The sequence below is a fragment of the Squalius cephalus genome (assembly GCF_949319135.1).
Source record: "Squalius cephalus genome assembly, chromosome: 3".
Classification (NCBI taxonomy): Eukaryota; Metazoa; Chordata; class Actinopteri; order Cypriniformes; family Leuciscidae; genus Squalius; species Squalius cephalus.
In genome coordinates this window covers 30780956-30853044 of record NC_137124.1, presented here as the reverse complement: position 1 = coordinate 30853044, position 72089 = coordinate 30780956, and the positions used below count along the sequence as shown (strand labels likewise).

At 40.4% G+C, this 72089-nt stretch overlaps 1 long non-coding RNA gene across 1 annotated transcript; it reads left to right on the top strand.

Moving 5' to 3' along the window:
- Window positions 1-41290: 41290 nt before the first annotated feature.
- On the top strand, window positions 41291-56862 carry LOC307155770. Its single transcript, XR_013820566.1, has 3 exons — window positions 41291-41449; window positions 49690-49881; window positions 54302-56862. It is a non-coding gene; the product is annotated as an uncharacterized lncRNA (long non-coding RNA).
- Window positions 56863-72089: the final 15227 nt, after the last annotated feature.

Sequence of the window (72089 nt, the reverse complement as noted above, 5' to 3'; positions counted from 1 at the left end):
TACTGCTTTCTCTTAAATCTTAACGCTGTACAATGAATGATAACCAACTGTGGTCTCCCAGTGATTTACATAATGGGCAGTTTAGTATTATGTGATTCATTTACAACATAACAAAAGAAAACAATGCAATTAATTTAGAAAAAACATTTTTGTCTTGCATTTCATGATAAATTTGAGGACGGGAAAGATACACTTGATGAATCCTTCAAAATATGCCAAATGAAGGACACAAAATAAAGGCTGCCTTTAAAGGGATGGTTGATTATGATTTCACTTTTTTAACTTTAGTTAGGGTGTAATGTTGCTGTTTGGGCATAAACAACATCTGCAAAGTTACAACACTCAAAGTTCAAAGCAAAGGGAGATATTTGCTTTTAAAGAAATCTATTTTTAAACAACATCTGCTTACTCAAAAACCTTACTCCCTCAAATCAGAGTCAGACAATGATGGAGAGACTCAAGAAGAAGTGATGTCCTGTTGCATTCTACATGTTGTCACTTCTTCTTGAGTCTCTCCATCATTGTCTGACTCTGGTTTGAGGGAGTAAGGTTTTTGAAATTTTAAAAGGGTAAAGGTTTTTGAAATTTTCAGTGCATGTGTGTGTGAGTGCAAGCTGTTGAAGCTCCGCCCTCTGTGTCGGGAGCAGCAGCTCATTTGCATTTAAAGGAACAGACACAAAACGGTGCGTTTTTGCTCACCCTCAAAAATGATAATTTTAACATGCTATATAAAAATATCTGTGGGGTATTTTGAGCTAAATCTTCACATACACACTTTGGGGACATCAAAGACTTATTTTATATCTTGTGAAAAGGGCATTATACCACCCCTTTAAAGGATGCTTCAAATTGAGACGACCTTTGACGTCACTTGATGACAGGGCAGCGGAGGGGATTGATGAGGGGATACGGGTAAAATCTTCCGATTAAGAAACACTGACTGTCTTCGAGTCATTAAATTCACCATTCATTCAATTGATTTGTTCAAAATTATTTATAAAAGAACAAAACAAGTGACTCTTTATGAGTGAATCAATGAATCATTAATTTAAACGTTTCAATCAAAAACACTGATTCATTCAGAAAAGAAACAAGTGACTAGCAGGGCCGGATAAACCATTAGGGCAACTGGTCACTTGCCCAGGGGCACATGACATCTAAGGGGCCCTGACAGGTAGGAGGAAATAGCCTACACAGAAATTTAATAAAGTTATCAAACACTGTACAGTCTTCACTGCATAAAGTGCATCTACGCGGGTTCACGCAGACTTTCCTCCCTCCCCGCTGAACGCCAGCGATTACTAATTCGTGAAATGCACTCCCGCTGGTTGAGCGCGGTAAAGTTCGTTTTAGGTTTGATATTAGCTGGACATTTGTTCTATAGGGCCGGTAGTCTAACAAAGATATCAATAGCAAGATTAGTTTTAACATTATGTGACCATTGTATATCGACATGATGAAAATATTCATTCAAAATCATTCGTGCATTAATGCTGCATAATTATACCTGAGAATGCTTTGACGCGTTTCCACAGCGCACAATGCTTAAGGGAACGTCTGCCAATTCCACCAACTGCGGTAAACGTAGTCTATAATTCGTATTATTTAAAATTACTTTTAACATTTAAAAACAGATGTTTTCAAATTCCAAAGCTTGCAGAAGGTTCCTAATGGCAATACTGACTTAGGCTACAGCTTTCCTGGTAGCCTTGAGTAAATTAACTTGTCTAAGAAAATGATTCATAAAACGTATAAATATCAGTTGAGCCTATGTTTACTTTCGTCACTGACACAGACGAAAATGAAAAGACTAAGTTCAGCTTTAGGAGGGGAAGAAATAGGGCAGGATAAGGAGACTGAGAGAAAAAGAAATATGAAGATGAGGAGAGAGCAGGTATTGACAAATTTTCTAATGACAAGGTTTTAAAGCTAGCCTATTTCTTATCATTTTTTGGCCTTCAAAAGTCCTAAATTGCACATATGTAGATCAGAGAAATCCAAATTTTCTCGGGGGAGCATGCCCCCGAAACCCCCTAACTTCGGGGCCTTGAGTCTTGTTGCCCAGGGCACTGGAAATTGTTAATCCGGCCCTGGTGACTAGTCATTAAATAATTCATTCAACTGATTTGTTCAAAATCACTGATCACTTTAGGAGTGAAATGAATGAGTCATTTCAGGGTTGAGCTGCCAGTGAAAGTGGTGCAAGGATGTTTGATCTTGGGATTAAAAAAAAAAAAAATCAATATTGAGATCAATCAGAAAATCAAGCCTTTACTCAAACCCTTATAAGACAAAAATCACTTACAGAAAAGACATTGGTATGTAGATATGACAACAGACTTACAAAGCTGGCTTATGGCCATGCTGAGTAACATTTTTAAAGGTGTTTGCATGTGTGTGAAGGCGAAAAATACCGAGCATTCTCCTGACCCAGGGAAGGCTGATAACCTCACTCATAGGCAGCAGACCGTTTGTCTGGCACTTCCTTTATTTGTGTAAATAAAAATTTAGAGAAGCAGAAGGAGGAAACCCAAGTGAGGCGCTCATAGAAACGTACATCATAATGTAATGCACCTCTGACCTCTCCCCCCAAGAAGATTAAAATTTAAAGCAGCCCTTTGTACACAATAAGCTTGGGAGTCGTCAAGGTTAAGCCATTTCTGGATGGTCGAAATACGAAATACACCAAAAACCAAAACCCCGGAAAACAATCAGCTCCTTAGGCATGTGTCTAGTTATGTGCAATTTTTCTTCATTTTGCACCTCAGGTGATGACACGTCAGAGAATGATGCCAAGAACCTGACGTATATGACCTATTTTCCTTCCCTCAGCTTTTGGCATTTCATCATCTGCCACCCTGCCTGCACAATCTGCACCACAAAAATAGCTTTTTCAAGACTCAACACCCTCTGCACTGCATTTTGTGCAGCCTATGTGCAAGAACATTTGTGTTTGAAAGAGCACTCAGTCAAACATTCTACACACATACTGTAGGATGGACTCTGTTCCACCCCTTGCTGATTTGCTGAATCTTATTAAATAGTAAGACACCCTGCTAGATGTGGTATGAGTCTGCACCGTCAGGGGTGGCTGATATCATACGGATAAGACATGATTTAAAAATGATTTATGAGATTATTTACTTTGGCATACTTATACATTCTAGGGTTACAGTTTACTGTTGCAACAATAAAAAAGAAACAGATGAATGCCTCATATGTGGTTTTTGGTTATTTGTAATTAAATGCAGCTTATGGATATTGTGTTTGTGAACGTTTTAATTGCAGCAAATTATTTAACAGTTTATTTACACATTACAATAATTTGAAACTGGATTACAAGATGTTTTGATTAATACTATGTGGTCAGCAAGTAAATAATGTATGATTTATTCAATTTATTTTGTATCCTCTTACTACAGTGACAATCCTGATATACCATTCAAATGAAAGAAATAAAAGAAAGAAAGAAATCTCCTGTGCTCACCAAGGCTTCATTTATTTAATCAAAGATACAGTAAGAAACAATATTGTGAAATAACTGTATAATTTGCAACTCGGTTATATTTTAATATATTTTAAAATGAATGTATTCCTCTTTCAACAGCCATTACTCTTGGCTGTCTTCAGTGTCATATGATCCTTCAGAAATCATTCTAATATGCTGATTTGCTGCCCAAGAACTGTCCATATGAAAAAAGAAAAGTCTACGGTCCATTCTATCTTAGCTGTTGCCATCTGCTGTCCTTGACTATCCACTGAGACTATAGTGTGTATCTGCCGCTCTTTAATTTCTGCCCTGAAGACAAAAACTGTAGAATAAAATTGTGTTATCTTTCTACTACGGGCTCATTCCTATCCACTATCACTATATGGTGTGTTTTACTTATGAAATAAAACCTCTGATTACAGGGTTAATCTAATTGTTTTTGTTCCCCGTTTGTTTGATGTGTGCACAAAGCCCAGTGGACACTGAAAGTAGATTTTGGAGGAAGTGTAGGCGAGAACAGGAGCTGTATTTGTCTAGACAAGAAATGTATTAGCCAATTTCTGATATAGCGAATCAACATGTTGTAGGGCGTAATTGAGTTTTTCCCCCTGCCTGTTACGCGAGCATACAACGGGACATTGGCTAAACAGGTTGCTTAATTGAAATTAAAACGTAAAAGCATAAATCATGCTGGCCCTGGTGTAATTGAAGGGTAACTGAATATTTAATGAAGCCGGTAGACTAGGCTCCATATCAGGATGTGTCAGAGTGATCTATAGCCTATAGAATTCTGTCACGGCACACTCTTTTCTTTTCAAATCTCTCTCTTTTTTTTAAAGCTTTTTTGTCTCTAGGGGATATAAGCTAATACATAAAATAACCCTCAATTAAAGTTTTTTACTTGTAGTGCACAAATCCCCAATGGAAGCTACACAGGTAATAATAATACAAGAAAAGTGGGACAAAAACTTTACAGCATTAAGCCAAATGCCATCCCTTAATTTAAGCCATTTTGAGATGTGGTCTGACATTGAAACTAAACCTGCACTAAATAATGTGGAGAAATCATGATGGATTACACAACATGTTCCACAGAAAGAAACATAACACTGAAGCTGGTAACTCATAAACATTCAAATGTGTCAACAGAAGTTAACATGGCAAGCAACATGACAGCCGAAGGTGACTTAAGCTCACACTTTTTAAACAGGCCCTGTGGCAACTGATTGTCAATGCTGCTGTGACATTTAGTTATTGTGCTTCTTCAAATATTTTCTGTCCTCTGCACTTATTATAAGGTCCAAATGTGGTGTCCATCCAATAAAGAGTGTTTCTCCTCAATATGTAGATAACACCCAGCTTACATTTTCTCACTCTTCCTCCACCACCCCCAGTAAAGAGCGCATGCAAATATGACATTTATTTATTTTTTGGAGAAATGTAATTGGAGACAAATCTGAATCAGTTAAGCACCAGGAGGAAATGCTATATGATTTATATGGGAAAAGCACCATTAGAGAATGAAGCATTGACATGATTTCAGGATTTTTTGTTTTCAAAATGGAGCAGATGTGGCATTCGTGGTTGCAGAATTGACCTCAGTAAAAGTTTTAATATTTAATGTGAGAATGGTTTAGAGAGGTTGTCATGATCACACTTGTTCATTTATCAATATAGAGGCAATTACCCAAAAGCAGAGCACATTTGTTGTTCTGTCACATGGGAACATTTTCAATGGATCTTTTTTTTGTTTTTTTGGCTGCTCATGGAGCTTCATGGCTCTGGACTGCTAGAAATCAGCCAAATAAATGCAGGCATTTAAAGCAGCTCAATATCCATCCATGCCCTTAACCAATTACAAAATTGCAGGAAATATAATGTGCACTTTGTTTGGCTACAGGAATGGGTTTTAGCCTTTTCACTATTTCCTCCTATAATGTAATGCCAAATATCACAACCATTGTCAAATGAGGGGCATTTATAGTCTCATCTATGCTTGTTTTTATGTTTTCACCATCCACTTCCACACATTTCTTTGGAAGGTATACAGTACATATAAAGATGTTAATCTGTTGCAAATGCTTTCTCGTTTGCATATGTCAATTTCATCTATGTCTTGACAATATCAACAGTGACCTTGGCATTTGCTACACAGCCAGACAGATAAATATCCAACAAATTCCAAAGGCACTATAGATCATCTGGGGTAAAATAGGGCAATTGAATGTCACATTGGTTGTTTCCACATCTGATCTTTATTCACCAAGCCAGTTAATATACCTGATATATAACTTTATATTGTGTGACAAGATACACAGCATGTACTTAATGTGTCCTTCTCAAATAAAAACTGCAGAATAAAGGAGAAGTTCTCATACATTGTGAACAGGAGTTTTAAAAATTCCTTCTTAAAAGTATATTTGAAAAAATCTAAACACACACACAAGCACGCACACGCACACGCACACGCACACGCACACGCACACACACACACACGCACACACACAAAAACTGATATAATTCACAGAACTAATAGAGGCATGAGTCAAAATCTGACAACGACGAGAAAGGAAGAGAAATTAAGTGATAATTGGAATGAGCTGCTACACTCCATCTTTCTCACAAAAGTTATCAGTCCGCACCTGGAAGTCTTGATTGTGCGCGATAGAGACGAGGTGAAGGGACTAGCCGCTGAGGTGATTAGCTTTGCTGAAGAGCATGTGGAATAGAAATCAACTGACTCTCTCTTTCTAACTCTTTCACACATATATCCTCCTCTGTTCCAATATGGGAAATAATGTTTAGTTATAAAAGAAAAAAAGTTAACTGCTGCCCATTGAACAGCTTATGATAAAAAAATATATATCCTGTTAAATTATTGTTAATAAATCAGCTGTAGTTGCCAGGAATTCACAGTAAAAGAAATGTGTGTAACAATGGTTTCGGTCTTATGGTTTGCCTGTATATTTTACAACTTATAACGTAAGATGAGATAACGGGAACAAGTACTCCGTCGCTAGACACAATGGGAAAACTCATTTTTCTCTGATTACTGAAGATTAGAACCAATGGCTGAGCAGCGGTGCTGCATGAACCTATGGGGTTAAAGCCCGTCAGAGCCCGCCGAAATGGGTGGGGCTATCCCTCTATATAAGTGGGCATTCTGCCATAGTGTATCAGGTTAATTCGACTGTGGTCAAGTCGTGCTGCGTGAAAGCACGGCCGGTAACGCAGTAATCGTTCCCGTTATCAACTGAGGTTACGTCAGTAACCAAGTAACTGTGTCGGTAGATGAAATGGGAACCCAGTCCAATCACACCGTGCTTAGAAATGAATAAGGGCCCAAGGGGGTCAAGGTTAAGATAGGGCGATATAAAGCCCTACAATAAGGGATTCTGACTACAATGTTGGAGTTGCACGGAGGGTTCTATCAGGTTGAGCTCACGTAGAGGTCAATTCCCAGCTTACACAGACAGGACCTGTGCTTGTAAAGCAGGGACATCCACGTTATTGAATGTGCGGCCACCAAAGCACAAAAAGAGCTGCTCTGACTGCCTAAATGGGGCAGAGTGCTTGATATATACTCTTAAGTTCCGAGCAGGGCAGAGTAAATGAGACTCCTGCTCACCCTCAGATGGGGGAAAAGCAGAGAGAGTGATAACCTGTGCTCTGAACGGAGTCGATAGCCCAAACTCAAGGCAAGAATGGGCCGCAATTCGGCCAGCTGGAGTGGATCAAAGGAAGGGCCCTTGAGGGCCCTGAGGAATGTAAAGACAGGTTACATGTAGGAACCGTGAGGGGGAGGGGCGGGTTTAGCCTCCTAGACCCATTCAGAAAATGAACAACCAGGTTGTTATTGCCTACGGACTGAACAGCCACAGGAGCACTGAAAGCTGCTATGGTCGCCACATAGACTTTAAGCGTGGAAGGTGTGCAACCCAATCCATCAGCTCCTGAAGGAACGGCAGTACCAGTGAAATGTCACTGGACGTCGGGTCTTCACTCCTAACTGCACACCAGCTGGAGAAGACAGACCATTTAAGGGCAGTTGATATAAAGCCGTTTTTCCACACTCGACTGGGAGCCGGAAATTGGCCTGCCCTCGCACAGAGCTCCCCAACCCATGTTGGAAGCATCTGTCCTTCCTTCTGGAGACCATTACCAGATCCACGCCCGATTGGAACCAAAGAGGGTCCTTCCAAGGGGCCAGGGCCACGATGCAGCAGTGATCCAACCTGATGCAGAGGCATCCGAGAGGCATTTGAAGCAGTCCCAGCTGAAGTACTGGTGCCGCGGAGGCCATGAGGCCATGAGGAAACTTCCTGAGGGGTGTGAGAACCCAACCTTGAAAGATGCTGTGAGCCATTTAATTGTCAAGGCTCGTTCTGGCATTAGCGTGGTCCCCACTTGGGCTGAATTGAGAACTGCTCCCAGGAATGAGATTCGCTGGCTGGAAGACAGTGAGCTCTTGGCTGTATTGATAGAGAGAGGATTTGTTTCAATGTTAACATCTTGAATGGCCATTTCATAAGAGTGCAGTTCAGATGTCTAAGGGCGAGGATGGGCCTGAGGCCGCCATCCTTCTTTTGAACAAGGAAGTAGCGGCGGTAAAAGCCGTACTCGCTGGGGGCTGGAGGAACTGTTTCTGCAGCTCATTTCACTACCAAATTCATTACTTCGGTGCAGAAGACATGAGCCATGTTCTATGTTCAACACTCAACTTGACACTCCGGGGATGGCTTCCCAAGCTTTGGCCCAGGTGGCCAGGGATTGAAGTGGTTCGAGCGATAGCCCGCTGTGCCGGAGGCTGGCGATCGTGGTAACTGGAAGAGTAAAATAGCTCTCTTTTTAAAAAAAATTGTTTTTAATTTTATTTACAGGGTTTGGACGGATGGGCGACCTTCGCTTTCCATCTGAATGCTGTGGGCGGGTAGAGGTGCACGGCCATGGCTTCGTCCAACGGAGGTAGCTTCTTGTAGCCTTTTTCCTTAGCACTGTCAATTGTGGTGAGAGCTGTGGAGATAGAAGTACGAAGGCACGCCGAGTAGGGGGTGTGCCACGACTTGGTGAGTTCGTCATGGACCTCCAAGCGGCTGTGTGTGGGCTCTGTGTGGGATCTGTGCCGGCTTGAGCCCACTCGTGCCCAACTGCTCAGTTCTCTGGCTCCGCTGTTTTTTCATCCGAGGTTCCTGGGAGGAAGAGAACGGGAGAGAGCGCAAGGGGCGGAGCCGCTCTCTGAAAAGAAAGTGATCCGTGAGTGGAGAGAGCCGAGACTAATGCTTTCGCAATGAGAGCAGTTCGTCTCAGTGAGCGCGGCTTCTGCATGGGATTTCCCCAGACAGGTGACGCATTTCCTGTGCTCGTCAGAGACGTGTAGGGCTCAGCCACACCCGTGGCACGGCATTTGCAACACCGCCACTAGAAATTTGCTCTGAATTTGCTCTTTTAGACTCGCTGGATAGCCGCAGGGGAGATCGCTAAATCAGCTTGCTTGCAGCGCCTCAATCCGCTTGCTTTCAGAGCGCCGAGCTGTCAGCTGAAAGCAGGTCGCTGGCTTGCTGAGTCAGCATGATCCTCTGCTGGGCTTCTTCAGACAGCGAGAAGGCTTTTTCAGTCTCGAAGTGGCAGCGAAGAGAAGATGATTGTCGCTGAAGGAGAATTAATCTGATTTCCTATGGCAGAATGCCCGCTTATATAGAGGGATAGCCCCACCCATTTTGGCGGCCTCTGGTGGGCTTTCTCCCCATAGGTTCGTGCAGCTCTGCTGCTCAGCCATCGGTTCATAAATAGGCTCCTTCAGTTTCACTGCATTATTCTAGAATCTTCAGAATTTGGAGAAAAAAGTAGTTTTCACATTGCGTCTAGCAACACAGTACAAGTGAACCGTATCGAAAGGGAACAGTATATTTAATTGAGTGTGATATGACAGTCAACTTGAATTGTCAAAATTGTAAACTGAACTTATAATCAGCACAATAATAGTGCTGACACAACAGAAAGCTACATGTTGTATCAGAGTTCATCATAAGTGGCCTGTCCATAAAACATGGCAAGTATATTTGTGTATAGTGGACAGCGTCATGTACGCAAATACAAAAAAAAACATCATAGTAACACATGACACAAAAATAATGCAATAAACAGAAAACACCCTAATGCACATTAGTAATAAGAAAAATAAGAAACAAAAGTATTTATATAAAATACAATCAATATTTTACTGTTTTGCAGCAGAAATCAAAAAGCAATACTTTCAAAACAACATGTGACAGTATTTTACAGTAAAATAACGTATAATGTGATGTTAAAACCAATTAAAAATTGTCACTGTTACACACAATGTACAGTTACCTTTACCATAGCATTTTATAAAAAAAATTCTGTAAACATTACACACAATTGTCGTGTGTAAATAGCTCAAATGCATATAAAATGTAGTATTATTTATATTATATATTTATTATATAAATATGTATAGTTTCTTCTCTACTTATTCTTAATTTCAAACAAATACAGCACACATTTTCACATTATAGTTGTTCATGTGAACGTGTGTATACAGTATACTTTACAGTATGTGTGCAGACATGTCAGCATGTGCCTGTCTAAGTGGACGTACATTAATCATTATCACAATGAAGCAGGAATGTTTTTATTTTTGCAGACAGAAAAATATTAGATTACCTTAAATTGACTGATGGTGTTGGCAGGCATTTCATTTGAGGGCCTTGGGAATCATTGATAGGATATGTCGAGATTGGTTATCGCTTATGGTTTTACTTTATTAAAATGCAATGTGTGATGAATGAACAGATTTCATGAGGTTAAAACTGACATAATGAGATTCCATTTCGTAAGAGACATATTTCATTATTGCAAAGACAGAGATTAATTAGATTTTTTTTCGGAATGCTAAATTTATGTCTTGATGTGAAAATGTGAAAACGTATATCTTCTTTTTAAATGTTCTATGAAACATTATTCTAAACAGGTGACTGAGAATATTTGAGGTTCATATATCATCAGCTTTTACTCTTACTGCTCTGTTTAATATTTTGTTCAAATCAGTTTCTCCTACCTATTTTAGGAGCCTGCAAGATTTTTTCTTTTTTTCTTCTTGAGACATTTTTTTTTTTTTTTTTTTGCAATTGTTTAATAAGACATAAAAGTGTAACACTTGTTAGAAGCATTGATGCTAATCAGAAGCAGTGAAATATGAAGGAGTTTAATGTCTTTGAACAAAATGAATAATTGCAGATACTGGCTTGAACTGGAATTTCCCTTTTGTTTACTTTGTTTACAAGGGAGATTGACAGCTTAATTTCCACACAATGCTTTTCTTAATTTCTTCTATGGCTGGAAAACAAAATAACAAAATTTGAATCAAGCTCATTCTACAAAAATCCCCTTTGACCTTGTTCACACACAGAGACACAAACACACAGCATGTATGTATAATGAGCTGAGTCACTGTTGAAATGCTTGGACTCCATGGGTAAGTTTGCTCATTATCTCATGCACAAATGAACTATTATCCTTCAAAATCAGCCATCAAGGTTAAATAGCAATAACCATCATCGCAATACAACTCCTCTCCTTGGAAGACACAGCAAATGTATTATTAAGACTGTGTGATTCTTATGGGAAGGGTGAAACAAGGTGACAGTGATGTTTAAATGAGATGATTTGAATGAGTATGTGCTCCGCCAGCTTGTTTAGTATTGCAAAAGAGTGCAGTCTTTATGTGAGCTATAAAACACTCCTCCATGGCTCTGCTCCCTCTCTCGCTGAACGCTGCAGGTCAGACAACATCAAACTTACGTGTATGAGGAGTAGACTGACACTCTGGAAAACAGTATCATCTCTCTAGCTTGAAATAATGGAATAAACAAATCTCAAATTGTCTGTCTGCAAAATGTGGCTGTCAGTAACATGCTGTAATATCATAGTAGGATGCGTTTATTATCACAGCATAGAGTACTGCAGATATTTCATTGTTTATACTGGACTGTCAATGTCGAAATTGCTCTCAAGCATGCAATGTCTGATAGACAGTGGGCAAATAAACGATGATGCAAGCTGACACAATGTATCCTGTGTTTTTGAACATTTTTTTTTTTTTTTTTTTTTGACCAGGGATTTATTTGTCTTGTTATTCAAGTGCAAAATAATACAGCTAACATGCTTTAAAAAGTAAAACAATGTAGAAAGAAAGTTGGTAGCTGAATGGGTTCATGCAGATGATCCTTTAATGGACTTCAGAATGTGCTGATACAGTAGAAAGAACCACTTTTACCGCTGACGTACATAGCACTTGTTGAAATAACTATCTGCTTTTATAAGACGAAGAAGACATCAAAAGCATCGCACTTTGTTCCATTAAAGCAAGTACATGCAGTTGAATAATGGATGCTATTTTATGTCACTTAGTTAATTCTGCTGTGGAAAAAAAATGACCAAACAGGCTTAGAAGGTCATGTAATGCTGCGTATTCACAGGCTTCAATGGCTGCTGTCGTGGATTGCCCATCTGTAGCTGGCCAAAGGGACATGATGTGCAGTGTGCATTGATTTGGAGAAGTGGCACTCAGTTCTCACAAATATATCACAAAATAGAAGCAATTCCCAGGTGGATTGAAATACGTGGCCCCTTTTTCATTAAATATTTAATTGCTTTGCGCTTTGTGACAAAAAGCACTGTCAATTTGGATGCCTGTGCCATCAGGTTGCGTCCTCACGCACTTTGTGCACATGGACGTGATGGCTTTATCTCACGGCTCCTGGTGCTCTTCAATCTTGGTGAAAGACAAAGTTTTCCAACTATAAAAAGTCTTGTGCCCATAAAGTCATCTGTAATAGGAAAAGGAGGACACATGAATATTTTATTAGATGCAGAAAGTTGCCAATAAATTCATTGTGAAAACAAAGTGACTAAACATTATCCATTCTGTTCTGAGTAAGACGATTTTTATCTCTTTATCATCTTCAACAGGAAACAAATCAGTTGCAATCTTTTCATATTGCAATTGCTTTCTAAACTTCAGATATTTGCTCTAAAGCTGACAGAGCCAGACCAAAAATAACTTATTTATTGGCCTGAAGTTTTGATTGAGTTAAAAAAATAATTTAAAAAAATCAGTTAAGAATAGGGATGCACAGATATTAAAATTCTGGCCAATACCAACAGCAAAACTCCCAGTGTTAAATTAACACTTCCAGTGTTTATATAATCCATGTGGATTTTTATGTATGTTTTGTAAATTTCGTTACAAGTCATTTACAAGTGATTAGTAAATGATTAACTCATTATTTACGAAATATGACTATGCGTTCATAAGTGATTAATAAGTGATATGTTCATTATTGTGTGTATGTTTTGTATATTCAGTTGTAAGTCATTTACAATTGATTAGTTAATGATTAACTAATCATTTACAAAACATGAATATGCGTTTCATAAATTTTTAATAAATTATATATATATTTTTTGTATGTATGTAGCAATTAGAGGGTGCAGAAAGTGTTGTAAATGCCTTGTATACACGTACAGATCATTTGTAACAGGTAAGTAACCGTGTTCAACACAATGATGTGTAAACGCATGAATAAATAATTTACAACACTTTCTGTGTCCCCTAATCTAAAGTGTAAACTATTCATCACTTGTAAATGTGTTACACATCATTCGTAGATTACCACTTCAAGAATCAATAGGGCATAAGATCAACGAATCGTTCTACGAATGATGTGTAACACATTTACAAGTGATGAATAGTTTACACTTTAGATTAGGGGATGCAGAAAGTGTTGTACATGATTAATTCATGGATTTACACATCATCTATAACAGGTGTTGAACACTGTAGTGTGTAGTGCAGTGTAAGTGCTGACTGGTGAGAGTATAGACAGCTGTCTTCTCTGAAACACATGGAGTCTTTAACCACAAATCAGGTGATGTGAGCAAAACATACCAAAAAAAGTAACAATTTTTTTAACATTTATGAAACGCATAGTCATGTTTTGTACATGATTAGTTAATCATTAACTAATCAAATGTAAATGACTTATAACTGAATCTACAAAACATACATAAAATAATGAACATATCACTTATTAATCATTTATGAACGCATAGTCATGTTTCGTAAATAATTAGTTAATCATTTACTAATCACTTGTAAATTACTTGTAACTGTTACATAAAATGTTAGTATATCACTCGCTAATCATTTATGAAGGTTTTGTAAATGATTAGTTCATCATTAACTAACCACTTCTAAATGACTTACAACTGAACGTTATTATAAAGTGTTACCAAAGTATTAATAAAAAAATATTATGGATGGATGGATGGATGGATGGATGGATGGATGGATACTGTCATGTTGAAAGTTAACACCATCTCCCATGTTGTGAATATGGACGTAAATAATGCATAAGCTCCTCTAATGCTTGTTGTGCAGTTTTGCTTGTACTTGAAATGTATTTTGGGAATAAATAATTTACAAGCTGAGAACAACTAATTACTGTGCCATACATCTTCCAGTAGCCTCTCTCTGAGAGAGATCCTTATTTGGGATGACAAGGTAATGAGCGGAGAGGGCTCGAGTTTTATTTATTGGACTCCACGCTGGTTCTCCATGGCCCTCTCTGTCTCAGGAAGGGCTTTCTGACAATTTTCCACAGGAGCCTGGCAGCTACACGCAATGATTGTGAGGTGTTTTCTGACAAAATAATTGGCTACTCTGGCATTTCAATTCATTCCCTTTAAATTGCCTTGTGCAAGGGCATTCTTTGATACTGAATCAGAGGCCAATAAACAACACATCTGATGGGTGAACAATACATCTGTTTGAGAATTCAAACAGCTGTTCGAGAACAGCTACGGTGTTGGTAAAGGTACATCATAAACTTTTTTTCTTACATTTCTGTTGTATAAAAACATCCATACTGTTCTGCTGGCACAGACACAAACTATTTAAGAACAAACCATCCTGCCGGTAGGTTACATTCCATTTAGTTGGCTGAAAGGGCAGTTATGAAAGTGCTGATTCTAGCTTCCATTAAAGCAGATCTCACGGCTGTTATCAGGTGGTCTGGATGAGGTTGAGGCCCTTTGGAAAGTGCTTGTCTGGCCAAAGGTGTTGAACCCCCACCGCGGGAGGATAAATGGTGCTTTCACAGAGAAGGAAGAGTCCCTGAGTGTAATGGTATACTCTGGAAGGGTTCCAGCTGAACACATGCAGTTTCCGCACACCTAAATCCAGATGCTTGTCTAAGATGGGATTTGAGAAAACGATTAGAACCTGCTGTTTCAGGTGGGGAAGCAGAGGACAATATTGTGCTATTAACGCTCTGCAAGCCCCTCTCAATGTCTCTTTCCATGTCTCATCTGCAGTGTTCCACAAGCACTACAATCTCGGCATCGAAACCTCTGTCTTTCTGTCTGTCGTTTATATCTCAGTTGTTCCTCACACTCTGCCGTCTTTCTCTTAAAAGCCATGTTATCTCCAGAAACGCCTTCGTTCTCTTTGAAGTGGTTAAAGTATCCAGCCTGCCATTGCAAGGCTGATACTATTTCGGTTTGTGAAGCAGTTAGTGATCTCTATCAGTGACTCACCTCTCTTTCAGTTATCAGCAGACTTCAGCCTGAGAGGAAGAATCCTGCTAGTGTGAATCACACGGGACCTCTGCTTCAAAACAGACATGTCATGGAGGCTAATAATCTAGCTTGAAATAAATCAATACATGAGTAAGTGCATAAATATTAGAGGGACATTTCATCCCCTGATGAAAATTCTCACTTGCTCATAACTTTCGTCTGTCGTGACTCGTGATACACAATAGGCGAAAATCTAAAAACCGTCCTAGTTGCTTTTTCTAGGCAGTTACAATGAATGGGAGCTTAAGCATTCAAGGTTTAAAACAGAAAGAAAACAGATCAAGCACCACAAACGTACTAGAATAGTGGTATATATGACAATTTTATGTTAAGAGGAGAACTGGCCCCCGACTGAGCCTGGGTTCTCCCAAGGTTTGGAGTTTTGGTTCCTTGCCACTTTTGCCTTGGCTTTTGGCTTGCTTAGTTGGGGACATTTAATATTCAACAATATTATTGATCTGCCTTACTTAGGGTGGACGATGACGCAATTTTCTTCTAGAAACAAACTTTGTTGTATTATTTTCATGTTATCAATGTGAAGCTGCTTTGATACAATCTGTATTGTAAAAAGCGCTATATACAGCGGGAGAACAAGTATTTGATACACTGCCGATTTTGCAGGTTTTCCTACTTACAAAGCATGTAGAGGTCTGCAATTTTTATCATAGGTACACTTCAACTGTGAGAGACGGATTCTAAAACAAAAATCCAGAAAATCACATTGTATGATTTTTAAATAATTAATTTGCATTTTATTGCATGACATAAGTATTTGATCACTTACCAACCAGTAAGAATTCCTGCTTTCACAGACCTGTTAGTTTTTCTTAAAGAAGCCCTCCTGTTCTCCACTCATTACCTGTATTAACTGCACCTGTTTGAACTTGTTACCTGTATAAAATATACCTGTCCACACACTCAATCAAACAGACTCCAACCTCTCCACAATGGCCAAGACCAGAGAGCTGTGTAAGGACATCAGGGATAAAATTAAAGACCTGCACAAGGCTGGGATGGGCTACAGGACAATAGGCAAGCAGCTTGGTGAGAAGGCAACAACTGTTGGCACAATTCTTAGAAAATGGAAGAAGTTCAAGATGACGGTCAATCTCCCTCGGTCTGGGGCACCATGCAAGATCTCACCTCGTGGGGCATCAATGATCATGAGGAAGGTGGGGGATCAGCCCAGAACTACACGGCAGGACCTGGTCAATGACCTGAAGAGAGCTGGGACCACAGTCTCAAAGAAAACCATTAGTAACACACTACGCCATCATGTATTAAAATCCTGCAGCGTACGCAAGGTCCCTCTGCTCAAGCCAGCGCATGTCCAGGCCCGTCTGAAGTTTGCCAATGACCATCTGGATGATCCAGAGGAGGAATGGGAGAAGTTCATGTGGTCTGATGAGACAAAAATAGAGCTCTTTGGTCTAAACTCCACTCGCCGTGTTTGGAGGAAGAAGAAGAATGAGTACAACCCCAAGAACACCATCCCAACCGTGAAGCATGGAGGTGGAAACATCATTCTTTCGGGATACTTTTCTGAAAAGGGGACAGGACGGCTGCACCGTATTGAGGGGAGGATGGATGGGGTCATGTATCGCGAGATCTTAGCCAACAACCTCCTTCCGTCAGTAAGAGCATTGAAGATGGGTCGTGGCTGGGTCTTCCAGCATGACAACGACCCGAAACACACAGCCAGGGCAACTAAGGAGTGGCTCCGTAAGAAGCATCTCAAGGTCCTGGAGTGGCCTAGCCAGTCTCCAGACCTGAACCCAATAGAAAATATTTGAAGGGAGCTGAAAGTCCGTATTGCCCAGCGACAGCCCCGAAACCTGAAGGATCTGGAGAAGGTCTGTATGAAGGAGAGGGCCAAAATCCCTGCTGCAGTGTGTGCAAACCTGGTCAAGAACTACAGGAAATGTGTGATCTCTGCAATTGCAAATAAAGGTTTCTGTACCAAATATTAAGTTCTGCTTTTCTGATGTATCAAATACTTATGTCATGCAATAAAATGCAAGTTAATTACTTAAAAATCATACAAAGTGATTTTCTGGATTTTTTAGATTCCGTCACTCACAGTTGAAGAGTACCTATGATAAAAATTACAGACTTCTACATGCTTTGTAAGTTGGAAAACCTGCAAAATCGGCAGTGTATCAAATACATTTATCTCAAAATATATCACAAATGGCCTACCTCAGGAATCTTGCTAGAAGTCACTGGCGCGAATTGGTGCTTTGTTGCAGTTGCCTTTTAACACATACAAAAATGGCAGTAAATATTAAATTCCATAAAAAAAAAAAAAAAAAACTATAATATGTTATAGTGTAAGGCTGGTGCCAGTATGTCTGATCGACCCCTCGATGAAACAAAAGGCCCTCCTGAGAATTAACACTTGAACTATCTCCTGCATATGTGACAGGAACTTCCGAGACGCAGCACACAGTGCAGCTCACACTTCACACACACTATCTGCCCTTCATCCCCCCTCCTCCTCCTCCGCACCTAAAATACACTGAAAACCTATGCAATGTTAAGTATGTACAAGAAGTAACTATGGATGTTTAATATCATTTAAAGTGTCTCAGTGCACCTGGTAAAATGGTCTCATTCTCCCAACCATAATGAAAAGCTAAAAGAAAAGAAGTTATAAAATATGAGAAAAGTGATGTGTCTCTAAAAGGTGTTCCCTCCCCCAGATCCTCCATTCAGACTATACCTCCTGTATGTAAAACAAGAACCCATTCAATTACAAATTCTGATCTCACAGTGTGAATACCTCAATAGGGAGCCAAAATCTAATTATAATGACAGACGCCACCATTTGGTAAGAATATTGAATTATCTGGGTATATAAGGAAAAGGAGCAGAAAAGTTCGGGGAGTCTGTAGGTTGACTTCCCACACAACCGCTGTGTGTAATTTTTGTTGCCAGGTAATAATTTCTGAATTGTTGTTATGATATGCTTAACTGATGATTTTATTCTTATGAATTGGATTTTGAATTATTGCTTCATTACCTGGTCAATAAATTGTAAAAGTTTGATTTTATTCTGACCGACTTGTTTTTCCCCAAGTAGATTATCGGATTTGTATATTTCCAGAAGTTTGTGTCAGGGATTAGTGACGACTAATACCTGGTATCAAATTCAAGTGCGCTTGAATGAGGAGAAGAGTTATTTTCCGTCTAGAATCAGCAAATGCTGTTTGATCAACCTAGATTTGGGTGCGTATAATTACCTCTGTTCTAATTTAATGTTACTTTAGATAAGTGTACGTGGAATGCCACGAGCTTGGCCAAACCAAAGCCATTTTTAAGAAAAGTAAAGTTGATCGACTAACGTCTTTTAATGGTGGTCAAGACCTCTACTAAAGTAAAACGATTGAATTAAGTTCCTGAGGAGGCATTCAAGGGGGCTATGTACATATCTTCGATTGTGTACGTGTGAATACGGCATATCCCAGATATTTAGCCAATTACCTCTGTTTTGATAATCGGAACTGACGAAATTGTGCCGGAGCCTTGCGAGGAACTCGAAGCGATATAGTTTCCTGATCTAAGCGGGTAAAATATAATCAGAGTTTAAAAGAATAATCAAATATTAGTTCACTTTAATGATGCACAGACATGATTACAATCTTTTTCATTTATGGAGTCAGATGAAATAACGAGTTATTACATGTGAGAAAATATATTGCATTTAATCTTTTTGTGTTGTGAAAAGGAAAGGCAAGTAATACGCAGAGAAACCTTCCCCGTATTATTGGAAACCCCCATTGGACCAATAGACGGGCTTACAATAGTTTGCAAACTAATGCTAAAACTAGAAAGGTGGCAGCTAGGCATAAAACTTGTTAGCTAACATACAATGTTATTTTCTCATCAGTAGGACAACATTATCTACAACCAAAACAGAATTTCACATTAGTTAAAGCTGCAGTTGGCAAGTCTGGCAGACTGAAGGGACTTAGCCAAAATTTTTAATGTTTACAACTCTCATGCCCCTCCCCCACTACCACCGAGCACCCTTCCATCGGTGCGTGTGCACCAGATTTCCTGTGAACGCGTCCGTCTCTTCAACATCGAAGCACAATTTTCTTTTCCTTGGTTGTTTTGGACCTCCTAGCTCTGGTAGTTAACTGAGGAATTGGAAGCTTGTTAGTAGATTTTCTCTCCGCCATCACGCTTCGTACAATCCAACACACCTGCGAACTTCAGGCGTGTGCATGTGATATTGTAACGTGAATATGATCAAAAAAATCTTGTCGACGGCAGCTTTAATTTATTGTTAATGTAAAATAAGCGTTGCTCGTTGGCGTATTTTAACTCGACAATTCAATAATCTAACAAAGTCTGTAAAATTAAACATTAGCCCAGTTTACCATGGTTAAGTTCGTTACCGCCACGTTGACAAGTATAACATAGGTTAAACTGGGCACAATCCTGTCAACACACACAGAATGTTTTTTTACCTTGCTTGCTGGTCTCTCTCTCGGTGAAGTGAATTCTGTCTCTACCCCAGGCCAGACACGAACGGCGCGATCCAACAAAAGACAGAACCCAGTAATATTACACTGGATGCTCCGGCGCGACATGACAAATCCCATACAGTGTATAGTGATGCCCCTTTATATTTCTGACGTACGGTACTCCGAATCCAAGCGCTCACGCCATTTCTGACAAGGGACAAACAGGTTTGCATTTTGCATTAATGGTCTGGTCACTTCAATGTGTCCAATATAGACAGCCTCTGGCTGTTATAGCATTGTAGACACGTGGTGTAAGGCAAACAATTAGGAAATAAAAAGCACGATGGAATGGTGCCAGCCAGAGAAGCCGTTACTTCAAATACAGTAGTATACAGCAAATTTAAAAAATACAGTAAGTCTCTGTATGGGGTGTTAGACAAATACAGTAGTATGCAGCAAATTTAAAAAATACAGTAAGTCTCTGTATGTGGTGTTAGACGTCACAGAAAATTCCCATGATGCAATGGGAATCACAGTTATTTACTGTAAAGAGAAATAGCAGTATAATACTGGGGGATTTAAAGTAAATAACTATGGAAATTACAGAAAAGTCTAACAGTGTATGAACCATAAACAAAGTAGCGGTTGCTTACCATTTTGAATATAAACTAGATGTACCGCATCGCGGTACAAAATATGACCGCCGCTCAGGCCTGCATTGGCTTTCCACAAAAATAAATGACGTGGAGTAATTTGGCTGTATTGCGTGTTTATGTATATACCTAAAAAAAGTAATAGTATGTGCATGTCTGTCTGTGTGTGTGTGTGTGTGTGTGTGTGTGTGTATGTGTGTGTCTGTGTGTGTGTGTGTGTGTGTGTCTGTGCGTGTATGTATGTGTGCGTACATGTGTGCGCGTGTGTGTTTGTGTGTGTGTGTCTGTGCATGTGGATTTGTATGTGTGTGTATGGGTGTGTGTCTGTGCGTGTGGATGTCAGTGTGTGTGCATGCTTGCGTTTGTTTGTATTCCTGCATGTGTGTGTGTGACAGTATCATCCTAAACCAGCAACCCTTCGCTCAACAGCACCATCTACAGGCCGATGAGTGTACAGTCACTAAATGTGCACATAAATGAATTTATTTTATACCCCCCCATGGATGAAATTCTACAAAACTTAGCAGAGGATACCCCCAGAGGATGTCAAGTTAATCATACACATGAAATATGGTGCAGTTCTGAACATCTCCACTGAAGATAGGGGCGATTAAAGCAGAATAATATTGCATTTTCATTTTTTATGGGAGGGGCGCAAATCACAAATGAGTGATTATGGGCTAGGTTGATGTGGGCCCTTAAGAGCAACATACCATAACAATTACAAATGTTTACAATTACAAATTACAAAGCAATAACAAATGCATTTTTTTGGGGTTGGGGGGGCCCAGCGTGGGGGGGGGGGGGGGGGGGGGAGTGAGTGGCCCCCGGGGACCAAACGAAATTTTTCCGTAGAAGTCTAGTGGGGCTACATGCTCACCAAATTTCATGTTCCCCGGTGTTTCGGTGTCCCTGGTATCGTTGACGAAAAATTTACGGGGGCCCCAGTGCAGGGGGGGGGAAGTGGCCCCCGGGGACCAAACGAAATTTTTCCATAAAAGTCTAGTAGACCAACATACCATAAAAATTTCTTCATCCTCGGTGCCACGGTTCAGGTAGTTATTTAGGAAAAACTGCATTTTTTGGGGTTTGGGGGGGCGCGGGGGGGGAGTGGCCCCCGGGGACCAAACGAAATTTTTCCGTAGAAGTGTAGTGGGGCTGCATGCCCACCAAATTTCATATTCCCCGGTGCTTCGGTGTCCCTGGTATCGTTGACGAAAAATTTACGGGGGCCCCAGCGCGGGGGGGGAAGTGGCCCCCGGGGACCAAACAAAAATTTTCCGTAAAAGTCTAGTAGACGAACATACCATAAAAATTTCTTCATTCTCGGTGCCACGGTTCAGGTAGTTATTTAGGAAAAACTGCATTTTTTTGGGTTAAGGGGGGCCCAACGCGGGGGGGGGAGTGGCCCCCGGGGACCAAACGAAATTTTTCCGTAGAAGTCTAGTGGGGCTACATGCCCACCAAATTTCATGTTCCCCGGTGTTTCGGTGTCCCTGGTATCGTTGCCGAAAAATTTACGGGGGCCCCAGCGCGGGGGGGGAAGTGGCCTCCGGGGACCAAACAAAATTTTTCCGTAAAAGTCTAGTAGACCAACATACCATAAAAATTTCTTCATCCTCGGTGCCACGGTTCAGGTAGTTATTTAGGAAAAACTGCATTTTTTTGGTTTTGGGGGGGGCCAGCGCGGGGGGGGAGTGGCCCCCGGGGACCAAACGAAATTTTTCCGTAGAAGTCTAGTGGAGCTACATGCCCACCAAATTTCATGTTCCCCGGTGCTTCGGTGTCCCTGGTATCGTTGACGAAAAATTTACGGGGGCCCCAGCGCGGGGGGGGGGGAGTGGCCCCCGGGGACCAAACGAAATTTTTCCGTAAAAGTCTAGTAGACAAACATACCATAAAAATTTCTTCATCCTCGGTGCCACGGTTCAGGTAGTTATTTAGGAAAAACTGCATTTTTTTTGGGTTAAGGGGGGCCCAGCGCGGGGGGGGAGTGGCCCCCGGGGACCAAACGAAATTTTTCCGTAAAAGTCTAGTAGACCAACATACCATAAAAATTTCTTCATCCTCGGTGCCACGGTTCAGGTAGTTATTTAGGAAAAACTGCATTTTTTGGGGTTTGGGGGGGCCCAGCGCGGGTGGGGGAGTGGCCCCCGGGGACCAAACGAAATTTTTCCTTAGAAGTCTAGTGGGGCTACATGCCCACCAAATTTCATGTTCCCCGGTGTTTCGGTGTCCCTGGTATCGTTGACGAAAAATTTACGGGGGCCCCAGCGCGGGGGGGGAAGTGGCCCCCGGGGACCAAACGAAATTTTTCCGTAAAAGTCTAGTAGACCAACATACCATAAAAATTGCTTCATCCTCGGTGCCACGGTTCAGGTAGTTATTTAGGAAAAACTGCATTTTTTGGGGTTTGGGGGGGCCCAGCGCGGGGGGGGAGTGGCCCCCGGGGACCAAACGAAATTTTTCCTTAGAAGTCTAGTGGGGCTACATGCCCACCAAATTTCATGTTCCCCGGTGCTTCGGTGTCCCTGGTATCGTTGACGAAAAATTTACGGGGGCCCCAGCGCGGGGGGGGAAGTGGCCCCCGGGGACCAAACGAAATTTTTCCGTAAAAGTCTAGTAGACCAACATACCATAAAAATTTCTTCATCCTCGGTGCCACGGTTCAGGTAGTTATTTAGGAAAAACTGCATTTTTTGGGGTTTGGGGGGGCCCAGCGCGGGGGGGGAGTGGCCCCCGGGGACCAAACGAAATTTTGCCTTAGAAGTCTAGTGGGGCTACATGCCCACCAAATTTCATGTTCCCCGGTGTTTCGGTGTCCCTGGTATCGTTGACGAAAAATTTACGGGGGCCCCAGCGCGGGGGGGGGGGAAGTGGCCCCCGGGGACCAAACGAAATTTTTCCGTAAAAGTCTAGTAGACCAACATACCATAAAAATTTCTTCATCCTCGGTGCCACGGTTCAGGTAGTTATTTAGGAAAAACTGCATTTTTTGGGGTTTGGGGGGGCCCAGCGCGGGGGGGGAGTGGCCCCCGGGGACCAAACGAAATTTTTCCTTAGAAGTCTAGTGGGGCTACATGCCCACCAAATTTCATGTTCCCCGGTGTTTCGGTGTCCCTGGTATCGTTGACGAAAAATTTACGGGGGCCCCAGCGCGGGGGGGGAAGTGGCCCCCGGGGACCAAACGAAATTTTTCCGTAAAAGTCTAGTAGACCAACATACCATAAAAATTTCTTCATCCTCGGTGCCACGGTTCAGGTAGTTATTTAGGAAAAACTGCATTTTTTGGGGTTTGGGGGGGCCCAGCGCGGGGGGGGGAGTGGCCCCCGGGGACCAAACGAAATTTTTCCTTAGAAGTCTAGTGGGGCTACATGCCCACCAAATTTCATGTTCCCCGGTGCTTCGGTGTCCCTGGTATCGTTGACGAAAAATTCAGTAAGGTGACGGGAAAAAAAAAAAAAAAAAACTTTGACAATCCCTATATGACCGCTTTCGCTAGCTACGCTAGCGGCGGTCATAATAATGCTGATCACGTTGTTCATTCCAGTCGGCTCATGTTATTATGAAAATATTTGTGCATTTGAATGTTCAGGTAAGATGACGTAAAATTACACCAGCCTTCTGTCTGTACCGTAACTTTGTTGCTCGCTTTCATTACTTTCACTTTTTTTTCTCATGCACTGACTTGTTCGCTAAGCTGAACAGTCAGAGTTCTCTCTCTCACCGATGGCCCTATGCCATTTCAGCATGTTGACGAAAAAACCTCGACGGTGTCCAACTAGAACCAACAGTGTAGAACACATCGAAAAAACTAAGCCGACCGATGCTAAAAAGCTGCCAGACGGCCGACCATCGGTGTCATGATTCCTGTCTTGTGTTCCCCTTATGTTATTGTGCCATGTTTTGTAGTCCTTTGTAGTCTTTCCTGTTGATTAGTTCCTGATTGTTCCCAGGTGTGTCTTGTTTGTCAATCTCCTCTTGTGTGCATATATACAGTAACCCAGTGTTTCTCATGTTCTTGGTCTGGTGTTTTCCTTACTGGATGTATTGTGTGAGTTGTTTTTAGTTCTGTTTTACTCCTTGTTTGGATTCACTCTGGTTTTTTGCCTGTTCCCTGTTGTTTGGATGTTTTTGTGTTTTGTTGTTAATAAACTGCTATACTACACTTGGATCCTCCTCTTCCTTGTTTCTGAAAACTCCGTGTTACAATCGGCTTGGTGTATACCGGCCTTAATGAACTTTCAGATTTTTGAGATATCAGAACCTAAATTTCAGTCTTTTTTTTTTTTTTTTTCACACAAAGTTATTGTGTCATATGGAGCATGTACTGCACTGTATAATAACTTGCATTTGTGCTTCCTTATAATTGCATGGAAAAGAGAATTAGAAACAACATGAGGGTGAGTAAATGATGACAGAATTTTTCTTTCCTTTATATAAACAAACATGCAAATTTAAATGGGAGGTGTAAATGGCAACATGCTCTTCACACCAAAGTGAAAATTATACAAAATCATGTTTACCTTAGATTTAATGAACAATTTAAAATGCATGCAAATAGTCATCTGGTGATATTTTCCCCCAAATGAAAATCGAAGCAACATGCTATTTACACAAAGTGTGGGCTGCGTAACAGTGACATGAGATGACTATTACTCAGAATGGTATACATGCAGGGCTTTTTAAACTCCAACTATGTAAACAAATCCTGAGTATTAAAGCATGATTGAAACAACATTAGTTTTGAGGACAGGGACTAACTGAACATTTAGACTAACCATGTTGGGCAGCACAGCAGTTAAGTTATTTCTTCCAATAGCAGTGCCAGACAGAAAGCATAAAGTGGGACAGGGCCAGATACACAGTCTGTGTTTATTCAGCTGGAACCTCTGTGTGCACCAAAAGTCTTGTAATATTCATCCATTTGTGTTTTTTTTTTTTGCATACACTATCGTCCCTGAGATACATGCTGGCTCCTGAATTATGTACATCCCAAACTGATGAGGAATATAAAAGCCCCATCAAGGCCAGCTATACAAAAAGACTTATTTTAAAATACTGTTGTATGTGCTGATGTCTACAGAAAGAGAGATTGAACTTCTTGATGGTGATTTTGAAATTACTCTTCTCATCAAAAAACGCTTTAAAATGAATGATCACTCAGCAAGTGAAACATTTGCTCTGTAAGCAATTTATATGATATATTCTACTGTTACCTTGCTTAAAAATATGGAATAAGGTAAGTTCTTAAAATACATAACCTCCATTCGAAAGTTTGGAGTAGGCAAGATTTTTTTTTTTTTATGTTTTTGAATTAAGTCTCTTAATCTCACCAAGGATGCATTTATTTGATTAATACAGTAAAAACAGTAATATTGTAAAATATAATTACAATTTAAATTTAATTATCATTTAATCAGTTAATTTCAGGATTATTTGATGAATAGAAAGCTTAACAGAACAGCATTTATTTGAAATAAAAAGGAATGTTTAGTGTCAAATTTGATCAATGTGTCTTTGTTGATTAAGTATTAATTTCTTTAATTAATGATTCTTCTATTAATGATTATTTTGTCAATCATTAGATCCTAAATTATAATAGAATCTACTCATGTACTATCTTAATTTTTCCCCTCAAGGACTTATTGACCCCTGTAGTCAATAATTTGATCCCAGAGTTAAATCAGGTTAAAGGGTTAGTTCAATGAAAATTTAAAATTCTGTCAGTAATAACTAACCCTCATGTTGTTCCAACCCCGTAAGGATTCCGTTCATCTTTGGAACACAAATTAAGATTTTTTTGATGAAATCTGAGAGCTGGATCAATCCTCTATAGGCTTCAATGTGATCAATACTTGCTGGCCCAGAAAAGTGCGAACGCGGCAAAATCTGGGTACTTTCGCCAATAGTTCTAGGAACTATGAAAAGGTTTCTCCGGTGCGAAAGCAGCTAATGATATGCTAAAGCCCACCAGCACGTTGATGTGATTGGTTACAAGGTAGTTTGCGTTGTCAGGAACACCAGCGATTTCAAACCACGTTTTTGAGACTGTCTTTGGTTCACCGCAGTTTTAAACAGCAATGGTGTTAACTTATGAATGTTTTGTCTTATTAAAAAAAACACATGGCCATAAACAATAGATTTTCACCACAGGGAGACTGTACAATCTTATAACTTAAAGGGGTTTGTTGCAACTGGCTGAATACAATTCAAAACAGTTTTCAAAGATTTTTTTTTTTTTTTTTTTTTTTTTTTTTTATCAGATATTTTAAGGATTATGAATGCATTTCTGTGAATTTATGCCAGAAGTCTTAACTATATATAGACTTTGGGCCTTGTTTTACACAAACTAATCAATAATAGACTAAAATGAACTGATAAGTCAAATGCTCTGAAAGATAATAACTGATAAGTAACTACTAGGAAAGTGCTGCAAAATCTTACATCAAGTTTTGTCTTGCTCACAACCATGTTTTATCATTGCTGAAACTGTTTCTAAGCAATATTTAGTGTAGGTTGGGAAGCTGTGCTGCCAGGGGCGCATCATAAATAGAAAAAAAAAAATCAATTTTTTAGAATAAAAAGTATTTTTTTCCCACCTCAGGCAAGGTTGAACTCACATTTAGAGAGACTTTATGGCAGGATGCTAATCACACAGAAACACACTGTTTATGTCAAACTGTCTCTGAGTACTCAGTAGGTAGTCTGTGGTCTATTTGTCATATTTTATATATTTAGGGGTTCAAAGGCGTAGCACTGAAACCCTATTGTTATTGTTAATTTTCCCATGATGCAGCATTCTCCATCTAAAACTGATCAGTCAGACCGAGACTTGAAACTTTGAGAGCTGGTAGTACTCACACTGCCTACAACGTCACCAAAGGTGCGCCCCAAACGGCCTGACGGGGGCGCTACACTGGTCAAAAGTATGAAATGGCTCGTAACTCCTAAACCGTTTGGCGTAGGCTGAAGTGTCTTATATCGTTGGAATCCTTGGCTCAAAATCAAATGCCTTGGATTTGCTCTCGCCATTTTCGGGTAAATTGAGTTTTTTTGAAAAACCTACTTTTGCAAACTACTCCTAGGTTTTTGGCCTGATCGGAACTAAACGACTGCAGAAATATTCTCCAGAGAGTGACTATCAATAATCATCAAAAAAAAATTGAAATTTCAATTCATGGTCGCTAAGGGGAACCAAAATGTTCGATGTGAACGGGGCCACGACTGACCACATGAGGCGCTATAACAGGGGAAAAAAATCATGAAAATGGCTATAACCGCACCCAATCGTTAGTCCGATGAAAATTGCCATGCAGTGTCTTTGTCCATGGTGCCATGATAGTCTATGAGAACATTGGCGTATCACAAAAAACTTAGTATGCGTCATCAGCACAATACCCTGAAGGAGCCTGAGAAGTTTCAAGCCAGCGTTTTTCACTCATTAGACTCCTGAATCCTTGGCGAGTCCAATGATACCAAACATGACAGGTTTCGCCTTATGGTTTGTGTAACGGTGTCATTTAGCGCTTAAAAAACTTGTGATTATCTTCCGTTAGTCTGATCGAGACAAAACCACCACAGAAAATTTGAAAACATAGGTCAATAGCTAAACAATAACACCCAAATGTCAAAACTATGAAAGGAACTGACAAAAAAATCCAATCAATGTTGCCCATGGATCATTTTTATGCTCTCATAAATATAAGTGTCTAAACTTCAAAACAAAATGAGATATTTACAACAAATTTGACACATATGTATGGGCACACTTTGAGGACACCTAATAAAAGCGGTGGAGATCAGGCAAGACATGGTGCTATAACTGTCAAAAAAACTTTAAAAAACATATTTTTCCTTAGTAAATTGCCAGTATTGGCTGTAAATGGTATTTTCCATCTATGATCTAAGTGTAAGTGTTTGGTATTGTTGGACTCACCAAGGATTCAGGAGTCTAAGGAGTGAGAAACGCTGGCTTGAAACTTCTCAGGCTCCTTCAGGGCATTGTGCGTTGTGAGTTTTTTGAGATACGCCAATGTTCTCATAGACTATCATGGCACCCTGGACAAAGACACTGCATGGCAATTTTCATCGGACTAATGGTTGGGTGCGGTTATAGCCATTTTCATGATTTTTTTCCCCTGTTATAGCGCCTCATGTGGTCAGTCGTGGCCCCGCTCACATCGAACATTTTGGTTCCCCTTAGCGACCATGAATTGAAATTTCAATTTTTTTTGATGATTATTGATTATTTAGATTCCCATTAGCCACTACCTATAGGCAGTGGCTACTCTTCCTGGGGTCCCAACAAGTATTTTGGGGTCCCAAAAATACAAAACTATATTTAATCAACAATAATAAAAAGTTTACTATATATTGTGCCATTAAATGTTCCTTTAAATATTTTTTTTCAATAATTTTTCTTGTTAAAAAATATGTAATATCAATGGTAAATCATTCCATATTTTCATTCCTCTATACATTACAGTCCGTTGTTTTGCAGTGGTTTTCCCTTTTATGCATGCCTGGTGTTAAAATTATAAGAAAAGTTGAGAGTACAGGACATTAGGAACTCTAGACAGAATTGTTTCTTATAAAACAAAGCAGAGAGACAATCCTTCACCAGTGCATTCTTATTATAATAGCCCTTCTATTACAGTTTAAAGTGAGTCGTGTCACTCTGTTCTGGACTAATTGTGGACTAAATAATGTTTCAATTAGTTAATTATTTTGTCTTTACTTGATACACTCAACCACACCACTGGGCAATAATCTAAGCAAGAACCATTGTTTGCACAATTTTAGAAATACAGTGTTGTGGTAAAAAGTTTACACATCTCTAAATAACTGACAAACCTCTTCCCATACCTGTTACCATATTTTCTATCTGTTTTGACCACTTCAGCCTACTGTCTAATATAACTCCAAGAAGTCTTATTTCCTCTACCTGTTAAACAGTCACACTCTTTACAGACAAATTTAACTTTTAATGCAATCAACTTTTGATGCAATTTGATGCAATTTGATGCAAACACAATGCTTTTGTTTTTTTAATCAAGTTTAGAACCAACTTATCATTCTGTACTTACTTTATGACCAATTGTATTTCCTCATCCAAAGCAGTAGACAACTGCTTAATTGATGTTGGAGGTAAATATAATGTTTTATCATCTGCATATATGACTGTCCATGCACACTTTAAAACAAGAGGAAGATCATTGGTCTTAAACAACTTCCTTGAGGCACACCACATTGCAACTCTTTCACATCTGAATAACTTCCATTATAAAATACACCTTGTCCCATTAGACAGTTAACTTTTAAACTGATGTACAGTATGAGAAGTAAATTTGTAACATTTCAGTTTATCCAGCAATAATTTATGATCTAATACATCAAAAGCTGAGCTAAAATCTAACAATACTACTAAGTTATTGTCATCAATCTGTGCTCTCTCAATATAAATGCTGAAAATTAGAGAGCAAACTATTCTCCTTAAAGAATAACTGAATTTGCTCACAAACTATCATTTTCAATACTTTGCTAAGAACTGGTAGCAAACTTATTGGTCAACTATTATGACCATTACAACCCAGTTCTGCATTTTTCTGTAGATGAATAACCTTTGCATCTTTCCAAGCTAAAGGAAAAATCCCTTTTTCAATACTGATATTAAAAATGTGGCAAACTGGTTCTGCCAAACAACATTTCTTTTCTTAATTTATCAACTTTATTTATGAAAAAATAATTAAAATAATTTCCAATTTCATATGGTCTAAAAATAGTTAAAAATGAGTCACCTGTATTAATACAAGAAGGAATTTGACTTGATTTCCTATCCATTATTTCATTGAGTGTACTCCACAATTTATTTTTTACAATCATATTTACATTCACTTATTTTAATTTTGTAAAACATAATTTTCTTTTTCCTATTAATTTTAGTTAATTGATTTCTTAATTTACAATTGACGGTCCCAATCCTCCTCGCTCCCAGTTCTGTTTGCTGTACCCTTTGCCACATCTCTCTCAAACATAATGTTTTTCAACTCATCAACAATCCATGGTGCCCTAACACTCTTCACTGTACATTTTTTTCATAGATGCATATTTTTCCACCATAGGGTAAAATAATCTTTCAAATGCTGACAATGCATTATCAGGATGAACTTAATAAACTCGCCATATGACAGGTCTATATCGACTGAACCTAATAAACATCAATCCAACATACATTATTTACATCTGTACAACATTATTCTTGACTGAAACTCTTATATGATATTTTAAAAATTACTTTTGGTTTCCTAAGTTTTCTAAGTGTTTACATGCTTGCTAAATAAAACTTAATATATTTTTACGCATGTGTGCTTAAAGGCCTTAAACCCTTGAACCCGATAAATGCTGCTTGCAGCTTTAATTATTTTAATTATTTCATTATACTTGAATGGATATTTATTGACACTTACTTTACCTCATCAATTTCAAATGGCATGCATTAGGTGCAAGAATTTGTAGTCAAGTAGAGCTTACACAAACCATACATGTCTCATACCAAGGGGAAAAGTAATTCCACACAGGTTTATTGCATTTAGGTGATAAGCTTTTATGGTTCATTAGTCATTTTAGAAGAAGCTGTTTATAACGCTCAGTTGGGTACAGTGTAGAGCGGTAACGACTGAACATGGCCTGTCTGTGCGGAATAAAAGATGGCTCCTGTCACCCGCGCCTGATGTTGAGACCCAGAGGAGCCCTTATAGTGCTCTGTTCTGACAGTGGTCTTACTTTGGGCACTGAAGGCCCCGTGCGACGCCTGGAGTCCAACACATCAATAACACCAGTGTCTCTTTTGTTCTGAAGCCCAGCGCTGAGGACACAGGCACGGCATTGAGAGAGGGAAGACAAATAAACTAATAAGGGGGGTCGCTGATGTACTATCTGACTGTGTGATATATTGGCAGAGCATGACTCTGGAGGTATATTTACCAAAGTGGTGTGCAGCCAAGCAGAAAGGTGACAGCAAAGGCGGCAGGGGAAAGGGGTGTCCTGGGACCCAGAGCTCTCTCTGTGGGAGTTGACCGTTGATGGACACAGATCCGATTCAAAAAGCAAACACTACTGTGTAGTTCAGTCCATGGATGTGACCTCTATCCTCTCCCCCACTGATATTATATACACTCTATATAAAGGGAGCGCTAGGTGAGGACAGACAAAAAAACAAACTCCAGGCAGTGGTATGGTCAAACAATCTCTGAAAGGAGTTTTTACTCTCTTTTTTTTATCATGAAATGCTCTGAAATGTCCTGTGTGCCTTACCCACTTCCCGGATCACTCCCTCTGTGTATTTTTCAAAGTCAGCCTGAATGAGCGTGCCCGAAGATGGTCCTCTGGGGTCATTCTCTGAACATGTGGAGTGGGTACTGGAACAATGTGGTTCCCCACTCACTGTTTGCATCGCGGAAGAGGACAACGTCATATCCACTCCTGACCCAGAGCCCAGCCCGCTTTCAGCCATGTCCACCACGGATGATAAGCCAGAGCTCACCGCTGACTCAGAGCCCGAGCCCGCTATGAAAAAAGAACCAGAGCGATTGCCAGAGGCCACGTTCGTCTGGGAGCACGAGCCCATCACGGAGTCTGTTTAGGTGTGTGAACTGGCATCAGTGTCTGGCATCAAGTTAGGTATAATTAAATACTAGTCACTATTGGAATAAGTAGTAGTATCTAATAAATAAGAACTAGTATCTAATGAATAAGTGCTAGTATCTTTAGAAAGGTACTAGTACCTAAAGAATATGCACTAGTATCTAAAAAATAGGCACTAGTACCTAAAGAATAAGCACTAGTAGTTAATGAATAAGTACTAGTACTTAATGGAATAGATACTAGTATCTAAAAAATAAGTACTAGTAGCATGACAATAGATATTAATAGGTTTTAAGGATTAAATATTAAAACGGCTTGCCATACTCTTTAATAACATTTACTAGTCGAGTTGCTCAAAAGAGTATTTCAAGTCATAACTGCTTACTTATTTTAGGGTTTGCATTTGCTATCTGGCTTTGCGGAATACATTCATTGGATCGGCATGATTTTGTGGGATTGAAGAAAACACTAGCCTGGTAATACCAAACTCTGCTACTTCGCTTTGCTTCGTAGACAGAGTCTGGCATGGCATAATTGAAAAGCGTTTTCTTTCTCGCAGGGGGGCGCTTGTCTGAAGTTTAAAATCATTGGTTACCCGTAAGCCAATCACATAACGTTTGGTTATGGTGTGTGTTATGTGCATGCTCAGCCGCATCTAACTTCCACTGTAAACACATGTATGGTGCAAAAACAAAACCATTGAGTGAAATACCGGAGTGAACATGGCTGTGAACGACTTTTGCAGATTATGTGAAGTAAATCTACGCATCCACGGTACAATCAGCGTCTACGTCACGGCTCTCAGCCCGCCCTCTGTTCGTTGATTGGCCGGCTGTTTTCAGGCCGGAGGAAAACGGGGAAAACGGTCGCTATCTCAGACTGAGTACAGAAGCGAAATGAAATTGAGCGGAAGTACGAAGTCTGACGTAGTCAGGCTAGAAAACACGCCAGAATTGACCAATGTCAACTCCCGTTTTGAGTTTGAATGTTTATTTTGTTCTGTCCTGGCATTTTATAATATAATGTCACTAGAACATGTAGGCTATCATAAAACAGTTAAGCTCAAGTGTGTATATCAGTGTTGTGTAAAAATGAATACTGTTTTTGACGGCAGAATAAGCAGTAATTGAAAATAAACAAACAAGGCCTCGGACCTGCCTGCATGCGCGGTCTCGAAACAGGTGCGCCGACGTCATTGGATGTTTGTTTTGAATTCCTGAAGAGTGTAAACGTAACCTCAGGAAATGTTAATTATAAATTATCTGTTGTTTTGTGGCAAAAAAAAAACATGGACATTTTTTTTCTTTTTTATTATTTACTATTATTTATTTTCTTGGTCAGTGTCATTGTTCTTATGCTGTTGTAGGCTGTAAAGACCCTTTGAAATAACTTAAATCGTTTGGCGTATAGATATGTAATGCAGTCAAGACCTGCCTGGAACTACTTTAGCAGTGCGTTTCCATGAAAATAAATGCACACTTTAGAGTGTTTGTCAACCAGATTCAAGCATTCAATGGCCCCGTAGTATAAGGCTATATAAAAGTACTGTTGACTGATAGTGCCATGGTGGCATTTGTGCCATTGTTTGGTTATGGTTAGGCTACTACTTTTGACTTTTCTGTGTGATCATGTACTACATACAAATGTGCTGCTGCTGAGGTGTGAACAATTTGATTCACATTTTAGTTTATATTTGATCCATCTTGTGTCAGCTTAGTACACTTTGTGGTAAGAATTTCAAATGATCGGTTTGAGATGTCCCATAAATATACTGACTTGGTTGTTGATACAATATTGTATCTTTCTGTCATTCAAATCAGTGCAGCTAGTGGTAGCTGGAATTCACTGATAAGCAAGATCATTTCTTGAGGACACCAATCATTATCTGTGATGGCAGCAATGGCAAGGAAAGACAAACCTTAATATGCAAAACACCTAAGATAGTAAATGTGTCTGTAATAAGGCCTCTTGCCATAAAATGCTGTTGACATGAGCTACTGTGAAGTGCTAATTAGTAATAGCTAAGGTGCTCTCATTCCACACTACATCTTAAATGTCACTAACAATGTGTGTACACATTGTTAGTCAATTAACAAAACCCTTTAAAACCATATTAATTGGTCTTTCAACTTTAGTCCTGGGGACATGATTTGTAAACTACTAAATAAAAGGTTATTTTTTTAGAGGGCAACCCTCCTCTGTTTCATAGGGACTAGTGTTTTATTGCACTTCAAAGGACACCCACACTTTTCCCACATATGAGATTTCTTATGTGGAAAGGTTTCACTTGTCGTAGCTGTTTTACAGTGGTCATCTGATCTCTGCAAAGCTTTGGAGAGGTCTGTGGAGGTTTGGGTCGAGTGGCTGATTTTCCCCATTGCAGCTGGATACGGTGGCAGAGGCTTTGATGGCTGGATGAACACAAGCCAGCTTTAGTAGAGTGAAATCAGAGGTGAACAAACAAGCGGAGATGAAGTATTGGTGGGTGGGATGACCCTCAGCGCACAGGCATCTCAGGTTTAGCTAAGAGATGGGTGTATCTCTTTGTTACATTTTCTTTGTCGATTTTTATTTTTTATTTTTTTCTGCAAAGTATCCCAACGCCCAAGAATTACCAAATGTAAGCAAATAACCCCATTAAAATTTTCCGAAAAGTAAAACACAGTGTCTTGTGTCTCGTGATGTTTTTTTTTCTGTTAATAAGTAGTTTAGTTCAGAGCTTTGACATGAATTCCTTGTTTCAGGCTGTGGTTTATTATCATATCTGCCAAATATAATGTGCACTATTAAAGTAACTTGTATGTTAATTGATTTTGGGGTCTTTCTGAATGTAATCACAATTTGAGTTATATTCTTTTTCATGACACATCTGCTTTTATAATTAGCATAGTTTGATTAATTATAATATTCAGCAATTAATGATGTGACACATGATTTAGACTCAGTGATTAGTATTCAAGTCATTATGTATAGGCCTAACCTCTGGTGTTTCGCTTATTTGAATACTTAATAAATAGGAGTTTCCAAGCTGATGAAAGCTTATAATGTATTCAGAATTACTGAAGCATATATCAGAGAACCAAAGTCATGTGTCTATTAGTTATAATAACTTATAATTGGAAACTCTCATCAATCAGAAAATAGTACTTTGGATCGGTGTTATTTTAGTGTTATTTAGTATTTATAAATATTTTGAATTAGTTAATTTTATATTTTCAGCTATCATTTACATTTTTATTTTGATATGTGCTTGTTTATGTTTTTTTAATGCATTTATTTAGCTTTATTTCTTTTTCAGTTTTTAGTAATTTTAGTACTGCAGCTTTCATCTATTTTGTTCATCTAATATTTATGTTTTATTTTATTTCAACTGTATTGAAATGACTGAAAATGATTTTTTAAAATTGTTTTAGATTTAGTTGACGATAACAGCATGCTTTGACTGTAGCTTGATATGATATTCTGCAGATTGATCAAATCCTCTTATGTCATACACAACTGTGCATGAGTTCAGATTCATTAATAAGTTAATCTTATGGAAGCTTTAGCTGACTCATGAAAGACAGGTTTGAATAATAAAATCATTTCTTTTGGACAGATCATCTGGTCGCATTCTTTGTTTGTGTCTCTGAAATAACTGAGGGAAGTCAGATGTATGGTATCGTCACATTGACGTTTGATCAGAGTCAAAGTCTTCTTTTGTTGTCTTGCCTCAGTTTCCTTGCCAGAACAATGATATAGCCTATGTGTAAAACGACAAGAGTCACTGATTATTGTTTATATTATAATTTTTATTACTATTTCTTTCTTTCTACTTTCCAAATGCAGGGAAATCTCATCATTCAGATACATAGGCTTTTTAAATGACTTTGTTCCATTGTTTGACTGCAGCCCCAGCTAATTTAACACACCATTAGAGAGAATAAGGGAGTAGTTTAATGTGTTTCTGCCTAGTAAACCAAATGTTGCCATCTATACAATTTCAAGTGCAAAATATTAAAAGTAAAAAACACTCATCATTATAGAAACCATATTTCCTCAGAGAGTATCTCACATTTGAAAGGTTACTCAGACTTGACTAAACAGCTGTGGCTTCAGCATATGAACAATAATAAAAATATAATTTTATTATAATTTTATTTGAAATTTAATGTGCCTTAATTGCTAGAACATAAAATTATTTCTTTATGGATACTGCTTTAATCTGTCCATAAAGTAATGGCGTCTATTGTGTTTTTCCTGCACAGTCCGTTGCTGCTCTACAGAAGATATGTTGGTTAATCAGCCATTCGATAAATACAGGTGAAAGAGCTGTGCCAGGCTTGGCTTCAGTCCAGACACGCTCTGGGCAAGGCTCTTGAGCACCCAAAGAGTCGAGTTTTATCTGTGGGAGGGTCAAGCATTTTAAGAACCCCATTTCGTCTTGTAGCTGAGTGACACAAATAACGCTGCTTACTGGAGCATTTGGGCTCACAACAGCTCCCAGGACAACACGCTGGGCCATATGCTGGTCTGTACTCATCAAATCCCAACACACCCCTATTGCTTGATGTTTCTTATGAGACTGAGATCCCAATGTATCACCAGGCATAAATGGAGAATTTGTGTCTTAACAGTTAGATAATATATAACTATATAATGAATTATGTAATATACAACATATCATTTCTCATTAGACTGGATTTATTTATTTAAAGGCCAAAGTATTGTTGATTTTCTTGTACATTGAAGAAGTTCATCTTGATAGTGTGCCTTGTGCTGTTCCTGGTTGATTCATCTGCTTTATCCTTCTGGAAGATTGCAGGGGTAGAAATGAGTGGCTGAAGTTTATTTTTTAACAAGTGTGGTCTACAGTAATTTCAATCTGACCTTAACCTTTACAGTTTGAGTAACATGTTTGAGAGCGGGTTGTTTTGTGAACCTGTCACAATGTAATTCAGTCTTTGCAAAGAGGCTGTTATTGAAGGACGGTGTTATTAGAAACTACATTGAACCTCAAGTATGGAAGTAAAATAATGACAAATGTTTTTGAAACAAAAAAGCTTGTTGAATTGCACTATTTGAAAAAAATATGCATTGCATTAACCCTGCTTGTATTTTTAGGGCTTGTATTTTTATGGACTGAAATTCAACATGGTAAGCTGTGAATATTTCAATTCAAAACATTTCACACGTTTTCATTCATAAAAAAAAATCAATAATCCATATTCACCTTTCAGATTTCACTTGCAAAATATTCATTCTGTTTAAGAATACAACCTATAATATTCGACAGGCAATTTTTGGTTAATTTTATTTTGCTTTACAAATTTGCTTCCACAAATTCAGTGGTTCAAATTCGACAGAAAATTCAACATTTTACATCCGGGAACGGCAGGAATATCAGTGGATTGCCGGTTGATAATCTCCATCTGTTAGTCGACCTCACGAGCAGGAGGTGCAAATGTCTGTTGACGAAGAAAACTATATTCTAGCAATATAGTTTTATAATATGAATAGTAGTTCAAATAGTATTGCCGGCGCCGGCGCCGGTGACCTTTCAATGACCTTTCACATTTTGGGGTGAACTAATCCTTTAATGCAATGCATAGTTTTTCAAGTAGTGCATTTCAACAAGCTTTTTTGTTTCAAAAACATTTGTCATTATTTTACTTCCATACTCAAGGCAGCTTGCAAATAAGAAAACAGTAAAATTGTGTAAATGCTTTAGTCTGTCTTGATTCATACTAGTCCATTTTTTGTGAAGTCAGACTGACAGACTTGGATAATGCAAGTGTAGTATGACTTTGTCCAGCATGTAAGCCTAAACGGACTACAATTAATCTCAGCATTGTGCGTTTTGCTTCAAAAGGCACATGCTATCCATTTAAACCTTCAAATATTAAATTAACCTACACATTGTGCCATGTATACATGGACAGAAAGATGCAGACTGTAGTAATACAAACCCTTAGCTTGATTATGCATCATCAATTCTCCACAGGAACAAATGAGGCCAGTCGCCTGCACAAGCTCTGACATAGGCCACCTGATGATGACCGAAATTAGCTATAATCATTAAGAAACTCTGGGAACCTTGACCAGAACCTTTCATGTTTATTCCAACACCTTAGAATTCTTCTAACTCTTCAATTCCCAATCCATGTTTTCTCACAGCTTAACATTATGATCTAGTCATTTCATCAAAACAAAAGGAACCTGAATGTGACCCCTAGGGGGTGCTCCAACGCACACAATTTGAATATCTAAACTAGAAAACCCAAACAGCGCTCCCCTTTAAACTATTTAGGCAGGTTGTATCCAGTGAAGGAACAGAAATGGGACTGATGTACTCAAATATAATTTTATTAAAGCTAGGGTAGGTAATCCTGTTCAGAAACACTTTTTTTTATACTGGGTGAAATGGTCCTTCCACCCTGAGAGTAGTCAATACATTATGTGTTCAGAAAAAGGAATGAAAACAATCAGACCTCTGTAGCAGCTGCAGGACAGTAAAAACTCTGACCAATCACTGCCACTCGGTCCGAGTGTAAAGAACCAATCAGATGCCTTCAGAGCCAGGAGGAGTGTCTTAGCAGTGTCAATCAAGTTCGCGTACGCGCTGATCGCCCCTCTCTTGCACAGCGCGTACCGTCATTCAAAATCAAGATTGCCGTGCGCCGAGCAGCTGTGCTAATGGCGGACAAACAACCAAAACTACCAATTTCTCGAGTGGAACCTGCTCATACAACAAAGACAGGTAAACGGAAAAAGACCGATGACGATAAACAAGCCCGTCGGAGCCCATTGACTCAGTGTTAAAACTCTAGCCGCATAACATACAGATAAAATGTCACGCACTGTGCAAAGCAACAATTGAAACCTGCTAATTCACTGGCTTGTCATGTTGCTAAAATAATGTACTAGCAAACCTTATTTAGCATTACATATCGCTAGAATAATTATTTACATAGCCTACAGCAACGTTAGTTACCGTTATATTATCTTACTGGCTATTTATAACTCATAGAAAGAGTGCAACGTTATAAAGTTACATTACATGTGATTCTGACATGATGCTACATGCACTGCGCTCCTTCCTCTCCGCTTGTCTCAGGTAAATAATGCGTCTTCGGTCGGAGTCGCGCTTTCATGTGTTTTGGGGGCGTGGCTTTGAAAGGACCCCAGAAGGGAGAGGGTGGACTGAATGGAAATAATGAGCTGTCTTTAAAACAGTCGTTAGAGGTCTACATACACTCGATTTTTATACTTTCTTTTTCAGAATACTTACATTTTAATTATGTATTGATATATACATAAAGTTTAAACAAATTTTAAAAATAAGTTTTTTAGACCATTCTTACCTACCCCAGCTTTAAACACTAGACAATAATATACTGATTGGCAATCAGAGCAGAAAAATGTTCCCCGTAGGTAACAGTGAACAATTCTACAATAAATAAGTGATAGCAGATCCCAAAGACACACACACAAACACACACACATCCAAAGAAATAAAAAGTAAAACAGAATGATTAAACCCAGGAAAAACATTGGCTAGTGACAGACGAAGGCAATCCTCGTGTAATCACAAGCATAAGTAGTGTATGATGCGATGTTTGATAGCATCGTGACAATTTAAAACAATATTAAATCTCTAATTGGAAAATTAAGACAAAAAAAGGATTAGATAAACTTGTGTTTTTCTTTGGACACCAGCCTAGATGAATTAGAGCTATATGCCCTGTAACAATAAAGTTAAACAGTGTGGATGACCAGCCTGATCTCATGGCAATTCGTACGAATTCTACGAGGTGGCTAATTTTTGCTAAATCGTACATATTTTACGAATTGTCCAATTCGTATGAATTCATACGAATGACCTACCCCTGACCCTGCCCCTAAACCTACCCATCACGTGGGTTTAGACAAATAGAACAAATTTGTACAAGTGAGGTCGTACAAATTAGCCACCTTTTTATCACTCATAAGAATTCGTACGAATTGGTCGTGAGATAGCGTTGGGATGACTAATAGCTGTGCACACTCTCACCAGTGTTGCTTCTATTCATAGGCAATATCAAAGAAAGGAAACGATCAGTGCTAAACATTACACGTTACGTCGGAAAGAAAAAGGGTTAGTAAACTTACGTTGCTGCAAACCCGTGTAGAATCACTACTCGCTATTATGTGAGCAAGTTTCTGTAGACTCATAACTGCTGGTACCATTTACTGGTCACCATACACACAGACGCCAGACCGAGCTACAAACAAACAATGAGCCGTGTTAAGTGGTTCTCAATGAGTTTAGTGTTAACGACAAATAGGCATGACCTTGCAAAAAGACTCACGTTCTCCCGTTTACACAGCCAATACACCAAGAGGCTCACTCTTCAACTCACACCGCATTAATATTTTCCTGTCCATGTCTCACGACACATTTAAAAGGACGCGTCACTTACGCCACCTGATCCAAATAATCAATGAGCAGGCCTTAAAGGTACACTTCCCATCTCAACCACCCTACCCGCTACATGAAGAAAAATGCTGACCCCAATAGATTAGCATTCAAATAATCTAGGCTTATCTTAGACGTTCTTCTTGCACACGCATGCAACATAACCTATTCAAATGCATTGTGTGTTTCTGCTTTTAACAGGTATATTTCAAATGTTTGTTTACCTTGCAATTTCTACATCTACTGTGGTCTCAATACTGACTTCTAATTATATAATAGAACATGATGCCATATTTATATGATTGCATTTAATTTCACATTACCTCCTTTGATTATTCTGCAGTGATGTAATTGAAAATTATTCTGCTCTCATGCAAGCATGGAGCAGAGTAATATATTAGTTTCCTCTTAGTTCATAAGGCATCTGCAAGGTTTTGTGCTAGTTGTGTTCATCTAACGGCTTGCTCTTTATGGTGTACAATTGTCACAGTCAAGTACCCAGGGACAACCTTTTGTGTGCAGGATATACACAGATACATTGTACATTTTTAGTAAAAAGTCTGGCCATGTAACTCGGAGCTCAGCGAGACATAGAAAAAATAACATGGACTAACCTTAAATCATTCAAGCAATCTCTTACATCTTGGCCAATTAGCTGGTGATGGGAAGAAAACTAAAAACAAGTATGTTTATAACCAATCTGAAGCCCTGATTATGGCATCAGATAGATGAAAGCAGCACATAGATCATTAAACAACTTGCTAGTACAGAAAATGCCTTGTTTCCCTGTGTTAATTTACTGCCGGTTTGCTGATGGGACAGGGAGAGAAAAATATCCTTGGTGATGTACAGTAATAGGCGAGCAGATTGCTTCATTCGAGGGAGTGGGGGTTTTCTGATAGCAGCTTAGGCTTCTGGTGTGAGAGTGTGTGAGTGGACAAGGGAGAGTGATAGGGAGAGAGCCCAGTCTCTTTGCCTACAATGCAGATCATTAGAGGCAGGATGACCTGGCCAACGTCCTAGCTCACTAGCCTCAGATGGCACAGAGCAGGCCGAGCTGTTCAGCTGGCAGAGAGACAGCCAGGACCAGGTGAGTTTGGCTCCCTTTCCCTCTCCTCTCTTGATATCTTTTGCTTCAACCACTCCTCCCTTTCTCGCAGCATGATTTGCCCACTGAGTCTAGTTACCCCTGACTGAGCAGTGAGTTGGGTGTGTTGCTTGGCATGGCTAGCTGCGCTCGCTCCGGATTTGCATGAGTAAGTAGTCTCCCATGTATCAGACACCACTGACCTTAGATTTGGTTCAGGCGGACAAGGTGAACACTGCATTCACCGCTAGCTTTCTTAACCGTTCTATAGCACCTGGGTCAATGACATGACACTCATTTGTTTTATCCTGTCGTGTAATAATACATCTATTCAAAATGAATAATAAAATTGCATTTAATGCTTACAATGACTTGAATACGCCTCTTCTATGAAGAATTCATATTCTTAATTTATGTCAGTGGGGATTTAGCTCGGCTTCCCCTATAATGTCAAAAAATGAATGGTCAAATATGTACTATTGTGTTAACATTTTATTGACTAAAAATGCATTAGAACACGTTCATCTCAAAGAAAAGTTCGTTCAGAATCAGCTAAATATAGCAGATCGGCTGACTCGATTTCATACTATAAAAAGTCGCTGACGCTGAAGCTATTCGAGCTCAGTCCCATCGCGGATTAGTGTAGTCGAAAGACAAACTGCTGCAACCTATTTCTTGGCGAAATTTCTAGCCAATTTTCATCATACATTTCACACAATTATACATTCATACCTTTATTTACAGGTGAAACTCGAAAAAGTAGAATATCGTGCAAAAGTTCATTTATTTCAGTAATTCAACTTAAAACGTGAAACAAATATATTCTATAGAAAATTACATGCAAAGTGAGATATTTCAAGCCTTTATTTGTTATAATTTTGATGATTATGGCTTACAGCTTATGAAAATTTTCAATAAATTTGGGGTTTTCATAAGCTGTAAGCCATAATCATCAAAGTTATAACAAATAAAGGCTTGAAATATCTCACTTTGCATGTAATGAGTCTATATATAAGTTTCACCTTTTAAGTTGAATTACTGAAATAAATGAACTTTTGCACAATACTCAATTTTTTTGAGTTTCACCTGTATATTATTACTTTTTATATTTTTTTATATTATTATTAGTAATAATTAAAAAAATAATTATTAAAATAATAAAAAAATTGTATTAGTATTATTATACTTTATTTTATTATTATTTATACCTTTATTATATTATTACATTTATACAATTATACCTAGCTCTGCTGGCCATTGAGAGGACACTGGTCAAGTCACTGGAAAAGACGACTAGTTGGTACAACAGGGTCACAGAGCATTTTCTTAGAAAACGAACGTAGGGCAGAATTTACGTTACGTCATTATTTTATGATGTAGGCCGAAAATGAGCTTCCCCTCTTTGAAAGACCAGCAGCTGCCACTGATTTATGTGTTAATATTCCTTTAGATATTCAGTTTTTGTGGGTTTTATAATATTTTAGCATTTCTTTTTTTAAATATTTTTGCCCACAAATTTATATAGTCCAACCAAAATGTAGAAAAACATAAAATGATATGAAAAAAATCCCCTGCAGACTGTCATGGTCAACATCTGATTATTTAACCTTTGAAGGTGTCCTATTATGCTTTTCCAACTTTAGTTAGTAGGTAATGTTGCTGTTTGAGCATAAAAAAAGATTTGCAAGGTTACAAAGCTCAAAGTCCACTCCAAATGGAGATTTTTTACTTAACAGAATCCACTTTTCAAGAACTGGGGCCTACAATGAACGGCTCTTTTGGACTACAACACGATTTCTCTGGATCTTATGAAGTCACAATGCTACTCATTTAAATAATCCCCGCCCACGGAATACGCAAAAAAAAAAAAAAAAAAAAAAGAGAATGCAGCCTGTTTGAGCTGCATTAGAGAAGACTGCTTGTTTTCTGTTGCTTTTGTAAGCTCTCGCTTTTGTAAAACTGTTTACCGCTCCTTAGGAAGATTAACCATTTATTTTGTGATCGATTACTGTATTACTTTAGTTTTCCAACAAATATCACAATTAAATGGTGGATAACATCATATCTATAATGTATAAAGAAATTACAAAACACATACCACTCTGAAACATCCTGTGAAATCCTTGCTTGCAAAGTCTGTGTGTGAAATCCATTCACATTGTCAGGGTCTGAATTGGGCTCAAAGTGGGTTCTTCTTCTCCAAAGTGAATCGCTTTTTAGAGGGCCTTAACATGCTAGAAAACTCATGAAACTTTGCACACGCCTCAGAAGTGGTGAAAATTTACATGTGATATGGTTTTCAAAATTGGGGGGGGGGCAAATTTGGTAAATTATTGCCCCCACATTTTGCCCCGGCTCTAGGTTTCACGTACAGGTATGAAATTTGGTACATACATGTAATGACCCAATACCTACAAAAAAGTATCTTGGAGCATAGCCCTAAACACAACAGGAAGTCAGCTATTTTGAACTTCCTCTCAGATTTTGGGCAGTTTTTGCCATTTCCTGATGTTGTACTTTAACGAACTCCTCCTACAGTTTTGATCTGATCCTCTTCAAATTTGGTGAGTGTAATCTTAAGACCGTTGCGACTTTAAATTGCGAAGATCTTGAGTTTTCGTCGAAGGGTGTGCCCTCAGCGGCCTGACAAACGTACACCCAATTTCGGCCTTTTGGTGATTTATGCATGCTCAGATAAGTTCTCTGTCAATATTGCTTGCAGTTCTGATGTTGCTAGGCAACCACAGACAGCCTGCAGTAACTCAGGCATACGATGTCCAATCTGCCCCAAACTTCACATGTTTGATAAGAGTCCTGTCCTGAACACATGACCATGCTCATATTTGGTTATAGCAATAGCGCCACCTGCTGGTAGCAGGAAGTGTGGCAAATACAAATTACTTTGACAAGGAAGTGTGGCAAATACAAATTACTTTGACATAGTCCTCCTATATTTACATACTGCCCACTGTGCTCTGTTTTCCTAAAGGCACCGGGTGGCGGCGGCACGGGTGCGAGGGCCCTTTTCATCGCTGCTTGCAGCTTTAATTAATATTTACATCTGAGTAGAGCTTGTGGTTATGAAGGGGCATGATATTTCACGAACACACGCTAAGCGCTGCCAATCACAACACACTGGGCCAGCAAACCAATCACATCACATTTTGTATTTCAGAAGGAGGGGCTTGTCGCGGATTGGGGCGTGAGGGGGAATCGAAATTGGCGTGTTCAAGCCAGACTGTGGAGAAGGGTGCTATAATAATATAAAATATTTGAAAAATAATGTGTTTTTTGAACAATCTAACAAAACATATTCTAGTATACCCCAAAAACGTATAATAGGATAATTATGTGGTGTGATTCCCTGATAACCTAGATATATTTATGAATGATTACGTCATGGTATTTGTAGAAAATATATGTAAACTTTTTTTTAATATATAATGATTAAGATCTGTTTACTCATATGAATTCAGCCTGTAAAGATAAAACTCAAATATAGTTATCAAAACTCTATGACGTGTTCTAAAGTAGATTTTTAAGATTTGTTTTCTTTTGAAAACACTCCCATACATCATTGACCCATCTATATCAGAGCTCTCCCACCATAACTCCATTGTTCCTCCCTTTTATTGTCTTTTCAGTTTGACGAAGTGAGCTAGAGGAATATCAATATGCTCAGTACGTGTTATACATTTAGACTGGGTGACTTAACACACTCCAGGGGCATTTCATCAACCTACGGTCTCTCTGTTTTACTCCCATCAGTTGTCACAGTCTTTGATGCTGAGAGAGCAAACACGTTCTGGTAATGCAGGATATATGTATAGTCAGGGCTTTGAGATACCTGTCTCGCAGCAGCACGCTGTTTCATGTGGTTTGTTGTGAGAATATCTGCAGAGTTAAGGGGAGTTAAAACACAGAAGCTGTCAAATTACTTGTCATACCTGCTTGTTTGTGCCGTTGTGCACTCTGCAGACTGCCAGTACACATTCTCATTAATTAGCCTCTATCTTTTTACATTGCCACTTGCTCCCAGAGCAGTTTAAAAACATATCTGTAAAAGTCAAAGCAGACTTAACAAGCAGTCCTGCTGTGGTGTGTGAGCAAGCGCGCTGAGAATGTGTACTCCAAACAGGGAAGCCCGTGTGGAGACGAGAGCATATCAATAGCATCATGCACACATTACTATGCCTGTCCGACTGACCCTCTTCACGTTTGAACTCATTATGGAGTCTACCTTGAAAAATGGCACATGTTATTTTAGTTTTATTTAGTTTGAACATGGACCATGCACAGTCGTTATGCCAGAGTTGCTATAAAGCTAATTTGCAGTCCCTGAGCAGGAATGATGTTATTTGAAAAGTACAGCAATACACTACAAGTAAAAAAAAAATAACATTAACCTGTAGGCTACACCTGCAGGCTATATTCCATAAACGTACAGATCAGCGATCACATTATTGATTTGTCTTAAGCCACTTGGCATGTTTGGTTCGATTAAACTTGTAAAGGTGGGCCTTGGTCCGCTTAAAAACGAACATGGACCAAAGATATCTAAACAAACATCTAAACAGGATGTGATTTCACAAGATGCGACCCTAAAAAGGACAGAATGCTCAAGCACAAGTTTGGCTTCATTTTCTTCTTGAGTACTTTCTACAAACCTGTTTTTTTCTCGCCATAGGAGCTATGTCACCCATTACAGTTCGGTACAGGAGTCTGTCTCCTTGCTGCAGATCTTCTTCTGAGTGTAAACCTTTACATATTTTATAAGCTCTTCATGAGTTCTCAGCTGGTAAAAATACCATGTACGCAGCCCAGCACACAGCATTGTTTTGGATGTATGGTAAGTTCTATTGCAAAATATTTTTTTAATCTTTAGGTTCAGAGTTTAAAATGACATTGTAAAAGCTAAGCAAACCAGGATTAAATGTATAATTGTCTTTTTGGACCAAGTGAACAGAACTACAAGTGTAAACACACCTTAAGTGTATAGTTTTAAAAAGGCTAAATGATCAGGTATCAAAATCAAAATTGTAGAAAAAAAAAATAAAAAGGGGGAAATAATCATTGTCCAAGTATTCATCTTTAACTGATGCCCTGGTTTCCCTAATGTTATCCATACAGAAAGTCATAATTGTTTAAGAGGTGGTGCTGAAAGATCATGGATTTACATCAATCACACATCAAATCACATTTAAAAAAATATATACTTTTTAATAACCCTGCAATGATGGTAGGCTAACTCCTTTTTTTCACAGCTTGTTTGTAGAATGGTTTTAACATGCGAGCTAAAATAATTTGTAGATGCATTTAATAGGGGTGTTAAAGAAAAGGAGTGAGGGTTGGATTAAATACTCTTGGCTTTCCTTGCATGCTGCTTCCTCTTTCATCGGCTGTCTATTGGCATGACTTGCATGTCACAGCTGATGAGCCCAATGAGTGCCATGTAATATCTGCAAGGGACATTGATGATCTTCAAGGCATATGCCTGGTGATTCGACACAGCTGGCCATGATTGTAATCCAGAGACAAAAAAGTGAAAGGAAGATTAAAGAACATGCAAGTGACATGAAGGGACGAAAGAGGAGATCTCTTTTTAGTGCTGCCCCACAGGAGAAATTGGGAAATATTTTATATTTTATTACAAACAAAACCCCTTTTAATGCTGTGTTCTGGCTGCTGCAGATAAACAATCAGGAAAGTGTTTTGCTTCTGGTCATAATGTCCGGAGATAAAAAAAAAAACAGACCCAAACATTTATTATAAAGGTCTGGGAATGGTGAAGCCATACAGGTAAAAGATAGACAGATGGATCATTTGCATCATAATGACAATGGGATAACCAAGGTGTTGTATCAAGTAATTGGATAAACAAGCAAATAAATAAATGAACCCACACTGATCATCTCCATTTTTCCGACTGATTAGAAGCAATCAACAAGATTGTTTGTAAATGCTGTTTCTCAGCAAAGCTCCCTCGGGTCCTGTTTACACCTAATGTTAACATCTGTCACGGATGATCTGATCTCAAGTGGTCAGCTGAGATAGATTGACATTACACCTGGAATTAATGCATCTCCGGTGATCTTTGTGATGAGAATTTTTTTCTTTTTTTCATGAGTACATATGTCACAAAAATAAACATAATTTTTACAATAAAAGACTGTAAAAATGCTTACATACTGCATGCTAAGTTCTGTATACAACAAAAACAGTAATCATTTAATAAATACTGTTAAATGTATACAGTTTTTGGAAGTGAAAAGACATTCTATAATTTACAGTGAAAAATTATAAATTGACATTCCCAGAATGACAATGTGCACCTTCTATATAATTAATATTTACCTCAGCTTGTAGAAAAGCTACTTGTGATGAACGTTGATTCATCATGTGGTTTTCTCTTTACCACCTGTGTTTTTAAGGTCAGTGTATATATAAAGGTAAAAAGAAAAACATCTGATATTAGTAATTTGCTATATTAACAATCTCAGTTAAAGAAAAAAATAGGTTTCACTTTATTTTGATGCTCCCTTTAACCCATTCTGTTGACTATAAGTAATGTTGCACCTACATGTCTACTAACTCTCATTAGAGTGTTAGTAGAGTATTAGTAGACTGGCAGGGTAGTTGCAAAGTAGTCAGTAGAATATCTGTTGAGGAGCATCCAAATAAAGAGTTAGCAGATATTAAGCAGACAGTCTACTAATACTCTAATGAGAGTTAGTTGACATGTAGTTGCATAGTTACTCATGTTCAACAGAACTTTCAAAGGGGACCAGTAAAATAAAGTGTTATCAAAAAATATGTTTTTTAAACTGTAAATTTAAGTTCAGATTGCTTCTAACTTAAAGGTGCAGTATGTTATTTCTCAAAGTCGTTGATATTTGAAATCAACCCAAACAAACATACCCCTCTCTTCATTGCTCCTATTCCAAAGCTCACCCTCCAATCCTAATCGCCCTGCTTCGAGTCTGTCTCGAACCCTGATCGCTGGCATTCGAGGCTGGTGCACTAACAAGGACACTAAACAGTAAACAATGCATTCTCTAGCATTCATCAACCTGCACAACTCTCACTAGCTGGTCAGCCTGCAAGAGTGGATGTCTTTTTATCGTAGCAGAAGTGCAAAATACAAACAAAATAATGCTTCATGCAAAATAAAGGGAAGATAATGAACGAATGACAAGGAAGCACAAAAAATATACATGCATACACAAGAGTAAATACAGACAAGAGTTGGTTGTTAGTTGCCAACAGCACAGTAGCTCCAGACAAATAATGACACTCAAACCCTGAGTTACTCACGTATGGAGAAGAATCAAAGTAACCTCCTCGTCTGTTTTCAGGCCTTCCCGCTTCGCTCTCTCTAGCGCTGGAAAGCTTTTCTAATATTAATGTGGGTCCTAAAGCTCTTTCCTGATCATAACCCTTCATTTTCCAGTGATATTCTCATGAGCTTTTCTCTTTTGTAATGTCTCTCAGCCATCTCTCTTTCTACAGTCTTTCTTCAAATCTCCCTCTTGCTTGTTCTCTCTCCTCCACAGTCATACGCCCGCTAATGCTGATTGGCTACACGTCTGTTGTAGTGTCTGGTTGTGTCGGTCCGACCAACTTTCAAACAGCATTTTTCAAATATCGCTTACCTCACCTTTAAGATCAGATGATTACCTTTTACAATTGACAGGGTTTAAAACATTTGATTTGATGCAATTATTTCACTAATTTTGTCATTAGCATTAACCCAACAAATTTAATGTGGTCATATGCATTTCTGACTACACTCACGAGTCAAGATTGCAAATTTTTATACTATTGATGCTTGAAGTCAGATACATGTTTGTGAATGTAGGGAATAGGAATGTTGTTTGTTTTGTAGTTCTGATGTTCAGTAGCCTATGCATTTTATGTTGTTAGCTTTGGCCACAACCCTAAAATAAACATTTTAGGATTTGAATATATTGTAAAGTTTCAACTTCTTCTCATACAGTAGGTGTTTGTTTGTTTGTAGGACATTTTTAGTTATTATTTGTTTTGTAACCTCTTAAATTAAAATATATGAACTGAACCAAGAAATGTTTGTTCAGGGCTGATTAAGGACCACATCTTAGATCAGTGAAAAGATTGTTAAGTTCATTTATGTAGCACCACACAGAATTTCTGAAATAATGAGTTTCTGAACTGAGCCAACAGAGACCAATTTGTCTATGTTTCTAATTTGTTTTTGTGGCAATCAGGGCAGGGCTGAGAGCCGTGGTAACGGAGCGAGGCCAATGACGCGAAGGTTAATGAACGTCACCTGCACGCCACACCAGTCTCGAGTCCCATGTAGGAGCTCCAGAAGGATAAGAGGAGGAGTGACAACAGTGGAAGACGAGAGAAGACTAGCCCTAGACGCTCCATAACCATGCCCAGGCCTGATTGAAGAGGTGGGTGCGGTTCAATTGGGCTTGGGCGGGGATCGCATTGGGCGGGGAACGCTTGTGTGTGCTACTGTCATCATTAGGACAGCAAACTTCTTCTATTACTACTTGGATTGAACACTTTTCAATATAATATGAAAGGCTCCAATTTAGAGCAGCAAAGCGATTATGCACATCCTGTGCGCAGAATGATGCACTTGAAGCAATGCGAAGTCACAGCGTGCAGTGCTTCGCATTGAAAAGTTCAAAGCACAAAGCGAAGAGATATTTGATGCTTAGTATATTATATCTATGCAACAGTTTATTGAGCCTTTTCTTTTAACAGTTTTAAATTTCAGTTACAGTGCGCATGAAAAACAATTCATAGTGCTCTCTACTCCAGTGCTGTAATCTAAAAGACACCCGGAAGAAAGGAATAGGATTTAGAAAGCGCAATAAACTCCAGCAAGATAAAGTCATTTTATGCAAACCATAGACCTTTATCTACAAATAAAGTATAATAATGGGAACATTGATCTTGGAGAGAGTGTCATCGTGTTACTGTTGTAACCGAACGCGACGCGCTGTTTGAATGCTGAATGGATAATGACTGAGGAGAGATGAGTTTCCATTAACTTTAACTTACCGACTTAAATATTCATTTTTACCTCACATTATGCTATCAAATGACTTTAGAAGTCTTGGAATATAGTGCACGAAAACTTTATGGTGCTTTACAATGTTTTTTTTATGCCTTTAGTGGGGCTTAACAATAACACAATAATATGCACAATATGGCCGTGTATATGGCCTACATTCATTCTGCCGTGACCACCACGGCAGAATGAAAGTAGCGGAAACACTGCAATTAATTTGAGTATATTTAGGTTTATAACAGGTCTGGTTCTCACCTTTTTGATGAACAGGAATTGTAGCTGCAAATTCCTCTGTTAAAGTCAGCTGCCTCTGTAATAATATTCTGATACGTGCAGGACAATCAAGTGAAAATTGCTCGGCGGCATAAATTACAAATCTGTCAGGCTCTTTGCGAAAGCACTCTTCTTTCTGTTTTCTTCAAAACAAAAAGATGACATAAGCTTGCTCTGAACGTTAAGTGCAATGTGAGTGCAGGCCAGCAGGGGACGGGGGACCATTGCGCCAGGACACGGTACAAGGCAAACAAAGTGCGAGTACAACCTTAGTTTATGCGGCAGTCGTCCTTGAGGGGCTGCCCTCTTTATTTTTGTTTTTTTGTTTGTTTACTTTTGGATTAAAGTTTGTTTAATGTTCTCGGGTTCCCGCCTCTTCCTAGCCTGGTTCTACCAGACCCTCGTACATTTAATTTGTACAGAGATTCTGGCCTCTCTCCATTAACAAGCGTTAACTTCCTTGTAGGCGGGTATTCTGTTGAAGTTTAAAACTATTGGATCTGCCCAGAGTCACTCTGGATCTGCCATAACCAATCGGTAACCTTTGGTCGTGACGTAACCCTACAACTCAAACTAGCGCACGACCTCAACGTCATTGTTCTCAGCCACTCCCTCTGTTCGCTGATTGGACCGCCCAAAAAAATGATCAGAGAAAACCAAAGAATACACCACAATCCCAGACGTAGTACTGAAGGGAAATAAAATTGAGCGGAAGTACGCAGCAGGGCGGAGCCAGGCTAGCCTCTTCCTTCCCTGAGCCTTTAACCTCGTTATAGTTTTATGAGACTTTTTTTTCCACATTTCAGTTTCAACATTTCAAGCTATAATTCTTTTTTTTTTTTCTATTTTATTTATTTAGTTATATATGATGTCATACGCTGTGCATTGCTTGTCAAAGATTACTTCACTTTCAACACATCATTAATATGTAATGCCCATTTTTCAATGAGTCGACCAATGAAAGTGCTGAAATGCTAACTTCACACCTCTCAATACCCACGGAGAGTTTCAGGATGGAATGAAGCTTGAAGGAGAATAAAAGGCCTGTGGTTTCGGAGGGAATCAATTTTTTCACCATGCCTGGTGATTTTCAATGGAATCCCTAAAAGCAATAGAAGAGCGTAGAGTATAAGATCTGGATTGAGTGCCAAATGTACTTTTTAGCCCATTACTGAGACAAGTGTATAAACCCTTGAGGTCTCTCCTTTACATGTGTAAATTTCACTGACTTCAGTTCCCCTTTTGAAGATGAGACAGAGGTCATGTAAGACTCGGAGGCATTTGTCCCACTCCAGCCTTTAACCCACATCTCACAGTATCTAGTTCAGTTGTCTGAAGCGACTACAGTCGACCGCACTACATGATTTTTCTGACAACTCCAAACATACATGTGTAAAATAAGCAATTGCTTGTGAATATAAATGTCATGTTAATATATTTTACATGCTGCAGTAGTTACAGTAGGTAAAACATTGGCATTCAAGATTGCATGCTGACTAACTGTGACTCAGACCGAAGGAATAGTTGGTGTGCATAATGAATACCGTATAAATTATGAGCTGCAGAAACAAAAGGTTCTGTGCCTGGCATCCAGAGCAAAATCACACAGCCTTGGTTGTATGTCATCTACCATTAGCTGAGATCATTTTTCTACCACCTTCTTTGATTGAGAGCCCATTGAGAATAATATTTGTGCTTGTGAGAAGTTCCACAGAGGTTTCTGATTTAAATTGGACCTGTCATGATGTAGTCTGCGCTGAGCCGTGATGACATAAGTACATGAGATCAGTCAGATTGGTGTGTTTGATGCAGAGCAATGTTCTCGCCTCCCCGTTCATTACTCCTCTTGCATGCAAATAAGCTCCTGTTGTGGCAGTTCTAGTGAGACCTTTTAACAATTAATATAAAATATGCTAAAGGGAATACATTAAAAGGCTTACGTGAATCGATATGGACTGCATAATGCAAATCTTCTCTCTTTTCTAAAGGTCATATATGTTGATTTGTGATGGAAGGGAAGCACAAGGCCCTTTTCTCAGCTTGTAGACATGGAGACCTTTTGGCTTATTTTATTGGGATCGCTCTGTTCTTGTTTTGCATCAATCTAGGCAGACTAAATTGTTATTTTTGCTCTAAAAACTTTACACGGTCAGGATATTATTCTGCCCTGTCCAACTTCTGATATCATATTTACAAACTGTTGATGAATCTGGTCAAAATAGTAGAGTTAAACTAAAGTTCAAAACTTTGGGGTTAGTAAGATTTTTTTTAAATGTTTTTGAAATAGTCCTAAGTCTTTTATGCTCACCAAGGCTGCATTTATGTGATTAAAAAACAGTAATATTGTTAAATTATTGCAGAGAAAAATATCAAAATATTAACTAATGATTTTTTTTTGTAACAATGTAAATCACTTTTGATCAATTTAACACATACTTGCTAAAAAAAAAAAACTATTAATTTCTTTTAAAAAACAAGACCAAACTTTTGAACAGTACTCTATATTCCTTCATCGCATACCTCATGTCTTTAATGATTCGGGATGTCATTCACTACCCTCCTCCTCATTCATTTTTTTTAAAGTTAGACACCAACCTCATATATATATGAACGCCTGTTTTCCCATATTTTTTTTTGTCAAAATTGTATAACGACCCGAGGTGTCTAACAGTGTAAGTATATTTTTTCTGCATAACAATAATTTAACCTTTGATGACTGAATAAATGCAATGAACCTGCATTTCACAAGGAATGTCTGATGAACACAATGATGAAGTGACGTTTTACTCATAGTTACCACAGGCAGAAAACAAAAGAATAGGAAGAATCATCAGCACAACTTGAAATGGCTCAGCGATTTACTGTAGAGAAAGCACTGAACACAGTCAAATATGAGAGTCACTGTCACTTGATGGTGGATCTGGTCAAGAAGCTGTCAGCGATCAAAATATTGGTTTTTGAAGATGTTGAAAATTATAGTTTTGAGAATATGTTTGAGATTGTGAATATGTGCCAGTTGCTGAATATACTGGGAAATGAGCTCTAATGGGGACAGTGATGATGGTATAAAACATCTGCTCAAACTGAACCCTTCCCAGATCCAAAAGGTAACAAAATATGCTTTATTTTATTCTTCTGTAATTGATACTCTAATATCTGGAGAGTTTTATATAAATTGCGACAGGCAGAATACCATCCATGTAAGATATCTGGCTCGCTAAAGACCTTATGCAATAATCATTGGTGAAACATTCATGCATTTAAGGGAAATCATATATAGACATTTGCATCCTCAGAATATTCCCGCATGTGGTACACCTTGTTTTGATCAATTTGTCATTTCTTACAAAGCTGTTTCTTCTCTTATGTGGTTGTATTTTGAATATTGTTAAAAGTCAAGACATTTTCTGTTGTCTGCATCAATTAATGTTGTTAAACTGAAAATGACCAGTTATTATTAATGAAGTCAAGAAAAAAAATGCAAAAAATTTTTTTTTGTTTGTTTGTTGTTTTTACAGATCTAGAGACTTCAATGATGGATTTCAAAAAGTTATTTTTGAAGTACAGTGATGACGTGCAGGTGGGAACTGGGACGCTGGTGATGGATACTTCAGCACCTCTGAGATTAGAAAATGCCAGCGACTGTAATGCTCATGTTTAACACATAGGGAATGTGGAAATGAGTATGAATGCATGTAGATAGGCTTTTGATGGATGGGGATATCAGGCCGCTTTTGGAACAAGATTAACATGTGATAAGAGTTATTGTGTGCTCTCTATCATGTGTACCGTGGGGAATTATTTAGATTCCAGAATACATGGATGTGATGGACGATTCTCCCTCTGCATGTTTAATGAATAGACTTTACACAGCATTAAATAGTAAAAACTCTGTTTTATATGCATGACTGGTTGCAGCCACTATCTGCTCTTATTTTCAATATGCCAAACATGAACTGGCCAGGACCGACCACTGTAGGTCATCACCATTCACATTGGCAATCTAAAATTCTTCCCTGCTAATGCTTCCTTGGATCAACTAAAAATACAGCTATTTTTATTCTCAAAAGCAGTCTGTTAATGACTACTCAGGAGGGTGCTTTGTATAAGCAGCACGCATTTTACTAATGCATTCTTCGGAGGAAGAACCAAAAAATAATAATAATTTAAAAAATAAAAATATGGACCTCGGGAGTCGGTGGTTGTGTCACATCATCAAAAATGATAGTTTACGCTATGCTTTACAGATGCAAAATAATGCTCAGTATTGCGGTGCAATGAACCCGCTGTATTGCATTAGTTTGATGAATGTAAATTTCGGAAGCCATGTTTTAATTTGGCACTGACTGCCAGTCTAAATGAGTTACAAATCACAAGTATAAGATGTGATTGAAGTGACATGAGAGATAAGAGTAATCTGTTCTCAAAGAAATACCCAATGGAAGGACATTCTGACAAGCACTTTTGTCTGTGCAGCAGCATTTGCATGCACGGCAGGCTGGTTTGTTTACCTGAAAGTCTGGTTTGTGTTCTCTGATGCATAACTCCCTTTTTTCTGTTTTCCCCCTCAGACAATGATTATGTTAAAGAAGATTACGAATCTAAGAGATAAAAAACATAAACGATTAAGCGTAAATGATATTTTAGACGACCATGTCAGTGATATACATGGTACATTTTAGAGTGCATGACTGTTAATATTTAGTTTTTTTTCAGTTTGTGGGCCTGCCTCTATAGCGTTGAATATGCTTTAGTCATTTTCCTCCCACTGACGTTTGGATGTGGGCTTTATGTCAGCCGTAAGCCATTGAGCGAGCACTATAGAGAGTGAAAGATGAGTAATAAACTAGTACCACCCTTTAGAATCTTGAAGAAGAGAAGTGCTGAGAGATTGGTAATTGGGTCAATAACTATTGTTCATGATAAAAAGGAAAAAATGTAGTTCAAAACACATGTGCCACATAAGCCCTATATAACCTACTCTTTGTATTCAGGTTGGCTTTGAAAATCTTGTACCGTTTTTTTTTTTTTTTTTTTAAAAGCTTACATTTATCAACAGCTTTTACGGGTGCTACTTTCAATAAAATGTCAGACATATTAGGAAAACTTTAGCTGTGTTGCTATGTGTCATGAGAGTAAGCAACTAAGCAGCTAATACTCTGAATAGAGCGTTATGCAGCTATTTTTGTTGTAATGTTGAATCCCATCCAACGTATCTGCACCAGGTTCATTTTTGACATAACGCACACCCAGCATACACAGTTAAAAAAGTCACCCCTTGCCACTGAGATATATAGATTTTTATATATTATTTTCTTTTTTTCTCTGGAACGTCGTGTCGACATAATTGATTACTTCTATTCATGTCATTGACAAAAATAACTGACTTTTCAGGTGTTTAGAAGTTGAATGAGTTAAACAGGTAAATTGCTGATGACTGTTACTGGTCTGTAGTGGCCATTGGAGAGCTAGACACAATCTGTTGGGCCTACATGATAGGCACCTGCCAACAGCAATGGATACCGACAGACATTTCCACCCTAACCTCGGCTTTATCCCAGCTTCATCCTAGCTGGCTGGAGTAGGTTGGGATGAGATTGACAGCTCTTCCTCTCTCCTACCCTTAACTCCTTTACTTTTCAAATGCGCTTGTCACTGATGCCTGCTAGCTCGGAGGTCTTCCTCTCGCTGCTCTTCAGCTCTCTTGGAAAAACACTTTCCAAGCTTTCCCGAGAAGTACCACTCTTAAATGCCTCAACTGAATGCATTTCCCCCTCATGTCAGCAAGTATTAAAATGCGGTGTTGGAATAATTGATCCTCTCCCATCGGGAGACCATTATATTCCCTGTGCCCACTTGTAGCAGTGACAGGCGCTATATGATGTGTAGACGCACAAACACACACATTCTTTTAGCCACAAAAACACACCCACATGTTCTCACATATGTTATGCCCACAGCCTCACACACGCTGGTATTTTTCTGCATTCGTTTCGGTTGTTGAGAAACACGCATTGTCACTGCAGAATGAATGTATTCACTGTTTTTTCCTGGCATTGCAACCATCCCAAGTAACGCTAAAAAAAAAAAATCTACCCTGGAGTAACATGTAGTATAAATGGAAATCAGGCCTGGATCAGGGGGGATGCAGACAATCCCAGAGGGGATGCAGACAATAGAAGGATGGTTATTTACCTTGCATTAGGCCTAGCATAATGTAAAACACAGTGGCTGGAAGCTAGTGCATGTTCTGTTGATAAAGAAGTGAGTTATAGAAGAGGGAATAACAAATATTTTGGATCAGTAGGTTACAGGAATAATTTAACATAAGCAAATGGCCCTACAAATAATGAAGACATATGCTGCTGGAGAGGGCTTTAAAACAAACAGGCAGTGTATCTTTTATGCATGGCTACATGTGTTAAACACATTTCAGTCCCTGTCATTTTCTCCAAAACAAATATTAATTAAATCCTACAAGAATGTGTACAATATGGACAACTATTCTAAACAAATATTATCTAATGGATTGCTGCCATGCACTTTTCCCCCTTTCCCAACAGATGGAGGATCATTGCTGGACTAGCATACATTCATAATTCTCTCTTCTCATCTCTTCTGCTTAAAATAAAATATTTCCTGCTATGTTGGATTCTCTAATCTGTTAGTGAGCTCAATGTCTGATGTGATCTCAATCTGCTTTGTGCGAGAGGGGAGAGGGAGCTCTCTTTGCTATGTGGATGGCTAAGCATCATTGAATTGATTTGAAGGCTGGTGTGTGCTCCACCCTTTGGCAAAGATCTAAAATCATGTTGTAGCTTCATTCCCCGTCAGCATGCTCAGCACTTTGAACATGGAGAAGCGGATAGTCCCACTTTGATCTGAAGCCACTGAACTGATACTTTATCAATAACTGCCATTTTGTAAACCTGTGAAGAGTAAAGACAAGCTGAACTTTGACAAATGTCCGATTTGGTTTTCCTTTTTAAGAAATTTAACTATTTGAGGCATGCATTTTTAAGCCTCGAAACAGTAATATAATTATTCCCATTTATTTATTTTTTTATTTTTATTTTTTGCATGGTATCCACTCCTATATATATACAGTTTGGAGTCATTAATTTTTTTTAAAGAAATTATCTTTTATTCAGCAAAGATACTAAATAAATTGATCTAAAGTGACAGTAAAGAAATATAATGATTCTATTTCAAATAAATGCTACTCTTTTGAATGTTCTATTCATCAAAGAATCATGAACGTATCACTGTTTCCACGTAATATTAAGCACCACTACTCTTTCAGCATTGATGATAATAATAACTAATTATAGAGCAGTAAGTCTAAATATTATGATTTCTGACAGATCATGAAAATTAAGCTTTGCATGAATAAATTGCTTTTAAAAAATATGATAAAACAGAAAACAGTTATTTTAGATTTTAATTTAATTAATTTTAATTTCACACTATTTATAAAAGATGGTAGATCGAGAGATATTAGGTGCTTTCCCTTTTCATCAGCCATGTTGAATTTCTGCTAAACCACACTGGCATATTAAAAGAACTGTTATATTATAGGATAGATAATATATAGAGTAATACACTGAATGGTCAAAAATAGCTTTCAAGGTTCTGTGTTTTGTGGGCTCCTTGCACCAGAGGGTTACTGTAAATACAGATCACTCTCTCTTTCAGGAGTAAAAAGCACAAGATCACTCTTTTTGCTTTTGTCTTATATAAAACAGATGACTTGTTGCTTTGGTACTTCTATAGCTGCTTCTATCTTAGAAAACCCACTGAAAGTGGGCCTTTTACACAAAGTTAAATTGATTTATTCTGGGCGAAGACAGGATGAAGACTGACCTTCTTTTAGGCATGGCAGAAAAAAATAGATACATGTTTGTGGTATGTCAGAACTCAATAAGTCGAACTGTGTTGTCTCTGCCTGGAGATGTGAAAATTATATTCAGGTGCCGTCATAACTTGAGTAAATTGTTTGCGTTCTGCTCTCTGCCACAACAGTTGGATGAATAAGGTATAACGATGCACAGACATTCCATATTCCCATCGTGGAGGGCCAGAATAAATGGGAAAGGCAGCCAGTGACAGTTGTAATCTGTTAAAACCTCTGGTCAGCAACTCCCTGGCTCATTTGCTGTGAAAGGGTTTCGCTGATCCCTCACAGTGGCAGAAGGCTGTATTATCACAGTGGACATATGCCCACACAAACACAGAGTCAAATTAAACACAACGTTCCCCTAGTACTGTTTGTCCTTTATTGCTTTTCAGCCTCGACATGTAAACATGGCAATGCAAACACATCTAGATGTAAGAAGGATTTATTTAAAGGCTTTTAAATTGGTCTTTTTAGTGAAAGGCGAAGAGAAGACTCAAGCTCTGCACTGCAGGAATGTTTGTCGAGCATTGTTCAATCAATTTTTGTAGTTGATTGTAGATTCTGTTCTGATCGCATATTTAGTTTTTCTTTGACAAACTAGTTTTAGTCTAAACACACACACACACACACACACACACACACACACACACACACACACACACACGTTGGGGTTCCATGTTTTATGGGGACATAGACGCAATGGTTTTCATACTGTACAAACTGTATATTCTACCCCTTTACACTAACCCTACCCCTAAACCCATGGCAGTGGCTATTTGCACTAAGTGCAATAGCAATAGATTATATTTACATGTAAAAATAGCAGTTCCCTTTCGTGGTCACTCCGAGTTACGTCGGATGACGACGATTGGGGTTTCGCTTAGAAGCCTATCACCTTCAAGTATTAGAAAACGAGCCAATGGCAATGAAATGCCATGGGTCTGCGGAATTTGCATAGCGTAACTCCGCCCGCCGCAGGGGGTATATAAGGAAGTACGCTGCACAAATGCAGATATGCTTTCGCTTCGGAGCCGAGAACTTCTCCACTCCTGTAAGCCAAATATTCTGAGTTAGTCTTCTCTTACCTTCGAGACGAGCGAACTCTCCGGTGTTGGTGTGACGGCGATTTCAGCGAGTGCTCACTACCCTGCTTGATCTGTTCAGTGATCTGACAGTTAGTGTGTTTTCTCCCTGTTCGCTTCAGCATCCGCGGAGTTTATCCTCTCACAAAAAGAGCTTGCACGCGGCACGTCTTTTTAAAGATGCCTCGCCCGTGCACTTCTGGTTGCGGTCGCGAGATATTTTTCTCTGATGGGCATGAACTCTGCTTAGCGTGTTTGGGCGTTGATCACGCTAAAGCAGCGTTCATGGATGACTCATGTTCTCACTGTGGGAACATGACCATCTCCATGCTGCGGTCGAGACTCAATGAGCTCACCAGAGCGAGAGTCCCCCTACCCACACCCCGATCTACTGGCTCCGAGAGGGCTAGTACTTCGGCTGGTGGCCGGGGTGACCTGAGGGTGACTGTGTGGGACATACCGCCGACACGTCCACGGTCCACACACCCCTCTTCAGCATCGGTACCCGCGAGTGTACAAACTGAGACCGCTGGTCCCTCTTCGGAGCCCCAGCGCGTCTCGTTTGGAGCTCCAGAGGAAGATACCATGTCGATCGCGGCATCACAAGGTGGGCGCGAGTCCTCGGGAAGTGAGGATTCGGCTGCGTTGCCGCCCTCGGGCGTGCCAGCGTTGCCCGAGTCTGATCCCGAGCTGACCGCCATGCTTTCCCGGGCAGCCGCGGCCATTGGTGTTGAGTGGTCCCCGCCACCTGATCCAGTGCGCTCGCGGCTGGATGATTGGTTTTTGGGAGCGGCCGCTGACACCCGTCGCCGCCCAACCCCAATTCCTTTCTTCCCGGAAGTGCATGAGGAAGTCACGCGGTCCTGGAAGGCACCCATGTCTTCCCGCGATCGTTCGTCGGCTTTCTCCGCCTTTCCTCCCCTCGATAAAGCTGATGCTTGTGGGTACACTGGGATTCCCACGGTTGAACGTTCTGTCGCGATGCAGCTGTGTCCGGCAAGCGCTTCATCACGTGGTGATCCAAAGCACCCATCCAAAGCCTGTAGATTCTCGTCTACTATGGTGGCGAAGTCTTACAGAGCGGCGGGACAGGCAGCTGCTTCTCTGCATGCCATGGCCATCTTGCAGGTTTACCAGGCCAAGATGCTCCGTGACATGCACGAGGGTAGGACAGACCCAGGGCTCTTTGATGAGCTGCGCGCCGCCACCGACCTCGCTCTCCGGGCGACGAAAGTGACCGCGCGCTCCCTGGGTTTGGTGATGTCCACTGCTGTGGTCCAGGAGAGACATCTATGGCTGAACCTGGCCGATATGCGTGAGCCCGAGCGGACTCGTCTGCTTGACGCTCCCATATCCCAGGCCGGCCTTTTCGGCGGTGCGGTCGAGGACTTTGCCCAACAGTTCTCGACTGCTCAGAAGCAGACTGAGGCCATCAAACACATTCTGCCCCGGCGTGCTGTTGCTGCTAAGCCACCGGTACAGAATCCTCAGCCTGCTCGCCGCCGAGGGCGCCCTCCTGCGGCTCCCGCCCCTTCCGCACGGCCCCAGCAGCAGTCTTCATCTGGGTCGCGTCGTGGAGGAAGCCGCAGGAAGGCACCACAGCCCTCTCCAGCCCCGCCGCCCGCTAAACGCCAGGCTAAGCGGCGCTCCTGAGACGGGCAGCTCAGGATTGGCTTTCCTTTCTGTTCAGGAGGTGGTAGCAGGGCCACTCCTTCCCCCGGTGGAGGGCCGGGGGAGAATCTTTTGTTCTCCACTCCCCGCTGCTCGTCCCACGACGGGCAGCACCCTAATGTGGTTAAAGACAGAATCGAAATCCCCAATCCTGAGCCCACAGAGCCCGAGGGCCGCAGTGCGCGCCACCCTCGGGTCCCGCCACTGCCGCCCTCCTCTGTCCCAGAGGTGCGGGATGACAGCACGCGCCGCCCACGGGCCACGCTCCTCTCATCCCCCTCTGTCGCCAGACCCCTGCCAGAGCACGCCCCCGTGGGACGCGCGCCCTCCCCTGGCCTCCTCTGGCAGGACGCGGTTAATGACCGTGCCCCCGCACAGGGCCGCTATGCCACCCTCGCCGGTGCCGGTCATTCCGCCTCGCTGCCCCACCGACGGTACGTCTGTGGTTCGTATGACCCCGCTGGTGCACTTTCTGGAGGCCTGGCTAGAGCTTCCCAGACTGTCCCGCTGGGTCGCGAGAACCATCAGGCTCGGCTACGCGATTCAGTTCGCGAGATCTCCTCCCCGCTTCAGGGGAGTCCGCTTCACTATGGTCGGTGGCAATGCCCCTGTCATGAGAGCGGAGGTCGCTACCCTGCTGGCGAAGGGTGCGATCGAGATTGTCCCTCCAGCCGAAATGAAGTCCGGCTTCTACAGCCCTTACTTCATTGTACCCAAGAAGTCCGGTGGGTTACGGCCAATCCTCGACCTACGCGTCTTGAACCGCTCCCTTCACAGGCTGCCGTTCAAGATGCTAACGGCCAAACACATCCTCCAGTGTGTGCGGCCGCAGGATTGGTTTGCAGCGATCGACCTGAAGGACGCCTACTTCCATGTCTCCATCTTACCTCGACACAGACCGTTTCTACGGTTTGCTTTCGAGGGGCAGGCATACCAGTACGCGGTTCTCCCTTTCGGACTAGCCCTGTCTCCTCGCGTCTTTACGAAGGTCGTCGAGGCAGCCCTTGTTCCCCTCCGGGAACACGGGGTTCGCATCCTGAACTATCTCGACGACTGGCTGATCCTAGCTCACTCTCGAGACCAGGTTTGCGAACACAGGGACCTCGTGCTCCGGCACCTAGTTCGTCTGGGCCTTCGGGTCAACTGGGAGAAGAGCAAACTCTGCCCCGTGCAGAGGATCTCTTTTCTCGGTATGGAGATCGACTCGGTCGCCATGTGCGCGCAGCTTACGAGCGAGCGCGCGCAGTCACTGCTGACTTGTCTTCACCAATTCGAGGGCAAGAGTGCGGTTCCACTGAAACTTTTTCAGAGGCTCCTGGGGCATATGGCATCCGCAGCCGCAGTAACGCCGCTGGGATTGCTTCATATGAGACCGCTTCAGCTTTGGCTTCGCGATCGAGTCCCGAGGTGGGCATGGCAACACGGCACGCTCCGAGTCCCAGTGACTCCAGCCTGCCGTCAGACCTTCACCCCGTGGGCGAACCTCAATTTTCTACGGGCCGGAGTGCCCTTAGAACGAGTTTCCCGGCATGTTGTTGTATCAACAGATGCCTCCAACACGGGCTGGGGCGCCATGTGCAATGGTCATGCTGCCGCGGGCTCCTGGACAGGACCCCAGCGCCTTTGGCATGTCAATTGCCTCGAGTTGCTGGCTGTACGTCTCGCCCTGCACCGCTTCCGGGCGTTGCTCAGGGGTCAGCACGTACTAGTCCGATCAGACAATACCGCAACAGTAGCGTACATCAACCATCAAGGTGGTCTACGCTCCCGCCGTATGTCGCAACTCGCTCGCCACCTCCTCATATGGAGTCAGAAGCATCTGAGGTCGCTTCGAGCCATTTATATCCCGGGACACCTGAACCAGGCGGCCGACGAGCTGTCTCGAGTTCGGCCTCTCGCTGGAGAATGGCGACTCCATCCCCAGACGGTCCAGCTGATTTGGGATCAGTTCGGCGACGCACAGGTAGACCTGTTTGCCTCCCACGACTCGTCCCACTGCGACCTGTTTTATTCCCTGACCGAGGGCACGCTCGGCACGGATGCACTGGCGCACAGCTGGCCGCGGGGCCTACGCAAGTATGCGTTTCCCCCAGTGAGCCTTCTTGCGCAGACCTTGCGCAAGATCAGGGAGGACGAGGAGCAGGTCATTTTGGTTGCCCCGTATTGGCCCAACCGGACCTGGTTCTCCGAACTAGTACTCCTCGCGACAGCACCTCCCTGGCCAATCCCTCTGAGGAAGGACCTCCTTTCTCAGGGACGGGGCACCTTATGGCACCCTCGTCCCGATCTTTGGAACCTCCACGTGTGGCTCCTGGACGGGACGAGGCAGGTTTGAGTACCCTACCACCTGCGGTGGTGGCTACCATCACTTCCGCTAGAGCATCGTCCACGAGACATGCCTATGCGTTGAAGTGGAACCTCTTCGTCAACTGGTGTTCTTCTAAACATCAAGAACCCACGAAATGCCCGATCAGTGTCGTGCTTTCCTTCCTGCAAGAAGGGTTGGAGCGAAGGCTGTCTCCCTCCACCCTGAAAGTGTATGTTGCCGCCATTGCCGCACATCACGAAGCAGTTGATGGTAAGTCTCTGGGAAAGCACGACCTGATCGTCAGGTTCCTGAGGGGAGCGAGGAGACTAAATCCTCCTCGTCCTCCCCTCGTACCCTCTTGGGACCTCTCAGTGGTTCTAACTGCCCTGCAGAGTGCTCCATTTGAGCCTTTACAGTCAGTGGAGCTTAAGTTCCTGTCAATGAAGACAGCGCTCCTGGTTGCATTGGCCTCCATCAAGAGGGTAGGGGACCTGCAGGCATTCTCGGTTGACGAAGCGTGCCTGGAATTCGGGCCGGCTAACTCTCACGTGATCCTGAGACCCCGGCTTGGATACGTGCCCAAGGTTCCTACCACACCCTTTCGAGACCAGGTAGTGAACCTGCAAGCGCTGCCCTTGGAGGAGGCAGACCCAGCCTTGGCACTGCTCTGTCCAGTACGCGCCCTCCGTGCTTACGTAGACAGAACGCGGTGTTTCAGGACCTCAGACCAGCTCTTTGTCTGTCATGGTGGGAAGCTGAAGGGAAAGGCTCTCTCAAAGCAAAGGTCGTCTCACTGGATAGTGGATACCATTGCTTTGGCATACCAGCAGCAAGGTCGTCCGTGCCCCCTTGGTGTGAAAGCCCACTCCACACGTAGTGTGGCTTCCTCTTGGGCTCTAGCGCATGGCGCCTCGCTAACAGACATTTGTAGAGCTGCAGGCTGGGCGACACCCAACACATTCGCGAGATTTTATAATCTCCGAGTAGAGCCAGTTTCTTCTCATGTACTCGCTTCAACCAGCCGGTGCTAGATTCTGCTCAGGTGTCTTCGCTTGCTCGCCATTCCTCTCCACGGACGGGATACGTGCGATATTCTCCTCAGGTGAGTCTGATAAGCTCTGAGTTCCTCCAGCACTGGTTACGTCATCGCCTGAGTTATGCCAATTTCCATAACACAGCTTTTGCGCTTGACTAGGTGCCTCCATGTGCACGGTTCCCCCTCTGGGCGACCCCCACATGTGTATTCCGCTGTAAGTCTCCTTGTGAGCGTGTGTCTTTCCCTTGGCAAGCCACCCTTGCCACCCCTGGGGTTTAAAATTCCACCTGCGGCTGGACACCCCAGTGATCTTCCATATGCAGCCTCTGGCCATATGTGTATTCTAAGTCCCCCCCATCAATGGCTGGGCATGATTGCATATTTCTCCTTGAGATATGCTTCCCAGTGTTCCTTGGTATCCCTGTGTTAAGTAGGACTCCTTCGTTCGTGCTAGTCTCACAACAGGGAGCTCAGACTTACGCAGGGCACTGGAAGACAGCCGAGGTGGCGTGATTAGACTGGAACCCCAATCGTCGTCATCCGACGTAACTCGGAGTGACCACGAAAGGGAACGTCTCGGTTACGGATGTAACCCTCGTTCCCTGAGTGGGAACGGAGACGTTACGTCTTCCTGCCACTTCCGCTGTACCGCTGAAAAACGCCTGGGGCCAGTCTCGGCTCCTCAGCGAAGACATATCTGCATTTGTGCAGCGTACTTCCTTATATACCCCCTGCGGCGGGCGGAGTTACGCTATGCAAATTCCGCAGACCCATGGCATTTCATTGCCATTGGCTCGTTTTCTAATACTTGAAGGTGATAGGCTTCTAAGCGAAACCCCAATCGTCGTCATCCGACGTAACGTCTCCGTTCCCACTCAGGGAACGAGGGTTACATCCGTAACCGAGACGTTCTTCTTTGCAATAAGTGTAAATAGTAGTTAGACTCTATTTATACTTATGAATTGTGACAAATACTATTTGCACCTCAGTGTTGTTGTACATTAAACGGTATGCAATAATGGCTTAATGATTATGTTTATTAAAATGATTAAATGGACGTCACCTTATTGGGACAGTAAAGCCCTCCCTAGACCTACTCCAAACCCTAACTGATAAACACTTTATTATAAAACATGTTAGACACTTTATTGCACTTTTCAAATATTTTCTAAAACTTTTATTGAAAATAAATGGCTTTTCAGTCTGATATGTGATGGGGAAAGGGAGTAGAGCGAGTTTGGCAAAGGGTGGATTCGAACTCGGGTCGATTTGCGTCAAAACATTTGTCATGCTCCGTTACCCCCTAAACTATTGCTACTGGTGACAATCTAGAGTCTTCCGTTATTTTGGATACATGTCCCAACCAAACGTCAGTAGGTGGAGATAGTGTAAATACCCACCTACCCATCACAGAAAACTTTCTGCTATTTTATATTTTCAAAAAAAAAAAGATCATTATGTATGATTTATAAACTTGTTTCCTCATGGGGACCAAAAATAAAATAAATGTTCCCACAATGTCAACATTTACTGGTATTACTATACTTATGGGGACATTTAATCCCTATAATGTAGGGAATGCCAGGACCTCACACACACACAAGACAACTGTGAATTTTTTCACTGAATTTCTGGAAGTTGTGTACTGTATAATAAGCAATGTGTACAGAAGATCACTTGAATGTAATAAAAAGTAAATTTTAAAAAGTGTCATCATTCACCCACCCTCATTCCAAACCTATATGACTTTCTTCTGTGGAACACAAAATAAGATAGTTTGAAGAACATTTTTGGTTGAATCGAAAACCTAATGACATTCTGAGTTTTGCAGACTGGTTTTCAGTATTACTGTAGTTGCATAACCCTACACTCAATTATGTTTTTGGGAATCACCTAGAGAGCTGACTCACTGTCCTTGTGCCTATACCAGTCTAACATTACTGTTTAGGAGTCTGTGTGAGGGCAAGTTCACATTGTTACTGTGGACTCACTTACGTGGGTTGTCGTATGTTAAAACCTTGAGGGCTACAATAGCTTGGTCACTCAGAAATTTCCTGTGGCACAACTGGATCCCAATATACAATTTAAAAAAAATAAAGGTTCCAAAAGGGAGGTTTCCCAAAGAACCTTTCAGTAAATCTCAGAGGCGGACAGAGTACACAGCTACATTACTTGAGTAAAAGTACAGATACCCCTTGCTAAATTTTACTCAAGTACAAGTAAAAGTACTACAGTCAGATGTCTACTTAAAGGGTACATAACATGCACAGTTTCACCTAATCTCATGTTAATCTTGAGTACCTATAGAGTAGTAGTGCATCCTTAATATCTCAAAAAAGTGTTTAGTTTTATTAAATTTATAAAAGAAAAATACAGCTTTCCGATTCTCTCCGGAAAAAGCCGAGGTCCTGGAGGCGGAGCTATAGAGTCAAGCGTAGCTGCTAGCTTTCCAGCAAAAGACAGAAATCTGATCCAGTTGTACTTACATGAATGGGGTCTTTTATCACTGGGACCGCTCCACGTTTTAATAGCAAACAATTTGCAAATCCAGCGTCGACCTGAGCCTTGTTAATAAAACATTCGTCACTGAAATGGCCAGAACACACAACCGCACTTCCTACACTCCGTTGCTGCCCGGAAAAACAAACTGCATCCACTGTTCCTGTAACACTGGGTTCTTTGGAAAGCTGAACACGGTAAGCTTTCCCTCACATCCAAAAACACACTTTTTTGGAGACATTCTTGAACAAATCCTATGCAGCGCTGCCGATGATTTCCTGTTGAAGCGCGTTGATGTGCGCGGTCTCGTTCTCCTCTGGTCGACGTGCGCGCGGGCGAGCTTTTCCGAGAGAAATGCTCATATAAGGAGTTCCACTCTGGTCTACGTCATTAAATTCACGGTCGAAAAAAAACCAGCCGAAACTTGTACCAACCCGGAAGTAAGATTTTCAGCACAGAAATTCTCCGTTATTCGTCCAAAATATTTTTTTAAAACTTTGCCCATGTTTAACATGAGAATCCATCTCTTTAACACTGTAAACAACTCTGAAAACATGAAACACCATGGTACCCCCCCTTTAAGTAAAAGTACTAAAGTACTTGTTTTTAAAAGTACTTGAGTATCAAGAGTACATTTTCTAAATATTGCATTACTACTGCCACAGTGCTTACATTGGTAAACACAGCAAAAAAATATCATTAACTTGTTCAGAAAATTGAAATAGTCTGGCGAGGTGGGGCCACGGCTTGGCACATTCCCGGGATGCAATATTTTTTTTCCCAGGATGGTAGGGGAAGACTCATGAATATTCATTAGGGAAGTCATCCCTGATTGGTCTGATGACCTACCCCTAACCCCACCCCTAAACCTACCCGTCACTGGGGTTAAGACCAATCAGGGATGACTTCCCTAATGAATATTCATGAGTCTTCCCCTACCATCCTGGGAAAAAAAATATCGCTCCCGGGATGGACCTGCTGCGTCTTCATCCATTGTTTCGTCCATGGTTTCTTCTCTTATCTAAATCTGACCATGGAGTTGACTTTGGCGGAAAGCTGAAGGTGATTGCTGATAGGCTGTCCCAATCAGTGGCGCCTGCACAATCAAATCACATTTGAGAGTGTTTCCGGGATTGTTTCTTTTTTCCTTTTTTTTTTTTTTTTTTTTTTTTTTAGAAGAAGAAGTAACGGGTACTCACAGTTATGGATAGAAATGTAGTGGAGTAAAGAGTACAATATTTGCCTCTCAAATGTACTTGAGTAAAGTCATGAGTACTCCCCAAAAATTATACTCGAGTAAAGTACAGATCCCTCAAAACTGTACTTAAGTAGTGTACTCAAGTAAATGTACTCCGTTACTGTCCGGCTCTGGTAAATCTAAAGAACCTTTTGTGCGTTGGAAAGGTTCCATGGATGTGAAAGGTTCTTCATGGAGCAAAAGATGTAGTGTATCTTCTCAATTTGTTTTTTGTTTTTTTTGCACAGTTGCAACTTTTTTTTTTCCATTAAGCTACCTGTGAACTCATGTCAAAATTTTTAGCTCAAAAACAGCCTATAGTTGTTGTCGATAGCATGATTTAGAATGAATGACTATTTTGAAATTAGGATACATGGACTTTGCGTGGCGCTTTTCGTCTGGTGAGCTTCTCTGTCCACACAAGACTGCAACTATTTGTTCATTGCTCCTCTGTCAATTTTGCAACAACAGTTGAATTGACACATTCTTGTAATAAACCTGGACATAGCCTATAATGTATATTACCATCTGTCTACACAAATAAAGTCATTGTCTTGATTAAAACTGCTGCTTGTACTTTCTCATCACCAGTCTGTGATTTAAGAGAAAACATATTGCCTGCCCTTCGCTCACTTGCCTCACTCTGTTTTTAGTTGAGATCTTTCTGATATTTTTCTGAATCACCAAATTCTTGGTAGTGGCATCTCTTTTTATGAACATCAGAGAAAGCAGCAGTAAGCTGTAAATTGCTGCTGAATGTGAATGTGAGCCATGTGAATCACAGTGCCCTTAATTATTAAAAAAAAAAAAAAAAAATCATGATGACATTAAATACTAGATATTCCACCAAGTGAGTTATTAGCCCTACATTTATTTTAAGAATCTTATCTGACTTCTTTTTTTATTATCAATGATGCAATTCATTCCTCTGATACTTTTCCCTGTGGAAAATGCTCAAATGAACAAGTCCACTAGGCTGGAAAATGATATATAAAGGTGTGTGTGTGTGTGTGTGTGTGTGTGTGTGTGTGTGTGTGTGTGTGTGTGTGTGTGTGTGTGTGTGTGTGTGTGAGAGAGAGAGAGAGAGAGAGTTTGGGCAGAATTCAAAAGAGGCCGATTGACACTTATTTGATTGCCTTTCAATAGCTGATGGGTTTCTGCACAGCTGACCGGCTCACCAGCCCATGGTCCAATGAGCAGGTCTGAATCAAAATGCATGAGATCTATATTTCTTCACTGCAAACAACTCTTGAAAAACACTTTTCACATCAACAGGCTCAGGAAGGACATGTCATACACACTCAACACTATTAGATAGAAATAGCGCATATTTCTCAAGCCACTTCAAAAACAAAGAATCAATCAGCATGGAGTGACTGTGACTGTAATATCTTTGAAAGATACATGTGAAGGCCGTAACATATGGAGGCATTTATACATGACATTCATTAAATAAGACTTCCGTGTGCAAAATCTCTTGATAATTAGTAATTAATTTCGCTTTACAGACGCAGCCTTGTCATATACATGTTTTTCAGATCTCCTTTATCATAAGCACGGCACACACTGTATGATGTTTTTGGTCTTATGTTTGTTGCTTGTCAGATTGTAAGATTTGATCCCAATAAGATATTGGGTAAAAGCCATGCGCACTGTGTGTCATCAACGACCTCTTATCAGATTGATAAAAACATTGTTGCCAAGTCTTTGGTTCTAATCGTCTTGTCAGCAGCTCGTAGGAAGAGTGTCAGTGCACGACTGTGACTTAGAACTTCGACACTGTCCATTATTTATTACAAATGGAGAGCAGTATGGGAGCTACATGGAGTTATAACCATAACATGCACAATTTTCAGGTTCTATTTGAGCTTCAGTTGGGTTGAAATAGTTGTAAATATAACTTTTCTGGCTAAACTGTGTGAAACTGCCATACTGCCATACATTTCCCCAAGCCAACTATGGTCGTAAGTTTCGTCGTTATCAGTACAATTCGACTGAACTTACATCCGTAGTTGCAACGCACCCCTGAATGTTAAAAATCTTAATCAAAACTATGCGCCTCATATTATTAGAATTACAAATATTGCACTAAAATGTTATTCTTTAAATAATTTCTGTAAAATGGCTGGTTATACTGTAAATAATAAATTGTTTTATAAGTATTACATTCCATAATTATATTATTTAGCCCTAAAATATTTTATAATACTGAATAAGGCTGCATTCCACTTCGTTTTTTAATGCCCTTAGCTTGCTAAATTCCTTCAGTCTTCTTGACTGATGAAATTCATTGCGTTTCATGAGTGCCTACTGGTGGAACCCTTGCAATGGGTTGAATTGGAACGTCCCAAGCCCTAGATCACTAGGAATTCACTATGGAGCTGATATACACTCACCTAAAGGATTATTAGGAAAACCATACTAATACTGTGTTTGACCCCCTTTCGCCTTCAGAACTGCCTTAATTCTACGTGGCATTGATTCAACAAGGTGCTGAAAGCATTCTTTAGAAATGTTGGCCCATATTGATAGGATAGCATCTTGCAGTTGATGGAGATTTGTGGGATGCACATCCAGGGCATGAAGATCCCGTTCCACCACATCCCAAAAATGCTCTATTGGGTTGAGATCTGGTGACTGTGGGGGCCATTTTAGTACAGTGAACTCATTGTCATGTTCAAGAAACCAATTTGAAATGATTCGAGCTTTGTGACATGGTGCATTATCCTGCTGGAAGTAGCCATCAGAGGATGGGTACATGGTGGTCATAAAGGGATGGACATGGTCAGAAACAATGCTCAGGTAGGCCGTGGCATTTAAACGATGCCCAATTGGCACTAAGGGGCCTAAAGTGTGCCAAGAAAACATCCCCCACACCATTACACCACCACCACCAGCCTGCACAGTGGTAACAAGGCATGATGGATCCATGTTCTCATTCTGTTTACGCCATATTCTGACTCTACCATCTGAATGTCTCAACAGAAATCGAGACTCATCAGACCAGGCAACATTTTTCCAGCCTTCAACTGTCCAATTTTGGTGAGCTCGTGCAAACTGTAGCCTCTTTTTCCTATTTGTAGTGGAGATGAGTGGTACCCGGTGGGGTCTTCTGCTGTTGTAGCCCATCCGCCTCAAGGTTGTGCGTGTTGTGGCTTCACAAATGCTTTGCTGCATACCTCGGTTGTAACGAGTGGTTATTTCAGTCAAAGTTGCTCTTCTATCAGCTTGAATCAGTCGGCCCATTCTCCTCTGACCTCTAGCATCAACAAGGCATTTTCGCCTACAGGACTGCCGCATACTGGATGTTTTTCCCTTTTCACACCATTCGTTGTAAACCCTAGAAATGGTTGTGCGTGAAAATCCCAGTAACTGAGCAGATTATGAAATACTCAGACCGGCCCGTCTGGCACCAACAACCATGCCACGCTCAAAATTGCTTAAATCACCTTTCTTTCCCATTCTGACATTCAGTTTGGAGTTCAGGAGATTGTCTTGACCAGGACCACACCCCTAAATGCATTGAAGCAACTGCCATGTGATTGGTTGATTAGATAATTGCATTAATGAGAAATT